Source organism: Panicum virgatum, chromosome 7N (assembly GCF_016808335.1).
Source record: "Panicum virgatum strain AP13 chromosome 7N, P.virgatum_v5, whole genome shotgun sequence".
In the NCBI taxonomy this organism is placed as follows: domain Eukaryota; kingdom Viridiplantae; phylum Streptophyta; class Magnoliopsida; order Poales; family Poaceae; genus Panicum; species Panicum virgatum.
This window is the reverse complement of record NC_053151.1, coordinates 32,720,689-32,791,525: the sequence shown is the minus strand read 5'-3', so window position 1 is coordinate 32,791,525 and position 70,837 is coordinate 32,720,689. Positions and strand designations below refer to the sequence as shown.

At 47.7% G+C, this 70,837-nt stretch overlaps 3 protein-coding genes and 1 pseudogene across 4 annotated transcripts; all 4 read right to left on the bottom strand.

The window, feature by feature from the left end:
- Positions 1 to 26,098: 26,098 nt before the first annotated feature.
- On the bottom strand, positions 26,099 to 27,939 carry LOC120683939 (annotated as a pseudogene).
- On the bottom strand, positions 26,198 to 43,951 carry LOC120683936 (galactose mutarotase-like). 2 transcript variants are annotated; one of them, XM_039966027.1, is made up of 6 exons: positions 43,572 to 43,951; positions 43,406 to 43,455; positions 42,767 to 42,890; positions 41,951 to 42,687; positions 37,964 to 37,965; positions 26,198 to 26,209 (listed from the first exon to the last, which is right to left on the bottom strand). In XM_039966027.1, exons 1-4 carry the CDS (start codon positions 43,765 to 43,767, stop codon positions 41,951 to 41,953), a joined length of 1,107 nt encoding a protein of 368 aa, XP_039821961.1. In that variant the 5' UTR covers positions 43,768 to 43,951; the 3' UTR covers positions 26,198 to 26,209; positions 37,964 to 37,965. The 2 variants fall into 2 exon arrangements, with proteins under 2 accessions (XP_039821961.1, XP_039821960.1); XM_039966026.1 differs by lacking the exons at positions 26,198 to 26,209; positions 37,964 to 37,965 and having other exon boundaries at positions 41,858 to 42,687.
- A 303-nt stretch (positions 43,952 to 44,254) lies between these two features.
- On the bottom strand, positions 44,255 to 47,431 carry LOC120683938 (galactose mutarotase-like). The gene is made up of 4 exons (XM_039966029.1): positions 47,074 to 47,431; positions 46,900 to 46,949; positions 45,207 to 45,330; positions 44,255 to 45,120 (listed from the first exon to the last, which is right to left on the bottom strand). Exons 1-4 carry the CDS (start codon positions 47,252 to 47,254, stop codon positions 44,384 to 44,386), a joined length of 1,092 nt encoding a protein of 363 aa, XP_039821963.1. The 5' UTR covers positions 47,255 to 47,431; the 3' UTR covers positions 44,255 to 44,383.
- Positions 47,432 to 64,380: 16,949 nt separating this feature from the next.
- LOC120683288 (galactose mutarotase-like) lies at positions 64,381 to 67,589 on the bottom strand. The gene is made up of 5 exons (XM_039965355.1): positions 67,161 to 67,589; positions 66,923 to 66,972; positions 65,775 to 65,898; positions 65,555 to 65,662; positions 64,381 to 65,261 (listed from the first exon to the last, which is right to left on the bottom strand). The coding sequence occupies exons 1-5, from the start codon at positions 67,345 to 67,347 to the stop codon at positions 64,576 to 64,578; spliced, it is 1,155 nt and encodes a 384-aa protein (XP_039821289.1). The 5' UTR covers positions 67,348 to 67,589; the 3' UTR covers positions 64,381 to 64,575.
- Positions 67,590 to 70,837: the final 3,248 nt, after the last annotated feature.

Sequence of the window (70,837 nt, the reverse complement as noted above, 5' to 3'; positions counted from 1 at the left end):
TATGTAGACACCCAAAATTGGCAAATACCTTGTTCCCTCCTCAGAAGGTGTATTCTACTATGCCATGGGCGCCACCGGCATCGTACTTCTTGCCCAACGTGGGAGCACGAAGGGATTTGGATGCAATGCTATCTGATGCCGCATCCACCATCTCACCAGAGGGGAGGAAACTTCAGTAGACCTGTGTTTGACAGGTTAGCACGACCAGTGCATGACCAATCGGGATATCACCGATTAGGTCAGAGGCAACAGCCTGCACTGGTCAGGCCGGTTACCACCGACCAGTCAGACCGGTCTCACCACGGATCATGTCAATTTCATTCTCCAAGACAGGTGTACCGTGTCAAAGAGAATAAAGAAGAGGTACAGTCCATTGTTGATTTAGAAAAGATTAAAGCCGATGCAGTTGTGCAGATCGGCAACATCAAGGTGGTTGTCATTGAGGCGGGCACAAGACCAATGGTTTTTGGTAAATCGGTCGATACTTCTGTCCAGAGGCTTATCATGGCTGATGATCATGAGGCCAGCAGCAACACTACAACATCGAAGTACTTTCAACCAAGGTGGTGTCCGTCACGGTTAACTCGTACTCAAAAGAGGAAGCTGCAATGTCTACAATGTCAGGAAAGGAATGGGCAGCAGGTCGAAAAACTGAAGGATAGGCAATTTAACAAATGCCCCATCATCCCTCAGAGCAAGGTGTGGCGGGTCAAGTCCGTTGATCAGCCAGTAGGACTGGTCGTACCGCCCTTACCGACCGGTCTGACCGGTATAGCCGACCGGTCTGATCGCCCTGACCAACCAGTCAGACCGGTTCAGCCTGTAGTTGAGCAGAAAGCCGAATCAGAAACGCCCGTTTTGGCTCCTTGCAATGAAGAAACATTACTGGCGCCTTCAGTACAAGATGATGAGGAGCTAGTGGATCATGAGGGTACGCCAAGAATGCAGCAACGTGGAGCTCAACGAGACATTAGTGCTCGGGGGGGGGGGGGGGCAGAAAATCAGCAAATGGTAATTTACCTCATAAAGTTTCTATTCAATAGATCAATTTGCAAAGGATTCTCAAGACTTTGATTATGTTTTGTTTTGAAGTCTTGAATTGATTCAAAAATTTAATATTAGCAAATAAAGCCGAATCAGAAGTTTTTCAATTCGAGCTAGAAAGTTTGCAAACTGTCAGTGAGAAAAAAACATAGAGAAACTTTAAAACAATAAGCATCAGGTCATCATGTTCAAAAGATATTTCATGGTAAGGACAGCTGTTCAGTAATGCAAGAAGGCACATCATGAACAAACCGGTCTAAATTCCATTGACACTAATCTGACCGGTTGGGCTACTACTTCGGCTATTGAGGTTTCATAACTTATTGAGGCCGAGGTTAGTAATTAAAATGCTTGTTGTTGGACATTTGCATAATCAAGGACATATTGGAAGACAAGGTGAAAACAATTCAGAAGGGTTCAAGAGTAATATGGCCATCATCCAATCAAGATATTGCAGCGACCGATTGACTTTATAGCAATTCGGTCATTTTATGCATCCACAATAGCTTACAAGTGTGAGAATGATTTTTCAGTTGGTGTTTCAAGAATTCATAGCCAAGGTAATATGTACTCAGGCTTGGCTCGGCATGAAGCATAATTGAAGTAAGGATATTGAACAGAATCAAATGACATGGCCGATATACAATATCGTCCTTGAAAGCAAGACATGATTGGCGCAGGTGCTTCTCATTGTTTCAGTGCAATTTTGGGCTTTGAAAGATTTTTCTTCGTACGCAAGCTTCACCAAGAAATAGGGGGCATATGTAGACACCCAAAATTGGCAAATACCTTGTTCCCTCCTCAGAAGGTGTATTCTACTATGCCATGGGCGCCACGGGCATCGTACTTCTTGCCCCACGTGGGAGCACGAAGGAATTTGGATGCAATGCTATCTGATGCCGCATCCACCATCTCACCAGAGGGGAGGAAACTTCAGAAGACCTGTGTTTGACAGGTTAGCACGACCAGTGCATGACCAATCGGGATATCACCGATTAGGTCAGAGGCAACAGCCTGCACTGGTCAAGCCGGTTACCACCGACCAATCAGACCGGTCTCACCACGGATCATGTCAATTTCATTCTCCAAGACAGGTGTACCGTGTCAAAGAGAATAAAGAAGAGGTACAGTCCATTGTTGATTTAGAAAAGATTAAAGCCGATGCAATTGTGCAGATCGGCAACATCAAGGTGGTTGTCATTGAGGCGGGCACAAGACCAATGGTTCTTGGTAAATCGGTCGATACTTCTGTCCAGAGGCTTATCATGGCTGATGATCATGAGGCCAGCAGCAACACTACAACATCGAAGTACTTTCAACCAAGGTGGTGTCCGTCAGGGTTAACTCGTACTCAAAAGAGGAAGCTGCAATGTCTACAATGTCAGGAAAGGAATGGGCAGCAGGTCGAAAAACTGAAGGATAGGCAATTTAACAAATGCCCCATCATCCCTCAGAGCAAGGTGTGGCGGGTCAAGTTCGTTGATCAGCCAGTAGGACCGGTCGGACCCCCCTTACCGACCGGTCTGACCGGTATAGCCGACCGGTCTGATCGCCCTGACCAACCAGTCAGACCGGTTCAGCCTGTAGTTCAGCAGAAAGCCGAATCAGAAACGCCCGTTTTGGCTCCTTGCAATGAAGAAACATTACTGGCGCCTTCAGTACAAGATGATGAGGAGCTAGTGGATCATGAGGGTACGCCAAGAATGCAGCAACGTGGAGCTCAACGAGACTTTAGTGCTCGGGGGGGGGGGGGGCAGAAAATCAGCAAATGGTAATTTACCTCATAAAGTTTCTATTCAATAGATCAATTTGCAAAGGATTCTCAAGACTTTGATTATGTTTTGTTTTGAAGTCTTGAATTGATTCAAAAATTTAATATTAGCAAATAAAGCCGAATCAGAAGTTTTTCAATTCGAGCTAGAAAGTTTGCAAACTGTCAGTGAGAAAAAACATAGAGAAACTTTAAAACAATAAGCATCAGGTCATCATGTTCAAAAGATATTTCATGGTAAGGACAGCTGTTCAGTAATGCAAGAAGGCACATCATGAACAAACCGGTTGTAAGGATCGATGGACCAAGAGGGGGGGGGGGGTGAATTGGGCCTTTTTCAAATTCTAAAACAAAGTAAAGCAACCTTAACCTATGCAATGCTAGTAGGGCACCAATTCACCAACCGGATAACTAAGCTTCTAACACAAGCTAAGAGAGCTAAAACAAAGTAAAGCCTAGCAAGGTAGAGCTAAGTTATGATCTCTAAGTCAAGCACATGAGTAAATTGCATGAAAGAAAAATGCTTGAATAAAAGGAATGGATAAGAGACAACCGGATTTTTTCCCGTGGTATCGATGTGTTGGCACACACCCCTAATCCACGTTGTGACACTCACAAAGAGTATTGTCACCTCCCAAGTCACCGAGACGAGGGCGCTCACTAAGAGTCTCCGTTCACCATCCCGGCGTGGTGGAGATCAAGCCACGTACAATCTTCTTCTCCGGGCTCCCACAATCCTTGGCAAGCTCCGCGAGAAAACACCTCGATCACCAAGATCGCCTAGGTGATGCCAATCACCAAGAGTAACAAGCTAAGGCCTTCACTTGAGCAAGAACCGATCACCAAGAACGGATGCACACTAGCTTCTCTCTACTCAAGTCCTTAATCTTGCTTCTTGATTGATTGAATGCACAAGTATGTGAATGATGAAGCTCAAGGTGGCTCTTGACTATAGTATGAGTGTATGGATGTTGCCTGGTGTCAAGAGTGGGCGAAATGACCCATTGGAGGGGTATATATAGGCAGCTCACACAAATAGAGCCGTTGGAGAAAAGCTGCCAGAAAACTGCGTAGCGCCGGTTAATCCGACGTACCCCCCATTGTCATCGTCGGTTTAACCGGTGAATGTAAACTGCCTCTTCTGAAAACTAGCCGTTACAACTGGGGCAGATTAACTGACGTAGCATCGGTTTAACCGGTGAGTGTAGTTGTCCACTGAACCACTGAAAAATCAAGTCTCTGGACAACTGCACCGACGTTAACTCAAACCTATCGTCGGTTTAACCGGTGAGTACAACTTTTGAATTCCTCTGAAAAAACCATCTCACTGGTCAATTGCACCGACGTCTTGATTCAAACAGCGTCGGTTAATCCGGTGAATAGAACTTGAATTGCCCTGGAAAAACCAACTCTGGACTAATGCACTGACGTTAAATTCAAACACGTCGGTTTAACCGGTGTATTGAATTTGTCCAGACTCTGCTGACTTCGTTTAACCGACGTATAGAAAATTGAGAGCGTCGGTTAAACCGGTGTATAGACTTTTTCTGATTTTGTCTTTTCTGATTTGAGTCTTGAGTGAAATCCAAATATTCTTGAGATATAGTTTGAGAACCACTTATTTGAACTTCTAGAAATCTGAGTGACCATAGTGTGCATCCATTTTCAAATGACCATGTCCATGCTCAAGTTACTAAGCCTTAACCCCTCTTAATAGTGCGATCACTACAAAACTATAAAACCTATACTAACCTAAGTGTCCTTCTCAACCTTGTGACACTTAGGACTAGAAAGATCCTTAGCCTTGACATATATATAAGTTGAATACCGAGATCGCCTTTTAGAATAACCGAAATTGAGGGGCCTTTTTTGACATATGACCAAATGAGCGATAATGATCTATTAAGCTGCACAAACTCATTAGTCACAATAATGGTTGTCATTAATCACCGAAACATACCTTGAGGGCCTAGATGCTTACAATCTCCCCCTTTTTGGTGATTGATGACAACACAAACATAAATAACGAGAGAGCGAGAAAGATAAAGCAGGATAAACACAAGCAAACTCGAAAGCAGGACCAAAGAGCTCAACGGCTCAAACGAAATCCATAGATATGTCTCAAAGAACGGCATACTCAAGCGACAAATGTACATATCCATGAATTAACACCAAATGTGATACAAAGAAACAAAGTCTTGATAACTGCGAGCTCTCTCTAGCTCTACCCTCCCCCTAACTCTGGTGCTCCCCCTAACACCTCTCCCCCTTTGGCATCAAAGCACCAAAAGGCAAGCTACGGGTCGTGCTGTCGTGGTACGGCGACGAAGCGGTCCGGGTCGTCGTCGTCGGACGGAGAACTCTCACCCTCGGTGACAGACGGAAGCTGCTGGTCTGGGTCTGAGCTCACTGGGGGAGTAACTGTCGTGGAAGCTCTCGTGCTGGCACTGCCTGGTAGAGGATCCGTAGAAGTCGTAACCGGGTCAGCAGAAGAAGTATCAATATCTGAAGAGGTGACTGCTGAGGCCGCCGGCTGCGTCGACTGTGGAAGCAGGGACTCCTCTACTGCTCCTCCCCCTGAAGGTGCTGCCTGAAGTGAGGAAGGGAGGGCGACCGACTGAACCGCTGACGGTGAGTCCTGAAAGATTGTGGTCGCTGGCAGTGGAGAGAACAGTGGACGACCAGCAGACCCAAGTAATGCGGACATCGAGAACGTGGTCTCCGGTGTCGCTGAGGTAGCTGGAGCTGCAGTAGGGGCTGGAGCTGGTGTAACGGCAAGCTGAGGTGCTCCAACACCCTGAAGGCCTGGCTGTCCTGGCTGCTGCGGGGCGAGTCCGGTGTGAGAGTAAAGCTGTGAGATCATCCCGAACATCGCCATCATGCCCTGCTGCATCTGCTGGAACTGAGCGTCTGTCCTCTGTGAAACTCTGTCAATGAGGCCGACAAAACGCTCCTCTGTCGCTGCACGCTCTCGGGCTGCCTCTCTCTGAATAGCAGCAATCTGAGCCTCATGGGCTCTCCTGGCCTCCTCCTGAGCAAGTCTGTCCTCCCTCTGCTGGGTCACGAGCTGCTGTAGAAGTGAAGTGAGCTCGGACGGCTGAGTCACCTGAGACTCAGAGACTGTAGCAGCTGCTGGTGACTCTGGAGCTGGCTCTCTAGACCCCCCTGCCTCGTGGTCGTGACTAGCTGGGGCTGCTGCAGGGAAGTACTCTACGTCCTCGGAGGAGTCTGACTCAAGCTCAGACCAGTGTATCTCATCCTCTCCTCCGGGAAGCTGTGCCTCGGCGGCAAGCAGTGCCTCGTCCTCCTGTGCTACACGGGCCTGTGCCTCTGGTGACAACTGTGCCATGGCAGCTCTCTCTGCCTGTCTGCCCCTCCTCCGGTCCTGTGGAGCTGTCGGTCGGTAAACTGGGAACCGGGGAGCCTCGTCGTGACGGTAGGGAGCGCTGATGGGTGACTCTGCTGGCACAATCATAGAACATATATAGCTGATCCAGTGTGCAAAGGGAAACTGTCGCACCACACCCATCCCGTCTGTGATCACATCCTCTATCTCGGCCAGAATAAAGTCAACTATGTCAAACGGCTCGTGAGTGAGGATGTGTAGAAGCAGGAGCTGCTGCAGTCCTGTAAACCCCTCTGGGTAGCCACTCCTCGGTAGCAAAGTCCTCCGGAGTGCCATGTGTACTGCGTATGCCTCTGGGGTCAGCAGGCTGGGAACTCTGGCGTAGGAGGCAGGGAACGGCTAGCGGAAACACTGAGAGATCGCCTCATGAGAGGGTGCAATCCCGCCAATCATCGCTCTGCGCGGTGGATCTGCATCTCCGTAAACCATCTCGTGCAGCGAGACGTCAACTAAGTCAACTCCGAGAATCCCTGCTATCGTCGCTCTCGACAAACCAAAGACCTGGCCTCCATAAACAAAGTGTACTGCTCGACGCTCGGGAGCAATCCAGGCCGTGGCATAGAAGACTCTGACCCAGTCCTCAATATATCTGTTCTGCTCAATCTGGAGTAACCTGGGCAGGCCCCTGAAGTGAGCGAAGTGCTCTCTGACATCTGCTCCCCCTGCGGCTGTCCTCAGAGACACCCAGTCAAGCACTCTGTGCGGGAAGATCCTGTGACCCCGCCTCTGGTAGGTCTCGTAGAAACTGGCCTGAAGAAGCGTCCAGAACCTACGGTTGACCCGGCTGTCACGGGTCACGGGGAACCAGTCCTCCTCCTGAACACTCCACCTGAGCCTCTTGACCTTTGCCGCATTGGCCTTGGTCAAGTTCTGGAGCAGCACACCTGGCTCCAGACGCACAACAGTGTCCATACGGAACACTACGCGCTCGGCCTCTAGGGCCTCGGCTCTACGAGCTGCTGCTGCTGCAGCTGTGGACCTGCGAGGCTCCTGTGGCTGGTGACCTCTTCGCGTCCTCGGTCCAGTGCGACGCTCGGTCGCTGGTGAAGTCTCTGCTGCTGGGGATGTCTGCCGAGTGCGGCCAGACCGTCGTAGAGTCGGTGACTCCTGTGTGCTCTGCCCCTGAGACTGCTCGGACTGCTCTGCCTCTGTATCTGAATCTGCAGCTGTATCTGACTGATCTGACTCTGCTGCTGCTGCCGTCGCGGCTCTGGTGGCCCTGGCACCTCTGACTCTACCCATGCCCCTGCCTCTGCCTCTGCCTCTGCCTCTGGGGTCCTCCCTGATCTGGAACGGACGAGCGCGGCCTGATGCCTGCTCCTCGGCGGCCTTGGCCACCATCTCGGCCCTCTCGGCCTCCTTCTCTGCACGAGTCCGCTTGCGAGCGGGCTTCTCGACCACAACTTCTTTTCCCTTTCTCTTTTCGCGACCCATCTCGAACAAACAAATTGTCGAGCACCTGGTGAGCGCTGATCGGGTGCTGCTGCGGCGTGGGACTGCGGCTGCGGCGTGGGGCTGCGGCTGCGGCGTGGAGGCGTGGAGCACGGCGGCGCTTGGCAAGGCGTGATGGCGTGATGGCGACGCGGGCGCGGGTGAGGAGCGGCGGCGTTGCGGAGTAGTAGTGGTGGCGGCTCACGGGCGGCGCGGACAGCGCTGACGGCGTTGGCGGAGGCGCACGAGCGGCACGGTTGCGCGCGGGTGGAGCGCGAGCAGTTGCAGGCTGCGCGCAGCGGCTGTGGGCGAACGCAGAGCGGCGGCGCGGATGGCGCACGGCGGCGCGTGGGCTGTGGCGGAGCGGCGACGGTGGTCTTGCAGGCGAGCAGCGGCGCGGGATCGTGTTAGGGCGCGGCGGCGGTTCGAGATGGAGGGACGCGGGTGAAACAGAGAAGGAAGAGAGGCGGCGGCTCGAGCAAGACTCATATATGACAGACGGGCCCCACGAATTTCCTTAATGCCGGTTAATCCGATGACTAGGTTTAGAACACCGGTCGATTTCATCGGTGCAGTTCACCCGACACTCAGCACAAAATCCTTCTGAACGCCGGTTGATCCGATGATATGTAAATTGAACTCGCCGGTTGAACGCTGGTAACACCGGTTGATTGATAGGTTAGATCTGTGTTACGTTCACCGGTTGATCCGATGCTCGGAAATTTGTATACGCCGGTTGAACGCCTGGTTTGACTGAGCTGAGGCTGAAACTTAGTAACGCCGGTTAATCCGATGGGTAAAAATCCTTTGAACGTCGGTTTAACCGGTGAAGGCAAAAACCCCACTCTCAGCTCACTCTTCTATGCTAAGTCCAATAAACTTATAAGATTCAAATAAACTCAAGTCAATGGACTTGCATAGGCGACTTTACCCCTCAAAATAAATAGGATAGCACACTTGCTTAAAATTTTTTTTTTTCAAACACAAGGAAAAGCCGCAAGAGAGACAAAGCGCCAAATAAAATGTATGAGCCATGTCATAGGAATATTGAAGATAGAAAGCTTCAAACTCATCATGACATTGCTCACTAGGCAATAACGCACCTAACACTTTGCTCTTTTCACTTTTCATGAATTAAGATCTTGTATATGAAAACAAGTCTCATTTTCATCAAGTGATCTCCTTTGTGACCCTTACGCATGCAATGATGATGCAAACTACAACCACATGCGAAAGTAAAGTAAACATGAAGTGCACATCTATATGACAAGAAATGCATAACAAGAAATTAAGATCTACTTGTCAAGTTTGAACCCACGGGAAGCTTCTTCATGATGAGCCTTTCTACAAGCCTAGAGGAAAACAAGTGGACCACCACCTCTAGCTAAACCCTTGCTCATCACTATCTTACCATGGTTAGACAAGTGTCCTATATGTATGCATTTTTCTATATGACATGGCAACTTACATGACGTTTGCCGCATCTAACACATTAAGCTCATTCCTTAGCCTAACAAAGGTACTCTCGTCTAAAGGTTTTGTGAATATATCCGCCAATTGCTCCTCGGATCTCACACCTTGAAGGGAAATGTCCCCCTTGGCTTCGTGATCACGCAAGAAGTGATGGCGAATATCAATGTGCTTTGTGCGAGAGTGTTGAACCGGATTCTTGGCAATTTTTACGGCACTTTCATTGTCACAAAGGAGTGGGATCCTATCTAGTTTCACACCAAAGTCCAAAAGGGTTTGCTTCATATATAGGATTTGGGCACAACATGCACCGGCCGCTATATATTCCGCTTCCGCGGTGGACAAAGCCACGGAATTTTGCTTCTTACTTGACCAAGAAACTAGAGAACGCCCAAGCAAGTGGCAACCCCCGGAGGTACTCTTGCGATCCACACGGCTTCCGGCAAAATCCGAATCCGAGTATCCCAAGAGATCTAAACTAGCGCCTTTGGGGTACCACAAGCCTATGCTAGGAGTGTGCTTGAGATACCGAAGGATCCTATTCACAGCCGAAAGGTGTGACTCCTTTGGGTTAGCTTGAAAGCGGGCACACAAGCACACACTAAACATTATATCGGGCCTAGATGCGGTAAGGTAAAGCAAAGACCCTATCATAGAACGATAGAGGGATTGATCAATCGGTTTACCGTCCACATCCAAGTCGAGATGCCCATTGGTTGCCATGGGTGTCTTGATTGGCTTGCACTCATCCATCTTGAACTTCTTCAAGATATCTTTAGTATATTTTTCTTGATGGATGAATGTCCCTTCCTTCATTTGTTTGACTTGAAAACCAAGGAAGAAGGTCAATTCGCCAATCATGGACATCTCGAATTCCCTAGACATCATGGTAGCAAACTCATGGCTTAGTAAATCATTAGTTGAGCCAAAGATAATATCGTCAACATAAATTTGACAAATAAAAAGATCCCCGTTGACGTCTTTAGTGAACAAAGTGGTGTCCACCCTCCCGATCTTGAAGCCTTGCATGATTAGGAAGTCACGAAGCCTCTCATACCAAGCCCTTGGAGCTTGTTTGAGCCCATAGAGTGCCTTGTGCAACCTATAAACATGGTTAGGATTCCTCGGATCTTCAAACCCGGGAGGTTGCTCAACATAAACAAGTTCATTAATAACGCCATTTAAGAATGCACTTTTCACATCCATTTGATACAACTTAATGTTATGATGTGAAGAGTAAGCAAGAAGGATACGGATAGCTTCAAGTCTTGCGACCGGAGCAAAAGTTTCACCAAAATCCAAACCTTCGACTTGAGAGAACCCTTTTGCCACAAGTCTTGCTTTGTTGCGTATCACCACCCCATGTTCATCTTGCTTGTTTCGAAAGACCCACTTGGTGCCGATGATGTTCTTGTCTTTCGGAGGAGCTTCGAGGACCCAAACTTCATTGCGGGTGAAGTTGTTCAACTCATCTTGCATGGCCATCACCCAATCCGAGTCCTCAAGCGCTTCCTCTATGCTAGTGGGTTCAATACAAGAAACAAACGAGTGATATTTGCAAAATGAAGCATGTTTAGAGCGAGTTCTTACTCCTTTTGATGGACTACCAATGATTTGACCAATTGGATGATCCTTGGAGATGCGACCATGCTTCACTAGCGGTACTTGCGTTGATGCTTGTTGGGGTGGATCATGAGTGACTTGTGCTTGTGGTGGAACACTTTGCTCTTCTTGTTCTTGAACTTGGGGTGTTGGCGTTGGCACATCTTCTTGAGATTGTGTATCATCTTTTTCTTGATCTTCATCCACTTGGGGCGCCATGGAGGTGCTTGGTGTAGATGAGGAAGGTCCTCCCCCTTGATCATTGTCTTCATGCACCTCTTCCGGCTTGATATCCCCAATGGACATATTCTTCAAAGCTTCATCAATCTCCTCATCACCTACATTCTCATAGCCAACAACCTCCTCTTGGGAGCCATTAGATTCATCAAACTCCACATCACATGTTTCTTCAACTAACCCGGAGGTTTGATTGAATACTCTATATGCTTTGGAGTTTGATGCATAACCAAGAAAGAAACCTTCATCACATCTACTTTCAAACTTACCGAGCCTTTTCTTCTTATAGATGAAGCATTTGCAACCAAAGACTCGAAAGTATGATATATTTGGTTTCTTCCCGGTGATGAGCTCATATGGAGTTTTCTTGAGGAGTCGGTGAGGATATACTCGGTTGGATGCATGACACGCCGTGTTGATTGCTTCCGCCCAAAACTTCTCGGACGTGCCATAATCATCCAACATTGCTCTAGCTAGGGTGATGAGAGTCTTGTTCTTTCTTTCCACCACTCCATTTTGTTGAGGCGTGTAGGTGGCGGAAAACTCATGCTTGATGCCCTCTTCATCGCACCATTCTTCAATCTTCATGTTCTTGAACTCGGTGCCGTTGTCACTCCGGATCTTCACAATTGGGGAGTTGTACTCCCTTTGAGCTCTTCTTGCAAAGGTCTTGAAGATTTCCGGAGTTTCACCCTTATCGCCTAGAAACATAACCCAAGTGTAACGTGAAAAATCATCAACAATTACTAGGCAATAGAGGTTACCACCAATGCTCTTGTATGTAGTTGGACCAAAGAGATCCATGTGAAGTAGCTCGAGCGGCTTGGAGGTAGACAACATCGTCTTGATGGGATGATGTGTTGCAACTTGCTTCCCGGCTTGACATGCTTTACATAGCTTGTTCTTGTCAAAGGTGACGTCCTTCAAGCCGGTGATCATCCCTCTCTTGTGGGCTTTCTTGAGGTTGCTCATGCCAATATGAGCAATTCTTCTATGCCAAAGCCACCCAAGAGAAGACTTGGTGAAGAGGCATGTCATAGTACTTGTTTGCTTTGAAGAGAAATCCACCAAGTAAATGTTGCCATGCCTAAACCCCGTGAATACCAATGACTTGTCTTTTTCATGAGTTACTACAACACCATTCTTGTCAAAAGCACACGTTAGTCCAAGATCACACAATTGAGCAATTGAAATAAGATTAAAACTAAGTGCTTCTACAAACAAGACATTAGAAATAGATAAATCTTTAGAGATTGCTATTCTACCCAAACCTAAAACCTTTCCCCTTGAGTTATCACCATAGGTGACATGTTCATGATCGCCGGGGTCTTCAAGGGAGGTGAACATGCTATCATTGCCGGTCATATGTTGAGAGCAACCGCTATCAAGTACCCAATGTTTTCCACCGGCTTTGTAGTTCACCTACACACATGAGAATTCACTTTTGAGTTTTAGGAACCCAAACAAGCTTTGGGCCTTGCACATGTGTGACAAGAGCTTTTGGGACCCAAAGTTGCTTGGGGAGCTTTTTCTTTGACTCCTTAGTGAGTTTGCCAATGAATTTGGCCTTCACCTTGCCCTTCACTTTACTCAAGAGAAAATGGTTATTTTCAAACATTGATGAGTAATTCTTAGGTAAAGTGGGAAGATGACGTGATGGTAAGGTGCACTCCCTAGTGTGGTGCCCGGTGACTTGGCAATGTTGGCAATATGAACCAACTTCCTTGATGAAGCTTATCTTGATCTCCGGAGAAGGAGTAGTGCCTTGATTTGGCTCCGGAAATGAACCAAGACCTCTCTTGCCATAGTCACGGGCATTGTTGAAGAGAATCTCTTTGTGGATGTATTCTCCTCTTGAGAGCTTCTCCACACTACTCTTGAGGCTTGCAACTTGATCTATCAATTCCTTTTCCCTAGAAGGTGCAAGCTCGGGCAAAGCATTAGTAGCATTTGCATTAATGAGTAGGTCATCACATGAAGTAGAAGCATTGACCTTCTCAATAGTTTCATGAGCAAAGTTCTCAAGACTTGGGTCAATTGCTTCATAGGCAAATTCAAGTTCTTGATACTTGTGAGCCAACTCCCTATGCTCTTGTTTAAGCTTTTTGTGGCTCTCTTCAACTTGCTTAGCAAGTACAAGTGACTCATTGTGCTTTTTGAGCAAGTCATTGTACTTGCCAAGCAAATCGGAGTGGGCAAGCTCTAACTTTGCACGAGTGCTATCAAGAATCTTAACTTTGCCCTTTTCCCTCTTGATGACGGATGTATACTCATTAATGAGGTTAGCAAACTCATTAGGGTCAAGCTCATCATCACTATCATCTTCACTCTCACATACCTTAGAGTTACCTTTGGCCATGAGGCACATTGGAGGTGGAGGTAGTGATGGTTCTTCATTTGTGAGGGCGATGGTGACTATGTCTTCTTCATCACTTGAATCTTCGCTTGATGAGACATCGGTCACCCACTCTTGTTTTTCCACCAAGAAGCTTCTCTTGGTGTGCCCTTTCTTCTTTGGGAAGAGCTTGGTCTTCTTGTCATGGCTCTTTTTCTTCCCAAGTCTCTTGTTTTTGTTCTTCCTTTCTTCTTCTTCATCATCGCTTGAATCATGGCGATGCTTGCTCTTGTGATCCTTGTTTCTTTTGTCCGGCTTGGGGCAATTTGGACGGATGTGACCTTTTTCTCCACAATTGTAGCAAATTTTGTTCTTGACATCCATTGGCCGGAACATTCCCTTCTTAGAGTCAAAGTTGAACCCCTTCTTGTTGATCTTGTCATTCAAGCGGGTGAACTTTCTCATCATAAGAGCAAGCTCTCCATCATCTTCAACATCGGATGAGCTTTCATGATGATCATCTTCTTCATTGCTTGAGCTTGAATCTTGCTTGATCATCTTGAGCTTGCGGGCTTTGTTTGCCTTGGTCTTTAGAGCAATTGATTTGCTTGAAGTTGGCTCTTCGGTCATACCAAGGATACTCATTTCATGAGCGCGAATTTCGCCCACAAGCTCTCCCACTTCCATTGTATCAAGATTCTCCTTTTGAAGCATAGCATTGATAATGTTGTACTTGGGCTTCGGAAGGAGCATGAGAATCTTGCGGTTGATGGAGCCACTGTCAATTTTGGAAACTTCAAGAGCATTAATGTCCTTGACAATGACATTCAAGCGAGAGTACATATCATTGCAATTTTCATGAGCTAGCATTTTAAAGGAATCATACTTAGCTCTAAACAAGTGATATTTTTGCTCACGAACTTTAGTGGAGCCTTCATGAATTTCAATGAGTTCCTTCCAAATATCACTTGCTAAGTCCATGCCATTAACTCTAGCAAAGACTTCCTCACTTATGGCCTCGAAAATTGCATTTCTAGCCTTGGCATTCCATTTTAATTGTTCGGTGGTGGGAGTTCCGGTGAACCCGGTCTTAGTGGCCAACCACACTTCGGGGGCAATCGCATCAAGATATGCGGCCATGCGAACTTTCCAATAAGCAAAGTTCTTGCCCTCGAAGTGGGGCGGCGAACCACCCATCTTGGCCATAGCTCTAGGCGGTGAAGCCTAATGATCCAAATGAGCAACGAGGCTTTGATACCAATTGTAAGGATCGATGGACCAAGAGGGGGGGGGGGGGTGAATTGGGCCTTTTTCAAATTCTAAAACAAAGTAAAGCAATCTTAACCTATGCAATGCTAGTAGGGCACCAATTCACCAACCGGATAACTAAGCTTCTAACACAAGCTAAGAGAGCTAAAACAAAGTAAAGCCTAGCAAGGTAGAGCTAAGTTATGATCTCTAAGTCAAGCACATGAGTAAATTGCATGAAAGAAAAATGCTTGAATAAAAAGAATGGACAAGAGACAACCGGATTTTTTCCTGTGGTATCGATGTGTTGGCACACACCCCTAATCCACGTTGTGACACTCACAAAGAGTATTGTCACCTCCCAAGTCACCGAGACGAGGGCGCTCACTAAGAGTCTCCGTTCACCATCCCGGCGTGGTGGAGATCAAGCCACGTACAATCTTCTTCTCCGGGCTCCCACAATCCTTGGCAAGCTCCGCGAGAAAACACCTCGATCACCAAGATCGCCTAGGTGATGCCAATCACCAAGAGTAACAAGCTAAGGCCTTCACTTGAGCAAGAACCGATCACCAAGAACGGATGCACACTAGCTTCTCTCTACTCAAGTCCTTAATCTTGCTTCTTGATTGATTGAATGCACAAGTATGTGAATGATGAAGCTCAAGGTGGCTCTTGACTATAGTATGAGTGTATGGATGTTGCCTGGTGTCAAGAGTGGGCGAAATGACCCATTGGAGGGGTATATATAGGCAGCTCACACAAATAGAGCCGTTGGAGAAAAGCTGCCAGAAAACTGCGTAGCGCCGGTTAATCCGACGTACCCCCCATTGTCATCGTCGGTTTAACCGGTGAATGTAAACTGCCTCTTCTGAAAACTAGCCGTTACAACTGGGGCAGATTAACCGACGTAGCATCGGTTTAACCGGTGAGTGTAGTTGTCCACTGAACCACTGAAAAATCAAGTCTCTGGACAACTGCACCGACGTTAACTCAAACCTATCGTCGGTTTAACCGGTGAGTACAACTTTTGAATTCCTCTGAAAAAACCATCTCACTGGTCAATTGCACCGACGTCTTGATTCAAACAGCGTCGGTTAATCCGGTGAATAGAACTTGAATTGCCCTGGAAAAACCAACTCTGGACTAATGCACCGACGTTAAATTCAAACACGTCGGTTTAACCGGTGTATTGAATTTGTCCAGACTCTGCTGACTTCGTTTAACCGACGTATAGAAAATTGAGAGCGTCGGTTAAACCGGTGTATAGACTTTTTCTGATTTTGTCTTTTCTGATTTGAGTCTTGAGTGAAATCCAAATATTCTTGAGATATAGTTTGAGAACCACTTATTTGAACTTCTAGAAACCTGAGTGACCATAGTGTGCATCCATTTTCAAATGACCATGTCCATGCTCAAGTTACTAAGCCTTAACCCCTCTTAATAGTGTGATCACTACAAAACTATAAAACCTATACTAACCTAAGTGTCCTTCTCAACCTTGTGACACTTAGGACTAGAAAGATCCTTAGCCTTGACATATATATAAGTTGAATACCGAGATCGCCTTTTAGAATAACCGAAATTGAGGGGCCTCTTTTGACATATGACCAAATGAGCGATAATGATCTATTAAGCTGCACAAACTCATTAGTCACAATAATGGTTGTCATTAATCACCGAAACATACCTTGAGGGCCTAGATGCTTACACCGGTCTAAATTCCATTGACACTAATCTGACCGGTTGGGCTACTACTTCGGCTATTGAGGTTTCATAACTTATTGAGGCCGAGGTTAGTAATTAAAATGCTTGTTGTTGGACATTTGCATAATCAAGGACATATTGGAAGACAAGGTGAAAACAATTCAGAAGGGTTCAAGAGTAATATGGCCATCATCCAATCAAGATATTGCAGCGACCGATTGACTTTATAGCAATTCGGTCATTTTATGCATCCACAATAGCTTACAAGTGTGAGAATGATTTTTCAGTTGGTGTTTCAAGAATTCATAGCCAAGGTAATATGTACTCAGGCTTGGCTCGGCATGAAGCATAATTGAAGTAAGGATATTGAACAGAATCAAATGACATGGCCGATATACAATATCGTCCTTGAAAGCAAGACATGATTGGCGCAGGTGCTTCTCATTGTTTCAGTGCAATTTTGGGCTTTGAAAGATTTTTCTTCGTACGCAAGCTTCACCAAGAAATAGGGGGCATATGTAGACACCCAAAATTGGCAAATACCTTGTTCCCTCCTCAGAAGGTGTATTCTACTATGCCATGGGCGCCACGGGCATCGTACTTCTTGCCCCACGTGGGAGCACGAAGGAATTTGGATGCAATGCTATCTGATGCCGCATCCACCATCTCACCAGAGGGGAGGAAACTTCAGAAGACCTGTGTTTGACAGGTTAGCACGACCAGTGCATGACCAATCGGGATATCACCGATTAGGTCAGAGGCAACAGCCTGCACTGGTCAAGCCGGTTACCACCGACCAATCAGACCGGTCTCACCACGGATCATGTCAATTTCATTCTCCAAGACAGGTGTACCGTGTCAAAGAGAATAAAGAAGAGGTACAGTCCATTGTTGATTTAGAAAAGATTAAAGCCGATGCAATTGTGCAGATCGGCAACATCAAGGTGGTTGTCATTGAGGCGGGCACAAGACCAATGGTTCTTGGTAAATCGGTCGATACTTCTGTCCAGAGGCTTATCATGGCTGATGATCATGAGGCCAGCAGCAACACTACAACATCGAAGTACTTTCAACCAAGGTGGTGTCCGTCAGGGTTAACTCGTACTCAAAAGAGGAAGCTGCAATGTCTACAATGTCAGGAAAGGAATGGGCAGCAGGTCGAAAAACTGAAGGATAGGCAATTTAACAAATGCCCCATCATCCCTCAGAGCAAGGTGTGGTGGGTCAAGTCCGTTGATCAGCCAGTAGGACCGGTCGGACCGCCCTTACCGACCGGTCTGACCGGTATAGCCGACCGGTCTGATCGCCCTGACCAACCAGTCGACCGGTTCAGCCTGTAGTTGAGCAGAAAGCCGAATCAGAAACGCCCGTTTTGGCTCCTTGCAATGAAGAAACATTACTGGCGCCTTCAGTACAAGATGATGAGGAGCTAGTGGATCATGAGGGTACGCCAAGAATGCAGCAACGTGGAGCTCAACGAGACTTTAGTGCTCGGGGGGGGGGCAGAAAATCAGCAAATGGTAATTTACCTCATAAAGTTTCTATTCAATTGATCAATTTGCAAAGGATTCTCAAGACTTTGATTATGTTTTGTTTTGAAGTCTTGAATTGATTCAAAAATTTAATATTAGCAAATAAAGCCGAATCAAAAGTTTTTCAATTCGAGCTAGAAAGTTTGCAAACTGTCAGTGAGAAAAAACATAGAGAAACTTTAAAACAATAAGCATCAGGTCATCATGTTCAAAAGATATTTCATGCTAAGGACAGCTGTTCAGTAATGCAAGAAGGCACATCATGAACAAACCGGTCTAAATTCCATTGACACTAATCTGACCGGTTGGGCTACTACTTCGGCTATTGAGGTTTCATAACTTATTGAGGCCGAGGTTAGTAATTAAAATGCTTGTTGTTGGACATTTGCATAATCAAGGACATATTGGAAGATAAGGTGAAAACAATTCAGAAGGGTTCAAGAGTAATATGGCCATCATCCAATCAAGATATTGCAGCGACCGATTGACTTTATAGCAATTCGGTCATTTTATGCATCCACAATAGCTTACAAGTGTGAGAATGATTTTTCAGTTGGTGTTTCAAGAATTCATAGCCAAGGTAATATGTACTCAGGCTTGGCTCGTCATGAAGCATAATTGAAGTAAGGATATTGAACAGAATCAAATGACATGGCCGATATACAATATCGTCCTTGAAAGCAAGACATGATTGGCGTAGGTGCTTCTCATTGTTTCAGGGCAATTTTGGTCTTTGAAAGATTTTTCTTCGTACGCAAGCTTCACCAAGAAATAGGGGGCATATGTTGACACCCAAAATTGGCAAATACCGAGTTTGCTGGACAATCTGGGCGAACCGGGCAGACCGGTCATGTAAACTGGTCAGACCAGTCTGGGTAATAATATCAAAATGCCAATTGGACTACACCATTGTGTAGATCTCGTCGAGACGATCGAAATGCATAAATAGAACGTCCAATTTGGACTCTGGATGAGAAAGTTATGCCTACCGAAAGACCTGCACCCTAGTCTGACCGGTTAGACAGGTCCTGGGCGGTCAGACCGGTCCAGAGACCGGTTAGACCGATCCGAAATAGCCAATCCAAGTTAGGAGTTGTATTTTGACACATGATTTGTTAGGGTTTCGACTCGTAATGGGTACAAACCTCCCCACCCTGTATATATGAAGGGCCACGGCCGATTGAGGTAATTCCAATCGAATCAACACATTTATCCTTTTACTTTTTATCTCCAAACCCTAGCTTTTCCAACCCACTACTGGAAATCGCATGTTTCCCTAGGGTTAGTTTTGTTCCCTAGGAAACATTGCACAACCGTAGGGACTCATTTGTTTCCCTAGGACTGCACCTCAAAACTGTAGGGAATCTTTTATATTTCAAGGCATTGGACTGAAGTAAAGGGAAGGACTCCTGCGAGTGTGTTAACATGTTTGCTGAAGCACTATCATCCTGGTTTAGTTACCTATAGAAGACTGTGGTTGCAGCAACATGGAAGCATTTCCAAGCAGCAAAGGACTCAGCTGGGAAATCCGTTGCTGATATTGTTATTGAAGGATTTTTGGTAATTGTATTAATTGAATATGCTGTGCAGGTCATGTTATTGTGTTTATCCTTTTAGAACTAGTGTTTTTCTTGAAGTTAGCCCTGAAAGCCTGATCATCCGTAGTACATGTGACCTTGAATATGCATGGTCTGCCAAGCATGCTTAACTTTTATGTTGCCAAATGCTTAACTTTTATGTTGCCAAATCTGGGCAAAGATAATTGTAGTCTATTGATCTCTTTTGCTTTTTTTTTTGGCTTGTTCACTTTTGCAGGAAAGGTTTAGATTCAACCCAGCTAAAGAAGATGAATCAAGAGAGGTTGTTGGTGCTTGCTGCTCAGACCTGCTGCGAAGCATCATGTATTATGCAAGAATCACTGCTACAATGGATCATTTTCGCATAGTGGAGGGAAGAAAAATTTGTGACAAGATTGCCGGGCAATTCTATTTGACACGGGAGGAGTACATTGCCCAACGGCTTACTTGGTGCAAACAAGACTGTTGGGATGCTTTGGCCACTAAATGGAGCAGTCCTGAATTCAAGGAAAGGTTTGAGAAAAATCGTCAAAATCGCTTGAGCAGGAGATTTAAACCTCACATAGGAGGATCCAATTCCATTGCAGTAATACGACAGAAGATGGTTAGTGTTCATTTATTGCTGAAAATTTGAGGCCTGCCTCCACAATGTATTGTATTTCATTACTGCATGTTCCATTGTTGGTAGATAATGTCATTCTGAATATTTGGTGTGAAAATGTTGACTTGGGCCAATTTGTTAGTAGAAAAGTGTTTGAAATGTCCACAGAAATCAGACTTCATGTTTTTCTGATTCTTAAACAAACAAAGATAATGTTTGCCTCATCTGCTGTTTAATTCATTGCTTGTTTAATTACACAGGTTGGTACCTTTGGCTCATCTGTTGGAATGAAAACTCCTGAAGAAACATTGAGTAGGATTGCAAGTGGAAATTTTCGCAGCCATGTGAATGCAACTACAAGTGGTGGGGGTACCTACTCTCCACCAGTAGAGGAAGTCTTCCCATTATTTCCATAGCAACTTTGGTTAAGCTAGCATATTTAGTCTCATGTCACTTAGTGAATCAACTTGTAAGATGTTATTTTGCAACTAATATTAGTGGACCATAATGCTTGTATTAGTGAATCATGGAGCTTCAGTATTAGTGGACCATCAAGCTTGTATTGTTAAGTTGTTACCTACGTGAATGTTTTATCTTATGAAATTAATGCTATTGTTCCCATTCACATGTATTTGATTTTATTTTTTTAGAAAAAAATAAGATGTGAATTCAAATATATATTTTGTATTGGTTTCAAATTTAAATTTGTATAGGAGCTGGTTAAATAGTTTGAACAAAATATTCCCTAGAGTAGTAATTCCTAGGGAAAGTCCTAGGGAAACTAACTTTACACGTTGGCAGAGGGGAGCGGTACCCAGACCTTTCCCTAGGAACCAGTTTCCTAGGGAAATAGGAGTCCCCTACCGTTTCCCAGAAAACCGTAGGGCAATGGACCTTTTCCCGTCGAATATTTCCCTAGGAACCGTTCCCCACCAAAGATCCTAGGGAAACCTGATCCCTACCGTTTTTCATCCTTTCCCTAGGAATCGAAACCCTAGGGAAACATGCGATTTCCAGTAGTGACCCCTTGCTGTTCTTCGCTCGTCTCTACGGTGTTTGAGGGCGTTCTGGGTGGCCTTCCGACTCTAGGACAACCCTAGGTTTGCGAGCTCTGATGGGTCCCTCCCGAGCTCGTGGTTTTAGGTTTTCGCGGCGTCTCTGCCTCAAGCGGTCTGACCGGTCTAAAGAACCGGTCTGACCGGCCTGCACAGGAGCTTGCTGGTGAGAATCGTTTGCGATCCGCGCATGCTAGCGCTTTTGTGTGTTGACCAGATTTGCGTCAACATATTTTGGCGACTCCGCTGAGGACTATGCAAACTTCAATCTGGACCGTCGGATCAACATCCAAGGGGTATAGGGGGATTGTGTAATTTTACAATTAACCGCCCACCTCTAATCACACTTTTGCAAATCCCCCTTCCGACCCTCTTTGCGCACCCCCTTGGATGTTGATCCAGTGGTCTAGATTGAAGTTTGCACAGTTTTCATAAAGAGATTGGTTTGCACCTGATAGGTTCTCTATTAGTTTTATCCTAAATTATAAAATATACTTGTCTATCTTTAACAAAATTTATAGAAAAATAAATTAATATGTACGATAACAAATAAATGCACTATGAAAATATATTTTATGGCCTGTCTAGTGAAACTCGTTTGGTGTTGTCGATATCTATATTTTTTTAAATTCAATCAAAGTTAAAAAAGTTAAAACAATCTATAATTTGAAATGGAGGAATGGAATGAGTATTTGTGAACCATCACACTAACTTCAATGAAACCACAAAGATGTAATCAAAGGCTACAAATTTTACGTGAGAGCCATCTTATGTATGAGAAACATGGCTTTTTGAATGTGGAGTGTCACGCCATCTGAAATGGTGTAATCTAGTGAAACATGGCTTTTACTGCTATTGATCTTACTAAGGACTTAGAAATTGCTATGCTCTTATTAATAAGGTTCCTTCTCCTGTACATGAAATTCCAGTAGACAGCGCTCTTGAGGAATTAATAGATGAACAATCTGATGATGAGGATCCAATTGTTTCAACCCCTAAAAAGAAATCTAAACCTCTGGTCAGGCTATCTCTCTCTGGTCCAAGAAAGAAAAAGAATAAGAGTAAGGGAATCCCTACTCAAGTCAATTCAGGCATGGTTGGTGACCAAGGAATCCATGGTCCCTCCATTAAGCCAACAGTTATAAAAATAAAGAAAAAAATGAAAGGTCTCATGTGGAATTGCGGGGGCATCAAGAAAAAAGGTGGCCAACAGTTATAAACCTGATTTCTGAACATAAGTTCTATTTTATTGGCCTCCAAGAAACTATGCAAGGAGATATCTCTGACCAAATCCTAAGAAACTTGGACCCAATGAATAATTATCTTTGGAAGTGGATCTCTTCTAGAGGAAGATCTGGGGGGGTCCTGGTAGGCATTAATATTGAGCAGCTTGATGTGGGCTCTTTTAGTGAGGGAGAATTCATGTTACAACTTAACTTGTGGGACAAAAAGCTTAAAGTGAAATGGAATCTACTCACTGTTTATGGTGCTGCTCAGGATGAGAGAAAGGATGCTTTCCTGAGTGAATTACTTCTTTCTATAGCAGAAATAGAGAGCCTCTGGTAATTGGTGGAGATTTTAATATTATCAGGTTTCCATCAGAAAAGAATAAACCTAATACAGTTGGTAGGTTCACAAATAGCTTTAATGCCATTATTTCTGCTTATGAGTTATGTGACATTAACATGTCAAATGGCAAGTTTACCTGGTCCAATAACCAGGCTGATCCAACTTTGGAGAGATTAGACAGGGTCTTGTTTAACAAAGATTGGGATGACCTTTTTCTAGTGTGCCAATTCAAAGACTTCCTAGAGAAGTCTCAGATCACAATCCCCTGATACTCTGTACTGACCTGAATCCCCCTATGAAGTTCCTTGCTTTCAGGTTTGAACTCTCTTGGTTGTCACATTGTGACTTTAAACAAAAGTTGAACAAATTTGGAAATCTCCCTGTCATGCAGAATCTGCATTTGATAGAATTCAGAGTAAGCTAAAGAAATTCAAGCAATACTTTAAGGGCTCGGGTTTCAACATCCAAGGTGAAAGGAAGAAAAGAAAACAACAAATCCAGTCTGAGTTGCATGATCTCGAAAAAGAAGAGGAAATGTCCAATCTATCATGCAGTCAGCTCCATCTGAGACATGAACTAAGATGTGAACTGATGAATATCCTGGAAGAGGAGGAATTATATTGGTTTAAGAGGTCACATGAAAATTGGCTTCATAAAGGAGATAACAACACAGCTTATTTTCATAGAGTGACCAATGGCAGGAGAAGGAAATGCAATATATTTTCTCTCTTTGATGGTGACCAGGAGATCATTGGTGACCAGCAGCTCTTGGAACATGCAACCAATTATTATAAAACCTTGTTTGGACCTGCTGCTGGTAGCCCCATCTCTTTGAACACCTCTCTATGGGAAGATGTTCAGAAAATTTCTGAGTATGATAATCAACTCTTGTGCAGCCCCTTCTCTGAAGAGGAAATAAAAAAGGCTTTATTTCAAATGGAACATAATAAGGCTGTAGGCTCAGATTCTATCCCTATTGAATTTTTTCAGACCTGCTGGGAGATCATAAAAGAAGATATTGTGGAATTGTTTGATGATTTCCATAAAGGAAAATTGGATGTGAGCAGGCTCAATTATGGCATTATTACTCTACTGCTAAAAATCCCTGATGCTTCTAAAATTCAACAATTCAGACCCATTTGCCTACTCAACTGTTTATATAAGTGGATCACAAAAGTTCTGACTATTAGATTATCTCCTTTTGCTGAAAAGCTCCTTTGCCAAGAGCAGACTGCCTTCATGAAAGGCAGAAACATCATGTCTGGTGGATGGCCTTACATGAAGTTTTACATGAAACAAAAAGAAAAAAAGAAGTTGGGATAGTGTTGAAACTAGACTTTGAAAAAGCTTATGACAAAGTTGATTGGTCTTTCTTGCTGAAAAACTTCAAACAACGAGGTTTTTGTGATAAATGGTGTGATTGGATCAAACAAGTAGTCTCTGGGGGGACAGTTAGTGTGAAACTCAACAATTTGTTTGGCCCATACTTTGTGAGTCACAAAGGAGTTCGTCAAGGTGATCCTCTTTCTCCCATTCTCTTCAACTTCGTCGATGATTGCCTCACACGTATGATTAATCGTGCTCAACACAATGGTTTAATGACTGGCCTAGCTAGTAACCTGATTGATGGAGGAGTGGATGTCGTCCAGTACGCTGATGATACTATCATCTGCCTAAAAAATGATCTGGAAGGTGCTAGAAATATGAAACTCCTACTTTATTGGTATGAAATTATGTCTGGCCTCAAGATTAACTTCTTTCAAAAAGTGAAATTGTGTTGATCAATGGTAGCGAGGCATTAGCCACACAGTACTCTGATCTTTTAAATTGTCAAATTGGTACCTTTCCTATTAAGTACCTTGGGGTTCCTGTTAGTCCCAGCAAACTACATGTTGCTGATTGGACACATCTAGTGGAAAAGAATAAGAAGAAACTAGATATCTGGAAAGGAAGTGCCATGTCCATTGCTGGTAGAACCACTCTCATTAATTCCTCCTTGACTAGCACCTTTATATATCATATGTCCATGGTTGAAGATCTTGACAAACAGAGAAGAACTTTCTTCTAGCAAGGGGGTGGAACTAGAAGGAAGTATCATCTTGTTAGATGGAAAACTCTCTGTAAAAGTAAAAATAAGGGTGGTTTAGGAATCAAGGACATTAGGAAAATGAATATTGGTCTTATCTGCAAATGGTGGTGGAAACTTGAATCTGAAGATGGTATTTGGTAAACTCTAATTAGACAAAAATACCTTAAAGATAAGATGGTTAGTACTGTGCCACCTAGGCCAGATGACTCTCCTGTTTGGAAAGACCTTTTGCAGGTAAGGCAAACTTATTTAGCTGGCAGGAAAGTACTGATAAAGAATGGTGAAAATGTCTTATTCTGGCTGGATTGCTGGTTGGATGATCAGCCTCTCTGCATCAAATTCCCCACATTATTTGAATTAAATGATTTTAAGTATATTTCAGTGGATGATTTTGTTAAAAAAAAATGGTCTCATCACTTTTAGAAGATGGCTTCCTACTGTCTTACAGTCTCAGTGGGAGTTGCTGAAACAACAAGCTCTTAATTTCCCTCTTATCCCAAGCAAAGACAGGGTTTCCTGGAAGTGGTCTGCAAAAGGAGCCTTCTCTGTCAAATCTGTCTATGATAGACTAACTATTGATGACAAAGGTGAGTCCTACTCTAGAATCTGGAAAGCTGGACTTCCTTACAAAATCAAAATATTCCTGTGGTTGCTGGAACAAGGGGCCATTTTAACCAAAGAAAATATGGTGAGGAGAAACTAGGTGGGTGATTCATCCTGCAGATTCTGCAATGAATTTGAGACTCTATCACCTTTTCTTTTCATGCCCTACTACTAAAGTGGCTTGGAGCATTGTTGCTCGTTGCATTGGTGCGGACAATATTCCAAATTCTCTATCTCAGTTTTGGAGATGGTGTCAGCTTTGGATCCCCGTAAAGCCTCAATTACATGCTTTCTTATTGGCGGCTGTCTGTTGGGCAATCTGGAAAGCACGAAATGACGCTTACTTCAATGCAAAGTTGATTCATCATCCTGCTGAAATCATTTGTCGTGCTTGTGCTTTTTTATCTTTCTGGGCAGGACTACATAAAGACACGGTACAGGACCAGATCAAAGAAGGAGTGGGAATGCTGCTGTTGTTGGCCTGCCAGATGCTCGCCAGTCAGAACAGAGCACCGACGAGGAGTCTTCTTCCCCCACCTCAGCAAGACTCAAGTGGCGCGCCCAGTGACGACGAGAACTGATGAAGACTCTCTTTGAGAAATGCTGCTTCTAGCGTCATGAACTTGTTTGCTATTTTGCTGCTTTTCCTAGCTCTGCTAAAACTAGAACTTCTTGTGGATCTGCAGATTCGTGCTGTTATCCGGCTTGAATCAAGTTGGATGGCGGTACGCATTAGGGTTAAACTTTTTCCCTAGTCCCCCTCCTCTTCCCCCACTATCCGGTTAGCTGGTTCTACCGTTAAACTTCTGTATTTCTGTTTTGAGTAATGGAAATGGGGATGACCTCGATTAAAAAAAAATGGTGTGTGGCGCTGACAAGTTTGCCATGTAGAATATGTGCTAGCAGACTCCTCATACACACTCTAGCATGGCGTGCTAGAATGAGAACTTGAAGACCATGTCGTGCTTGTACTCCTGACCGGGCAGCAGGGTCTGCGACGCGAACTCGGGGTGGTTCACGGCGTCCACGTACCCCATCGTCTCCAGGGTGAACCCCGCGTACTGGTTGTAAACCTTGCCGTCCTTCCCCTTGGTGTTGTTCAGCCAGTTCCCGGTGTAGAGCTGCAAGGTCGCCTGGTTCGCCCACAGCTCCACCGCCCGGCCGGACGCGCCGTCCTGCACTTGCGCGACCGGCCGCATGCCCTCCGGCTCCCCGTCGATGACGTAGTTTGCGTCGTACCCGACGACCTTGCCGCCCATGACCTGGCGGATGCGCACGCCGATGGTCGTCGGCGCCCGGAAGTCCAAGGGCGTGCCGGCCACCGGCGCGACGCGGCCCGACGACGGGAGGAGCTCCTCGTCCAGCACGGCGTACCGCGACGCGAAGAGCCGGAGCGTGTGGCCGAGGACGTCGCCGCTGCCGTGCCCGCCGAGGTTAAAGTACGCGTGCAGCAGGAGGTTCACCGGCGTCGCCTTGTCCAGCGCCGTCGCGTTCATGTGCACGCCCAGCGTGTACGGGCTCGACAGCCGGTACGTCACGTACGCGTCCAGGTTCCCCGGGAAGCCCTGCTCCCCGTCGAAGCTGCGGTAGTAGAAGGTGATGTGCGGCGAGTCGCCGCCGGCGACGTACTCCTTCACCGTCCAGATGACCCTAATCCTTACATTTTCTAGCTCCACTCTTGGCTTGTCCCGGTGCTTGTATTATGCTTATTTGTGTGTTGCGATGAAAATTGTGATGCCTTTGGTGGAGAAACTAAAAACAATTTCAGGATTGCACATTAGTAAAAATGGACAGAATTGGCAGAGTGAGTGTGTGATGGGATGGTATTTGCAACAAAATCTGATGGGTCTTTTGCAACAAAATATCTCGTGGGTGGAATATCAAAATCAGAATGACATATAGGTCATTTTTGCATATCTTTTTTTGTTTCTATAAACGACAACGAGAACTATATCATTTTGCATCAGCTCAAATTAAAGCTTGACAGGTTATGGATAGGCTTTTCTGACTATTATTTGGTTGGTGGCTGGATAAGGATATAGCTTGGAAAGTTCTCCCGGCGTGGTGTGCAGTCTTCGGAGCAAGTTAGACTAGAACACATCTACAGAAACTTGTTTTGACTAAGCAAGCAAGAAGGGAGGATCCTCGTCATTATGCTTTGCATTGTCCTAACACAAATCTGCAATCATCAGTATCATCAATCCGGCATGATAAGCTGTAGAAAGGTAAATAATCTTACAACGTATTCGGCGATGGTGTCCTTGCCAAGGACGACATCAGCCAGGTTCCCTGCAAAACAGCATGGAGCCTGAAGCTGAGATCATGATCCTTCTTTCGCAACGACAGAAGAATCAGGGCGGCGCCATGGGAGGCGCGGTTGTGCATGTACCTTTGGAGTCGGAGAGGACGACGGACATGAGCCTGGCGCCCCAGTTGGTGACCTTGAGAGAGAAGTCCCCCATCTTGAGCTCGTACACGCCGACCATCTTCCTCCCGTCGTCGGCGCCGGCGCCCAGGGAGGCGGCGAGGCACAGCAGCGCGAGGAGAAGCTGAGCACGAGCCATTGCCAACCAGCTGACTCGCTAACAGAATGAAACAGATAGGAAGGTGCTGGAGCCTCGAAGGCTGCTGCGTAGAGTGGTGACTACGTAATATAGATGGATGTGTCAGGAGCGCAACGTGCTTGGATGATCTGGACACGGGTTTGAATCCGTCTATTTTTCTTTAATCCTGAATCTCCGTCTATTTTTTTTTGAATCCTGAATCCGTCTATTTTTTTTGCAATAATATATACTAATGTTTTTATATTATAACTGGGTATTTATCTTTTTATTACCATGACAGAGTATTATGAGTGATTTTTGTTATGTTTAAGACCAATTCTTTTTTCTTGAACTCGCAGGAGAGCTGCGCATCAATATATTAAGATCTTGTTTAGTTGCGAAGTTCAAAATTTCAAATCTATCACATGGAAAGATAATCTTATATGTATGGAGTACTAAATCTAGACTAAACAAAAAATGAATTGCATAGTTTGCTTGTAAATTGCGAGACGAATCTAATGAGTCTAATTAGTCTATGATTAGACACTAAATTGCTACGGTAATTGCTACAGTACGCATGCTCTAATGATGGATCAATTATGTTCATTAGATTCGTCTCGTAATTTATAGACGAGTTCTGTAATTAATTTTGTGATTAATCTATATTTAATATTTTAAATGTGTAAAAATTCAAATTTTACAATTTTACACGGGCAACCAAACGAGACCTAAGATAAAAAAAAGGGAGTAAAGAGCTCTTGCATAAGATCTACTGGAAAGCAACACTCGGTCAAAGTTTTCGGCAGCATCTTTCATTTTCCCTATGCCTATGCGGCTAGTCCTCGCCGTGCCCACCTTTTATGTCAAGTTGCTCCGTGGCTGTCTCAGCCTGGATTTTTTTTTGGCTTCTGTATGTTTTTTCTTGGGTCTGTCTACTTGGTACCCGGGTGTTTCGGAAGCATCTGACACCCGAGCATTGAAAGTGGACAAAACACCCGGATAAAAAGCTCATGATGATTCGTGTGTTTTAAAGGTACCTAGCACCCGAATTTCCTAACCATCAGATTTTACTCAGAGGGCTCTAATCAACCAAAAAGAATAATTGAAACACTGGGAAAAACATCATATTCTGAATTTGGTTCATCAGTTAAAAATAGTCATATTACAGTCAGATTAGAAAATAGAATATGACTGAACTTGTGCATGGACTCTGCATCTCTAGGTTCAAAGCTGATAATAAGCTAACAAAGTTTCATAGGCCGTTGATCAGAAGCTAACAAAATTTTATAGGCTCACACACGAGAAACTCTAGCACCAAATATATTCATCAGATTGTATTTGTCACTTTCACATCACTTGAAACAAGAAAAAGAGTGCTTAATGGCTGCAGAGCTGAAAATATCTTCAGATGCCCAGTCTCCTGACCACAGTCTGAACATGGTTCTTGATTTGCAGGGTTGTTGGTTGGCGTTCACAAGAGTTGCAAAAATGATTTTAGCTTCTCTAACGTCGTAGACACATCCACACTCCTGTTTGACAACATGATCATGTATTATATGAGACAATGGACAAAAGATTGAAGCACTGAAAGAAGTAACTGATGATAAAAAGAGAAAAGACCGGCACATAGCCACAGTTGGAACACCACATGCTTCTTTAACTGTGCGAATCACTATCCTCACCAATTTGGATGCCAATAATGTGGAAAACATAAACATAAGTTGATTGATCCTGCAACTGGAAATTAACAGGCAGCACAAAAATGAGAATGCCTTTCAGATACATGTAATGAATCACTTTCAAACAATAATAGAAACTTTCAGATGTAATGAATATAATCAGATCTAGTCAAACATTCAGATGGATAAAATCCATCATTACACTAGAAAGACAAAGAAGTATATCAGATTGATTCTAGATTCATAAGAAAAGGAATTTATAGGGAAGGATATAAAAGCAACAAAAGAACTGACCAGAGGCCTTCTCAGCTGCAAGTAGAAATGAAATCTTAATCTTGAAATAAAAAAAAAATCTAGATTCTATGCCATGTCAAATTACAGATAGTTTGGGTCCAAATTGAAATCCTAAAATACAAATGACAAATTTGCAAAAATATCAAATGTTCAGAATTTTTTATAGTCTATCAAACAACAGATAGTTTGGGTAATGAGTGAAACCCTACAGATGCATATGGCAAATAGGCATATACAAATATAGTGGACTATTACATATACATTATGTACAAATTACACTAGTCATGGCACCATAATTATAGAGAAAATGCATTGTAAGTAATAACACTATGAATTATCAAGGAGCTATAACATAAGAGGTCAACTGAATTTTAAACTATATCTTTGAGGAAAACATATAGTTCATCTACTTCCCATCTAATGAAGAATACAACCTTGAGGAGAAGCACGTATCTTGACAAATGTGTAATACATTTAAGTGAAGTTTGCTGCAAACAGCGCTAGCTAAAGCTCTAAATCTCTAGAAATAAGATATTTCCCTAAAATGATAAAACGATTGAGTATATACAAATATAGAAATGAACAGCAGCATAGAGATGAGAGAAAAGATTAATTAAAAGAAATGAATCTGCAAAAAAAAAATGATAAATGGAACATAAATATAGATTATCATCACCCATGCTAATAAATTAAACACATATCTGGACATACAATTATATTGCTCTCTAATTACAGTTTAGGAATAGAAAATTGACGGTTACAATTTCACTGTAAAATTAGAGCAAGTTAACTGTATCTGAACCTATAATAGCAGCTGATCGCACATGTACAAAATTTCTTGGTGAGGACAAAAGAAATACCCAAATGTGCTCTAGGTTTTACCAAACTATAATTGCAGAACTATTTTGACATTAAAATCCATTACAAATGGGTAATGACTGACACATTGGTTATGTTAAAATGATAATGTAAAAAACAGTACTGTCAAATTCTAAAAACTAAAATTTAAAAAAGATTCACATCTAAAACATCAGGACATAACTCATTTTAACAGGAAATACATACAAGGGAGTAATAACTTACACCATAGTTACTTTGAAATGACAGTGCAGAAACTCATGTAAATGTAGCATATAGTTGATGTAAGTTGGCTGACATTAAACTTTTATCAGATCCTCAGGTGGTACCGCAGCCATTCACCGAATTGGTATTAGGCAACAATGTATTTGAGGTGATTTACTTGCATTTATATTGCTCTCTAATTACAGATTAGGAATAGAAAATTGACGGTTACAATTTCACTGTAAAATTAGAGCAAGTTAACTGTATCTGAACCTATAATAGCAGCCGATCGCACATGTATAAAATTTCTTGGTGAGGACAAAAGAAACACCCAGATGCTCTCTAGGTTTTCACCAAACTATAATTGCAGAACTATTATAGACATGAATATTGAAGAAACTAGAAACATGTGTAAAAAGTGAAAAATCCTATTAAAGATTGATGAAATTGAGAAGACAAATAGCAGGCCAGCGCCTCTCCTATTTTTGTATATTAACATTCCCAGGTACCTTCATTTCAATTCACAACAACATATGTTACCTCTCCCATGCAATGATATATACTGTGATAGATCCCCCTTTCTACTAAGCATGGTGCTCCAGTTTCTTCATTATCAGTAGCTTATGCTCTTCATTATACAGTCTGGTATATCACAGCTATACCAGTTCAAAATCCTTCTATAGCGATTATCCCTACATAGGAGAAACTAGCATATCCTGCTATCTATGCATTCTGGTTGAATATACAGAAAAAATTGAGAGGAAGAGAAAAACTATAACCACATTCATTATAAATGAACTGAAATAAGGTTGTTTCCTCAAAGTACACAACCATATACAAAGCTACTGGAAAGAGTCACAGATCTACGTGCGAAACCAACTGGCCCATGAAATTTGAAATCGATAGTGGTAGCTGAAACAGTAGAACATGAACAATCAAGCTTACTAGCCAATAATGAAATGGTCAAATGGAATACAAGTTGAAGCATTAGTCGAGAAACATGTCGTGGTGTGCAAATCCACGACCGGGTGGCGTAGTGCACCCGTCTAAACCCAGAGGGTAAGTACTCGGGGGTTAGCTAGGATTAGCCCAATCTCGGTGCAAGAACACGATGAACACAACAGGTTTAGAATGGTTCGGACTGCCGGAGCGTAATACCCTAAGTCCACTGTGTGTTGTATTACTTATGCTCTCAAGAGGTTGAGAACAGGGTTGCTTGGAGTGAATCCGAGCTTGTGTTTTGAGAGTGTCGAGAGAGTCTTCGAGCGTCTAGAGTGTGCAGCGAGCGCCTCCCTTTTATATCTCAAGGGAGGCGCGTACATGGCCGTTGAGTCCCCGACAGGTGGGTCCAACGATGTAGTATAAAATAACATACTGTACAGACATTATGGCGTTGCAGGCGACGGAGATCTCATTCCTGCATTTCCTTGCTCTGCCCGCGGGAATCTTCCGTCTGGTATAGCCATGCCCTGTCTTGTCGAAACGGCGCTAGGGTGTAGCTTGCGGCGTTGCCTGCAGCGTAGCTGAACAGGCCGTGTAGCTTGCGGCATAGGCGGTATGATGAAAAGGTGCCGTGCCGTCGTATCCATTTAATGCGGCAGACGGGCTCTGCACGGATGCGGCGCATGCGGCTGCACTGTGTACCTCGGTAATATGCAATCTACAGTGAGGCCTGACAAAAGCTGCCCTGCGTGCCGCGGCGGCAGAGCACGCCTCAACCACCCGCATTGAATGCGGTGGGTGGGCGAGTCTTCTATCGGAAGACTCGCGCCCGCGCCTACGCCTGCGGGACACGTGGCGGCCCCGGACCCCGCCCCGGCGGTGTATTGGTTCTACGCGCGTGGATGGTCCGGACGGACGCGGGGAGGTCTCGGACCCCTATGGGGGGTCCGAGCCCTCGGCTGTTGGCGCGGAGCTTCCCCTCCTCAGGGACACGTGGCATCTCCGGACCCGTCCCACAGCGGGGAGCGGGTCCGGGGCCGTTGGCCCGGTGAGGTAAGAGCCTGACCCGTGGGGCCGGGCTGCTTCGCCCCTTAGGGCGTAGTTATGGATGACTACGCGAGTCCTGCCTTGCTGCAGTAGAAGTGGGTATCCCTGCCACAGGGTACCGACAAAACAAAGTAACCAAACCCCAATCAAATGCAGGCATATAGAACTCAGAACAAACGGATTCAAACCTAAACAAACATGAAACATGTGCTGTGCAATTGACATGGAATAAGAATAAACTCCAACCAACAGAAATGGATGGGCAATCATCCTTCAATGAATCAACTAAAATCAGAGCCAGAGCCACAAATCACCAATCTTAGGCATATAAAAGGAAAATAATCTAAATCCTACACAATTTCTCCTCAACTGGCACTCATGTGCTCAGCAGAGAACGAAGTGTTCAGATGATGTAGCTCGAAAGCAATGCATTCCAAAAGTCTAAAAAAATGTTCAGCCCCACCTACGACCATTCAGCGACTCGACGAAGGGGGAAAAAGTATCCAAATAATAAATCACAAACGAGCTAGCCCTAAGCAGTCAAATCCAACTATGATTCAAGTGGGTGAACATACAGATTAAGTAGATCTATAGCAACAAAATCAAACAAATCAATTTAGATCGAGAAATCAGACTACAGAGCAACAGCTACAGAGAACAGACGAAGCTACACAACCGAACAGAGTGGCCGGGGTCAAGCTGAATAAAACCAAACATCATATCGACTAAACTAATCTCATGAACAGAGAACGGAATGAGTTTTGATGAGGAACAACTACAGGACCAAAGCACAGCAGCAATCGATCAAAATCAGCCAAACAGCAGAGCACAAACATGAAAAAAAAATACAAGGGAATAAGAACAGCAAGGGAGGAAATCTTCGAATCGCGGTACTGAGCTCCTGGGGTGAGATGGAGAAACAGAGAAAGGGGAAAGCGAAGGAATGGTCAGAGGAACCCAAAAAACAACAGACATGTGGGGCCCACCACATGTACAACTGCAGAACAGACAAAGCATCACCAAACAGATCCAACGAATAGAAAGGATCCAACGTGAGTATCGAACGCTCCAGAAATCGAGCGCCGGCAGCCAGAGAAGCGCTCGAGCAACCTTTAGCTTTCTCCTTTTTCTTTCTTTTCCTTCTTCATTCTAGTTTACTGTGATTTTTTTTTCTATTGGAGCTCCTGTTCTATAAATCTTCTAACAAAATCAAAGTAGACAATTTCGCTGATTTCATTATGTCTCGAGAAGGTTTTAAAAAGTTGAAGCATTTATTTTTTTTAGAAAATAGAAATGGTTCCGACCTCATATATCACGGAAGAGGATAAATAAACATAAGTCAACTGCAACCTGCAATGATCTGACTATCTGAGTTTTTAGTATTTTGTTGAGCTCACATCAACTTGATTAAAAGCCCCTCTCTTTTGTCCTCCTCCCTGCGCTTCACAGGGGCGCAAAGGGGATGCGTGTCGGCCAGTCCGGTGTTTGGCTATTTTGCAAAAAGACTCTGGTTTTCTAAAAATCTCTACTATTTTTAAAACAAATAATATTTTTTTAGTCCGTCAATCGGAACCCTAATCATTATCTGGACAAATTAATCCGAATCATAATCAGAGCCCGCACAAATCAATCGGAATATGGACAATCAATATGTAGGTCTATTATGTTATCCATAGCAACACACGACATTGTGCTAGTTAGAACTAAACTTAACTCGTCATGACAATACAATGCCCACATTTATATATTTTCAGGTTGGATCTCGAGCTAATATTTATTTCGACATAAAGAAAGAGAAATCCGATAATGCTCGGATCTTTACAACCCTCACCCCGCTAGGTACTTTTCCAATAACCCCCTCTCTTAGCTCCCAATCCTAACCCCCTCTCTTCCCCGACTCCCCGCCACACTCTCCCTCCATCTTCTGCTCCCGCCGCCTCCTCCCCTCTCATCCCCGGCTGCCCGCCGCCCTCTCCTTCCCTCTCCTGCTCCCTACCCCCGACCTCTCTCTCTCTCTCCCTCTCTGCTCTCTGCCTCCCCCCGCCTCCCCTCCCCTTCGCCCTCTCCGCGTGCCTCAGTTGCATCTCTCCTCCACCGTTCCTCGTGCTCTTCGCCGTTGCCGCTCCCTCCCGCAGGATCCATGATGCCCCTCTCCCCAACCCAGCCGCCTCCTATCTCTCTATATACCCCGATAGCGCCTCCTCTCTCTCTATATACCCCGATAGCGCCTCCTCTCCTCTATCCCGGCGCCTTCTTCTCGACAGCAGCCCTTGCCGCCCTCACCCCTCTGTATGGCACGGGTCACCATGGATCCAGCGGGCCTACCCACGGCACGGCCAGTGGCGGCTGTGCTGGCGCCGCACACGTGAAGAGGAGTAGCAGCGCGGGTCCCATGTGGGCGTAGGAGCAGAGGCCACGCAGTGTGTCCGTACAGCAGCGAGGTGTGCGCGTTGGCAGCACCAGCTGCGGTGCCATGCAGATCGAGTAGCGGAGGAGCATGGGGTTGAGGTCCATCTCCGTCACCTGCTCGGTCTCCTCCTAAGGCTCGGTGACGTTGAGCGCGTAGCGCCAGGCAGTTGAGGCCGTGGAGGAAGCAGCGTTGCTACAGTGCGCGGGGAGGCAATGGCCCGGCAGGCGACGGCGGCATGGCCTGCTACGCCAGATGTTCTAGTGTAGGTCAAAAGGAACCTCTGTATCATCAAGCTTAACTAAAAGCGTAATTCTTCGTGTGCAGGTGTGTTGACTACTAGCCGCACACTTGCCACGTATTATCAGGCCTATCACTTTTGGACTCCAAATGATTTGGCATGGCCAGGTATGAGGGAGTGAAAGATGATGAGAAGAGGAGGCTGAGTAAATTTTGATTGGTTTCATAAAGATCGTATAATGTCAAGATATATTTACCCTTCTTCAAAATAGCTAACGAATAAGACCTCGAATGTGGATATAGACTAGTGTTGAGCTATCCCTCCACATGAGGATGATTTGGAGCCCATCAAACTCATGAAAACATCCCACAAACACAGGTGCTTGTGCACCATTGATTAGGTGCTTGAATCGATGGTTAAGATTGCTCCTTGAGAGAAAGTGGCAAGTAAGGAAACCCTACCCTCATCTTTACCAGGTGCTGGCTGTCAATTTTGTGGGGAGAGAGCAGAACACACACAATACAACTAGAGAGAAGAGAGGAAGAAGAAGAAGAAGCAAATCTGTCCAGATTTTGTGGCTGTGAACCGATCTGCTTCAAATCAGTGATTGGAGGCTCAAATGTGCTTGGATTTGCGCCAAATTTGGTGAGCTCATTCTATACTTAGAGTAATTCGATATGGTAAGTTGGTTTGAGGATTGGTTGAGCAGAGCATCATATTTGATAGGGGTTTTGTCAGTTCAAGTGACTGCAATTTTAGCACATAGCAGTTTCGGTAGATGATTTATTTGGGTGGTCAAACGGTGTACGATTGAGCTGAAATTTTGTCAGTAGTAAGAGGACTCGTAGATCTACTTGCCTACCACAATTTGTGCACAGTGGAGCTGTGGTTTGTGAGATATGAACTGATTACCGAAGGAGACAGAATCTGTGGCTTCTCTGTTGACAGTGGTCATACCTCTTGCTAGATAGTTGTGGTTGTTGTTATTGTTGATGCCAAGTGTATCATGGTGAATTTGTTGCTGCTGGTGTAATCTTTTAGGGGGTCCTAGAGAAGACTCATTGTAACCATTTGTTGATTATAGTGGAAGTTTGGAGTGGACCGATTGGTTCCGTGGGTTTTTACTCCTCACCTTGAGGAGGGTTTCCCACGTAAATCTCTGTCTCTTGTGCATGTGATCATTATTATTCTGCTGCAAATCTGTTGGTAGATGTTCTCCTCAATGGTCATCACAAGATGAGGGATTAAGTTGTACATTTGTTAGTGCATTTATCCCAGTAGAGTGATATGAAGAGCTTAAATTCAGATTGATTTCAGCTTGTATTCAACTTGACTCACTTGCTGATTTGCATTGTGTTGAAGATGAAAGCAAATACCAGCAGGATGATCTCATTGAATGGTATAAATTACCAAGCTTGGAAGGGTAGGATGGAGGATTTGCTCTATGTCAAAGAGTATTCGAAGCCAGTGTTTGCTGAGGCAAAGTCGGATGATAAATCTGATGATGATTCGTGAGTTCTTCATCGTCAAGCTTGTGGTTTCATTCGACAATGGGTGGTTGATTATGTTTTGAACCATATCAGTGATGAGACACATGCACGTACTTTGTGGCAAAAACTAGAGGAGTTGTATGCCCGAAAGGAAGGTACTAACAAGATGTCCTTGATCAAGCAATTGATGAATCTGAGGTACCGAGAGGGTGCTCCTGTAGCTAATCATGTGAATGCATTTCAAGGCATTATAAATCATCTATCCTCGATGTGAATCTCATTTGAAGATGAGATTAGAGCTTTGCTGCTCTTAACTCATTGCCGGACACTTGGAAGATTTTGAAAGTCACTCTTTGTAATTCAACTCCTAATGGTGTTGTTACTTGGAACCTTGTCAAGACCAAGGTACTAAATGAAGAACCCAGAAGGATTGCTGAAAAAGGAAGTAGCTCTTCTCATTCTGTGGTGCTAATCACCGAGTCACGGGGGAGGAGTATGAGCCGAGGTTCGAGGAAAGGTGCAGCTGCAAGTAGAAGCAAGTCAAGAGGCAAAAATAGTGAAGTGGTGTGTTACTACTGCCTTGAGAAGGGACACAAAAAGTGGCAATGCCGCAAATGGAAAAAATAAAAGGGTAAGAAAAACAAGGAAGCTCAGAAGCAAGATAGTGATAGTGACAATGATGCTGGCTGCATTACTTCTGCAGTTGATGAGATAATGATTGTCATTGATGCTGGAAATGAAGGTAATGATGGGTTTTTCTTGTTCCACTGTTGAGCAGAAGATCACTGTAGCTTCTGATGATGTAGCCATCAACCATGTGAATGGTGAAGAGATGATTTGGACACCGGACAGCGGTGCTACCATACATGCTACATCTCATAGAGAGTACTTCACAAACTATACAGTAGGTAATTTTGGTGTTGTGAAGATGGGCAACAATGATAGGGCAGCCATCATTGGAAAGGGAGATGTGCATTTAGCGACTGCTAATGGTACCAAATTGGTCCTCAAGTCTGTGAGGCATGTTGAAGCACTTCGACTCAACATGTTTTCAGTTGGATTGCTTGATGCAGATGGGTATTCTAGCATATTTGGAGATGGACGGTATAAGCTCACCAAGGGCAGCATGGTAGTCGCAAAAGGTAACAGAATTCACTTTTGTACCATGTTTCTGCTAACCTCTCCAGTGTTTCTGTCAATGGATTAGAGAAAGAAGACCCTTGTGTTTTATGGCACAAGGACTTGGGCATACGAGTGAGAAGGGGATGGCCGTGCTAGCGAAGAAAAATCTGTTGAAAGGGATGACAGGTGTACATTTGAACAAATGTGCAGATTGTCTAGTTGGGAAGCAGCACAGGATTGCTTTCAAGAGTCTACCTCCTCACAAGAAGTCAGAGTTACTGGATTTGGTACATTCAGATATGTGCAAAATATCTGTAAGATCAATTGGTGGTGCTAAATACTTTGTCACTTTTATTGATGATTTCTCCAGAAAAGTTTGGGCTTTTCCCTTAAAGTCCAGAGATCAAGTGCTAGGTGTGTTCAAGCAATTCCAAGCCTCAGTTGAGAGAGAAACTGAGAAGAAGATCAACTGCATTCGCACTGATAATGGAGGAGAGTATATTGGGTCATTTGATGTATATTGCAAAGAGCAACGGATTAGGCACCAATCCATCCCTCCAAAGACACTACAGTTAAATGGTATTGCTGAGAGAATGAACAAGACAATTATAGAAAGAGTGAGGTGTATGCTGTCACATGCAAAACTACCTAAGAGCTATTGGGGTGAGGCTTTGATGACTGCAGTTTATCTTATTAATCTCTCACCGTCATATCCTTTGCAGGGAGATGTTCCTAACAGGGTTTGGTATAACAAGGATGTCTCTTATAATCACTTGAAAGTGTTGGGGTGCGAGGCCTTTGTTCATATTCCTCAAGATGAAAGGTTGAAACTTGATGCTAAGACACGGCAGTGTATCTTCTTTGGCTATGGATTGGATGAGTTTGGATACAAACTATTTGATCCAATTGCAAAAAAGGTTGTGAGAAGTCGTGATGTTGTGTTTGTTGAAGATCAAACAATTAAGGATATTATGAAAACAAAGGTGCAGGTTCCTCAGCAAGAGCCATTGGTTAATTTAGACCCAATTCCTGCAGCTCCAGCTCCACAGTAAGCTGAAGGTGATGCTGCGGATGATACACAAGATGATGTGCATGGTATAAGTGATGAAAATGCTCCCCAGCAGCATGAGTTTGATGATGAAATTGATGAACCTGATCAGCAGCCACCAGTACCAGAAGATCCACCAGCAATTCCACTCAGAAGATCTAGCAGAGATCGAGTTCCTTCCACCAGATATCCCTCAGATCAGTATGTGGTGTTACTATCTGATGGTTCAAAACCTGAGTGTTTTGCAGATGCAATGGAAGATGAGCATAGAAAGGTGTGGATGAAAACTATGCAAGAAGAAATGGATTCCTTGCATAAGAATCATACATATGAGTTGATGAAGCAAGAAGACTTTGGAAAACAAGTGGGTCTACAGAATCAAGCAAGAAGAGTACACGCCACATCCAAGGTACAAGCCCAGGCTTGTTATGAAAGGATTCAGCCAAAAGAAAGGTGTTGATTTTGATGAAATCTTTTTCTCCGGTGGTGAAAATAACATCAATTAGAGTGATTCTTGGCTTGGCAGTTAGGCTCAACTTGGAGGTTGAGCAAATGGATGTGAAGACAGTCTTCCTTCATGGTGATTTGGAGGAAGGGATTTACATGGAGCAGTCTGAGAGTTTCTTGTGAAAGACAAAGAAGACTATGTGTGCAAACTGAAGAAGAGTCTCTATGGTTTGAAGCAAGCACCAAGACAATGGTATTTGAAATTTGACTCAGTTATGGGGAGCGAGGCTACAAGAGGAGTAGCTCAGACCATTGTGTATATTTGCAGAGGTTCTCAGGTGATGATTTTATCATCTTGTTGCTCTATGTTGATGATATCTCGATTGTTGGCAAAAATGTCTCAAAGATTGCAACGCTGAAGAAACAGTTGAGCAAGTCTTTTGCCGTGAAAGATTTGGGGCCAGCAAAGCAAATTCTCGGGATGAGAATTGAGAGAGACAGAAGTTCCAACAAGTTGTACTTGTCTCAGGAGAAGTATATTGAGAAAATACTTTGCAAATTTAAGATGGACAATGCAAAGGCTGTGAGCTGTCCACTTGCAGCTCATTTCAAATTAAGGACCAAGCAGTGCCCTTCTACTGATGAGAAAAAAATAAAAAATGCAGCATGTCCCTTATGCATCAGCAGTTGAAAGTCTAATGTATGCTATAGTGTGTACAAGGTCAGATATTGCTCATGTGGTTAGTACTATGAGCAGATTTATGTCTAATCCACGAAGACCACATTGGGAAGCCGTGAAGTGAATTTTGAGGTACCTTCGGGGTAGCACTAATCTGAAACTTTATTTTGGAAGTAGTGAGCCTGTGGTAGTTGCATACATAGATGCAGACATGGCCGGGGATGTTGACAGCAAAAAGTCTACTTCAGGGTATTTGATTACCCATGCAGGGGGGCTATGTCATGGCAAAGTAAGTTGCAAAAATGTGTTGTATTGTCTACAACGGAAGCTGAATTTATTGCAGCAACAGAAGCAAGCAAAGAGCTATTGTGCCTGAAAAAGTTTGTCAATGAACTTGGGTTTGAGCAAGATAAGTATGTGCTGTTTTGTGACAACCAAAGTGTCATTCACTTGAGTAAGAATGCAAGTTTTCACTCAAGATCAAAGCATATTGATGTGCGTAATCATTGGATTCAAGATGTATTGAATTCTAAGCGAATGCAGCTTGAGAAAGTCCACACCAATGACAACAGGGCCGATATGTTGACTGAGGTGGTAACGACGAAAGAACTCAATGTTTGGTGCTAGCTTGCTGGCATGGCTGCCGGAAGGCAGTGAGATCCTCTATGATGTCAGGAAGGGGAGTTTTGTTGGGCTATCCCTCCACATGAGGATGATTTGGAGCCCATCAAACTCATGAAAACATCCCACAAACCCAAGTGCTTGTGCACCATTGATTAGGTGCTTGAATAAATGGTTGAGATTGCTCCTTGAGAGAAAGTGGCAAGCAAGAAAACCCTACCCTCATCTTTACCAGGTGCTGGCCATCACTTTTGTGGGGGAGAGAGAGCAGAACACACACAATACAACTAGAGAGAAGAGAGAAAGAAGAAGGAGAAGCAAATCTATCCATATTTGGTGGTTGTGAACTAATCTGCTTCAAGTCAGTGATTGGAGGCTCAAACGTGCTTGGATTTGCGCCAAACTTGGTGAGCTCATTCTACACTTAGAGTGCTTCGATCTAGTTAGTTGAGGATTGGCTGAGCAAAGCATCAAATTTGATAGGAGTTTTGTCAGTTCGGGTGATTGCAGTTTCAGCATAAAGCAGTTTCGGTACATGATTTGTTTGGTGGTCAAACGGTGTCCGATTGAGCTGAAATTTTTTCAGTAGTCACAAGACTCTTAGATCTACTTGCCTACCAAAATTTGTGCATAGTGGAGCTGTGGTTTGTGAGATATGAAAGGATTACCGAAAAGGACAGAATCTGTGGCTTTTCTGTTGCCAATAGTCATACCTCTTGCTAGATAGTTGTGGTTGTTGTTATGGTTGATGCCAAGTATATCATGATGAATGTGTTGCTGCTGGTGTAATCCTCTAGAAGTCCTAGAGAAGACTCCTTGTAACTATTTGTTGATTATAGTGAAAACCGTGGATTTTTACTCCTCATCTTGAGAAGGTTTTCCCACGTAAATCATTGTGTCTCTTGTGCATGTGATCATTAGTATTCCGCTGAATATCTGTTGGTAGATGTTCTCTTCGATGGTCATCACAAGATGGGGGATTAAATTATGCATTTGTTAGTGCCTTTATCCCAACAACTAGTTTATCAAATTAAACCAAAATCCGATGCGGCACCTAGAAGGAGAACTTGAAGACCATGTCGTGCTTGTACTCCTGGCCGGGCAGCAGGGTCTGCGACGGGAACTCGGGGTGGTTCACGGCGTCCACGTACCCCATCGTCTCCAGGGTGAACCCCGCGTACTGGTTGTACACCTTGCCGTCCTTCCCCTTGGTGTTGTTCAGCCAGTTCCCCGTGTAGAGCTGCACGGTCGCCTGGTTCGCCCACAGCTCCACCGCCCGGCCTGACGCGCCGTCCTGCACTTGCGCGACCGGCCGCATGCCCTCCGGCTCCCCGTCGATGACGTAATTGGCGTCGTACCCGACGACCTTGCCGCCGGTGACCTGGCGGATGCGCGCGCCGATGGTTGTCGGCGTCCGGAAGTCCAAGGGCGTGCCGGCCACCGGCGCGACGCGGCCCGACGACGGGAGGAGCTCGTCGTCCAGCACGGCGTACCGCGACGCGAAGAGCCGGAGCGTGTGGCCGAGGACGTCGCCGCTGCCGTGCCCGCCCAGGTTCCAGTAGGCGTGCAGCAGGAGGTTCACGGGCGTCGCCCTGTCCAGCGCCGTCGCGTTCATGTGCACGCCCAGCGTGTAGGGGCTCGACACCCGGTACGTCACGTACGCGTCCAGGTTCCCCGGGAAGCCCTGCTCCCCGTCGAAGCTGCGGTAGAAGAAGGTGATGTGCGGCGAGTCGCCGCCGGCGACGTACTCCTTCACCGTCCAGGCGCTGCTGCTGAACGCCGTGCCACCACCTGTATAGACGAGCAGATGCGGCAGCATGTCAATCATTTCCTCCAAGAAGTGGTAGCAAGCCAAGGCGGCCATTCATACCGTGAAGCGTGTTCCTGCCGTCGTTTCTTTCGAGGTGGTAGATTTCGCCGTCGAGGACGAAGCGGCCCCGCGAAATCCTCTGCCCGACGCGGCCGGTGATGGGGCCGAAGTAAGAGGTGTCGTTCTGCGTCCGTGGCAGGAGCAAAGATGCAGGGAACAACTTGATGTGAGAGCTGGTGTGAGACAAGTACTACTAGCCACTAGGAAACACCCATGGATGATGCCATCAACTCGAGAGATTCAGCAGCGTGCCATTCACATGATGCGTATAGGCCCTTGCCTGATCTCTGCACGATCTCTGTCATCAGTGCTAAATTAGGGGAAGATAATGATGGAGCGTGCCATCCTGGACACCACAAGTCCACAGTAAAATACCATTTTCTTCCATCCCGAGAGACCGCCTTTTTCCAAAAGTTTGGTTGGTGGCTGAACATGTGTTAGCTCATGCTTGTGAATTTTCAAATTCTAACTACGTGATGCTTGGACTAGTATAACTTCAGGGAAAAAGGGACTAGATAACTTGTGACACGGTTTTTGTTCGGTTCATCAAGCAGGAGGCGAATTCTATGCACACGCAATGGACAGGAAAGATATCATGGACGAGCGGATTCAAAGAAGAGGGGCGTCTGCTCATCTTACAACGTATTCAGCGATGGTGTCTTTGCCGAGGACGACATCAGCCAAGTTCCCTGCAAAACCACGAACCTGGGCCGTTTACCAAGAGGGAGGATTCCAGTGACAATGGCCGGACCAGCGCATGCGGAATTGCAGAGGCGGCAGCAGGAAGAGATCGAGCTGCAGGTACCTTTGGAGTCGGGGAGAACAACGGACACTAATCTGGCGCCCCAGCTGGTGACCCTGACGGAGAAATCCCCCACCCTGAGCTCGTACACGCCGGCCGCCGCCCTCGCGTCGTCGGCGCCGGTGGACTGCGCGCCAAGCATGGACGCCGCGAGGCACAGAGTCGCGAGGAGCAGCTGGCGGTGGCTACGCCTAGCCATGGCCGGCCAATCGACGCGAGGTTGCAGTTGCTTGCGGAGGCAGAGCCGCAACTAGCGATCGCCCAATATATAGAGACGGGTACGCGCGCGCCAGTACGCGACGCGCTTGCATGGTCTGGAATCCCGGACGGCTTTGAATCTGTCTTCGTCTTTTCAATTCGGATTTTCGATATTCTCGTGTGATCTTTGTTATGCTTAGCATTTGGAAGCAGCAGGCAGCAGCGGCACCTGGTCAAACATTTCCTCGCCGTGCAGCTGTCCGTCAGCTGTCCGTTGTCGGGTATCTCGCCGTGCCCAGCGATCAGTCCGGCGAGCCGCCCCGGAGTCCGTCCTAATTCCGGTGAGGTGGTCCTTGGGTTGCCGCCTGTTGCGAGCGTGCATGGCAGCGAGCCCCGTCGCTCGTGGATCAGACATTGTTTGGGGGCGCCGAGCTGAACAAATCGAGAGCCATCGGGAGGTTCGAGGCGGGCTGGCTGGGACAGTCCCGTGTGGAGGTAGCAGTAGCAAGACCCTTATTATTGTTCTTTCCAAGACTCCAACCACCAATGACCACCTGACTCATCGTCTTGCTCGCGCACGGTTACACCAAAGACCAAACGCAATCGCGCAGCTACTACTAGAAGGAGAACTTGAAGACCATGTCGTGGTGGTACACCTGGCCGGGCCTGAGGATCTGCGACGGGAACTCCGGGTGGTTCACGGCGTCCACGTACCCCATCGTCTCGAGGCAGAACCCGGCGTACCTCTCGTACACCCTGCCGCCCTTGCCCCTGGTGTGGTTGAGGTTGTTCCCGGTGTAGAGCTGCATCGTCGGCTGGTTCGCCCACAGCTCCAGCGCCCTGCCGGACGCGCCGTCCCGGGCGCGCGCCACCGGCCGCATCGCGCCTTCCGCTCCGTCGACTATGTAGTTGGCGTCGTACCCGACGACGCGCCCGCCCAGGACGCGGCGGATGCGCGCGCCGATCGCCGTCGGCGCCCGGAAGTCCAGCGGCGTGCCGGCCACGGGCTCCACGCGCCCCGACGACGGGAGGAGCTCCTCGTCCAGCACCGCGTGCCGCGACGCGAAGAGCCGGAGCGTGTGGCCCAGCACGTCGCCGGCGCCGTGCCCGCCCAGGTTCCAGTACGAGTGCAGCAGGAAGTTCACCGGCGTCGCCCTGTCCAGCGCCGTCCCGTTCATGTGCACGCCCAGCGTGTAGGGCGCCGACAGCCGGTACGTCACGTACGCGTCCACGTTCCCGGGCAGGCCCTCCTCCCTGTCGAAGCTGCGGTAGTACAAGGTGACGTGCGGCGAGTCGCCGCCGGCGACGTGCTCCTTCACCGTCCAGATGCTTTTGCTGAACCCTCTGCCGCCACCTGAATACGGCAGCAGATGCAGGAGCAGGTGAATTGTTTCGTTCAAGAACAGCAGCAGGTCATCATCGACCGACATGGATCAGTACCGTGAATTGTGTTGTTGCCGTCGTTTCTGTACATGTGGTATACCTTGCCGTCGAGGACGAACCGGCCCCGGGCAACCCTCTGGGCGATGCGCCCCGTTATCGGCCCGAAGTAGAACTCATCGTCCTGGCCGAACAGAGCGAATATGCAGAAAATGACTTGGAATGGGTACGAGACGCACTTTCGTTGTTATTTGGCAATTAATATTCAATCATGAATTAATTATGATTAAAAGATTCGTCTCGTCATTTACAGTTAAACGGTGTAATTAGTTATTTTTTCAACTGTATTTAATGTTCAATGCATGTGTCCGAAAATTCAATGTGACGGGTACTATAGAAAAAATTTTGGGAACTAAACAGAGCCAGAAGAAATAATACACCAAGCAGATGTCATTTTCTACCAGCTAGCTGAAAGTTTGTCTAGCTACTTATGGATAAGCCTTTCTGAAAATTTGGTTGGTGCCGGAGATTAGATCAGGCTTGGAAATTTCTCTCAAGAATCTTTTGACGTGACGGAATCTTTGAAATAATAATTGCATTCGCTGCCGAGCCAAACAAGACGAGAAAACATTGCAAAAATATCTGACTACTGTCGATTCTTCATGATTTTCTTATCACCTTTTCCTTTCCACGTGGGATGCATGGAAAGGCGATCATGATTTGCAAGCAGATTGTCCTAAAAGGATGTACAAGTTGAGTTTTTTTTTATGCTTTACTTGTTCAGTTCTTGAACCTCGCAGAGGGCATCAGGCGGCAGGCCGTGCCGGATAAGAAATGGAAGAATCTCTACGTTTAGGTGTGCACACCACTTTCTTAAAGTTGAGCTGATCTTTTATTGGTCCTTGTCAGCAGGGTACAACAGGTTTCACGTCACTAAAATCCCAGCAGGAGAAGCGAGGAGAGAGAACAAGGGGGCGGACGATGAAGTGCTCGGCTCAATCACATCTTCCGAGAAACAAACGCTTGCGTACTCAATAGAGATATGGTAGGTGGAACTAGCAGCGTCTGCAAGGAGCACGAGATGGAATCTTTAATGTATTTTTACTACTACTACTACTCTTAGCTAATCTAATAGACAATCTATTATATAAACTAGCTGTTGTGTTGGTTGTGCGTAACATGTCACTTGCATTTAGTCGGCAGCAGGTTAAATTATTAACCTTGCTCCAATAGTAAGATCATTCTTAGTAGGGAGTGTCAATGCATAGTTACTAAGATTGTGAATTAGTTAACCGAGCCGGATGAATGTCATGGTGATGACACTTTTCTTACATCACATGATCCTCCCCATTCTCTCTTTTCTACCATGTTAACTAATTTAATGCTCATAGCGCTTCCATTGATATTGGTCTAAGATACACATGAAAAGGCGAGCATGATTTGCAAGTAGATTGTCCTAAAAGGATCGCAGAGTGCATCAGGCCGTGCCGGATAAGAAACTGAATAATCTCTACGTTTAGGCGTGCACACCACTTTCTTAAAGTTGAACTGAACTTTTTGGACATGTAGAATATTAGTAGTAGTTGAACTGTTACCAGATCATAAGGAAATAAAAAATGCTGTCCCATGCTCAGGCATTGTCCTCGCACAACTCTGTTTGCCCAACTGATGCCAAATGCGAGCATAGTGTGGTGCAAAAAAGATGGATGAACTCAAGAAAGAAGAACATTCAGAATGGTTTTGGTGATCTTACGACGTATTCCGCGATGGTGTCCTTGCCAAGGACGACATCAGCCAAATTCCCTGCAGAGCAACACGCCTGGAAAAAATAAATCTTGGCACGAAACGGAACGAAAGAACCCAGCAACTGGGGTCGGTGTACAAGTGCAGGGCAAGAGGCGACAGGGATCAAGAGCACCGCGGGCACCTTTGGAGTCGGGGAAGACGACGGACATCAGCCTGGCGCCAAAGTTGGTGACCTTGACGGAGAAATCCCCCTTCCTGAGCTCGTACACCCCGACCATCTTCCGGGCGCCGGCGGCCAGCTGCGCGGAGGCCGCGAGGAGGCACAGCAGCGCGAGGCCGAGGAGAACCTCGCGTCTCGCCATCGGCGGCGGCCGGCGATGGCTAGCAGAAAGCGGAGCTGGACACTTGGACGCAGGAGCAAGTCAGCAGTGCATGCAGTTAAGGAGAAGGCCAGCGGCGGCTGCCGAGATCCCGCGAGGCCATGGCCACTCGTCACCTAATATAGGCGGGCAATCAGTTTGGGGTGGGGTGTGGGGTGGGGTGGGGGGCATGGCGATGGTTTGGACGGGCTTGAAGCGGTCGTTCCTCCTCTCCGGATGTGTCGTATCAGCTAGCTATTCCAATGTTTGCGCTGGGCCAATGCACGAGCACGCTGCCGGGCGTGTATCCCCGTTCCCACGATTCGCCTCGTCCGATAGCTTTCCCGTTCCCATCGATCCATCGCCGTCTCTGTCCTGTGTGCCGCTGCCGCGGTTAGATCCGTGGCTCGTGAGACGACGTGACTGTGCTGTGCAAGGTACCGTCACCATGACCGCCACCGCGGGCGCTGCCGGAGTGCACTGGTGGAGTTCTTTCCCAGAATTATGGAGATCGCAAGGCGTGGGTGCACAATCTCGGCGAGGAAACATCTCTATTTGCAAATTGACTCCGAATCAGATTTATTATTGTGGGACCGAAGCCGGCGACCAGAGGGGGGTGAATGAGAGCCGATCAAAATTTCTTCGAAATTCGAATCGTCGGCATATATCCCAAAAATGCCCAAACCCTCAAGCGTTCTGACCAAAGTATGGAGTAGCTATTAAAAATCTAACCCAACGCAAAAGGCCTAGAACGAGCGAGCGAAACCACGAAGCAAATCGGAAGCAAAATGGAAAATCTGCAGCACTGATCTGCCTGGACCGGTCTGACCGGTGCGCTATACCGGTCTGACCGGTGCGCTGGACCGGTCTGACCGGTCGTGCCTACCGGTCTGACCGGTAGCACCCAGAAAACCCCCGAGAAATTTGATTCAAACGTTGAATCCCGAGCAAACGACCACGAAAACCGATGAAACTTGGGGGATTGCTTCGCCCCTACCCCGTGAACATATCCCCAAAAGATCTCGGCCTAAATATCAACGAATCTAGAGAATTATGGGGGAGATCAAAAGGGATTGGGGTTTTCTCAAATACTCGAAAACTTCAATTCTGAAGAGCTCATGATTCCAGAGGGATTGGCACGAAGCTAGAAGCGCAGGAATCAATCCAAAGAGCCCTACGAACCGTCGCAATCAAGTGCATCAAAACCAAAACGAAAATCCATCACAAAAAGCACAAGAGGGACGGGATTGGATTGATTCAAAAGCCCAGAGGGCACAAGGAGGATATGGCCTCCTTTCCCAATCAAATCCAATACAAACTTTCACAAATCCATGGACAAATCTACTCTAAAGAGAGAAACAGGGGGAGGAAGACGCAGGGGCGGCGGCCTGGAGAAACAGAGAGTCCACGAACAGATTACAAAAGCCGCAATTAACCTAACACAAGTGAAGGGGTATTTATACCCGCGGGACCGGTCAGACCGGTACGCTGGACTGGTCAGACCGGTTGGTTAGACCGGTCAGACCGGTTGGCCTGCAGCACCCCCTGTACAACAATCTCATCCGACGGCCGAGGTTCTTTCTTCGAAACGAAGTCTTCTCCGCGATGCCGCCGTCTTGATGAAGATCCAGTCCGCGGTTTTGGAGGGTCCGCGAAACCCGGGTAGGTGGCCGGTTTTGAGAAAACCGCCAAAACCTCACGCGCGGGAAGATTCCCGCCTCCACGCCGTGGCCCTAGACGCCGTTCCCGCCTCGGCCTTCTGACAGCCCTAGACGCCGTCCGACGCCCGTCACCTCCTCGCCCGCAGCGAGGCCCTAGACGCCGTCGACGCCCGTGCCTCCGTCAGTCCCGAGACCGACGCCCGTGCCTCCACGACTTGGCGTCTTCAACCACCGTCCGCCTCCTTGGTTTTGTGGCGTAAACCAAGAAACCCGCCTTCCGTCGCCGCTTGCGCCCTCGATCCAGGAGTGGACGCCACAGCTGCCGCCCGGTCCGAGCTCCGGTCCCGGCTGCCCTTCACCGCCGTCCACCGCACGGTCCATCGGCCACAGCACCTCCACGGCAGCTCCCCGTCGACACTCGACGCCCGTGTACCTGCAATCCAAAGACCAAGCGCACGATCACACCGCACGGTTGACAATTCACTCATTACAAGCAGGATAGAGTACTCAACATTCCTCAATCTCCCCCTTGATAAGTGCATTGTCAACACACCACAAACAAACCAAGAGAAGTGAAACCAAAGAAGAACAAAAAAGTGAAGAACTCAAGCAAGTGACACAAAGCTCAGAAAAACAGAAACAGTCACTTACTCAAGCAGAAATCGATCCCCTAAGACAAGGGCAACGGCTCGACGCAATTGATTAAAAGCCAAAACATGACTCCTCAAAGATAGAGGTAACGCTCGACGCAGTCATGCAAGAAGCAGAGGGAAAACGAGGAAAACCAGGAGCCAAGAACAAAGCAGAAACTCCTCAATCAAGGTTTTTCCCTCTCACAAGTGCAACTCTCCCAAAATGATGCACTCTCACTCTCGAAGTCCTGTGCACAACAAGTTTTTCAAAAAAAATCAAACAAGTCTCCCCCTTGTTCGATCACTTCTCTCAAAATTCTCCCCCTTGTTGGCACATGCACACATCAAGCCTAAAAAGACCTAAAGCTCCCCCTGAAGCAAAAACTCCCCCTGAACAGATGCTATGCAATGAATGTGATGCAGGAGGTGTAAATGACAGCATTCAGGGATACAAAGATATGAGCAACATCTAGTCTCAAACATGTGTGCATCCATAAACAAGACCTGCATCTAGCTCAACAGGGTATATCAAATCAGTCTAGAGCTAGGCAAGTTCAGTTTAGGAGAAATAAAAGCATCACCCATGATCTAGCACTAACAAGTAGAGAATGGAAAGCAGTGCTAATCATACTCATACAGGTGATCCAAAACAGCCAAAACATGTTGCAAACATTCATTTTTCAATCAAATTTGTATCAAGCAATTCTTAATGCCAGGGGTTGAAAGCTTGTCATGCTTTACTTAGCAACGAGGCCAAGCCTATGCCAACAGACAATCAGAAGCTTAAAGCACTCGTTTCAGTCATGCACAGCCTTGCCCGGGTTCTCACAAGTGCAAAGTGAGCCGTCCCGAAAGCTCGATCAGTGCGACAAGCAATCTCACCTGGATCTTTTCAATCCATTTCATGAGCAATTCAAGCAGTTTTTATCAGATTTAGATCATTTCAAGTATGAATTGCTGAACGAAAAGGCACACTAGCATGAATAAGATAGCAAAGCATATCAACACGCCCTAACATGCTAGTAGCCAAGACAGGGTGATCATGTTTTCAAATTTTTAAATCAAAATAGCTTAACTCAGATGATGTCATATACACAGTGGAGCAAGCTATACATGATCAGATTTATCAACTCACACTAGCAGGCACTAGAAGATCATAGCAATGTATACAAGAATGCTAGTGCAAGTGAGACAATGCAAAATGCAAACATGTACAATGCATATGCACAATGCAACTACCAAACCTAGAAAACAAAGAGAAGCAAAATAAAGACCTACCAAGCTAACCAAAACAAAAGCAGCGATCAAAAGGGGTAACAAACCCCAAGCGCCCCTCGCAAGCGAGCAAAAGTGTCTTGCTCTAGCGGTTTGGTAAGTATATCTGCGGTTTGCCTCTCTGAAGGGACATGGATCAGGTCTATGTGTCCTCTCTCATGATTGTCTCGCAGGAAATGGAATCGGATGTCTATGTGCTTGGTTCTGGAGTGTAGGACAGGGTTCTTTGCAATGCTAATGGCTGACATGTTGTCTACAAAGATGGGAACCCTACCGAAACTCAAACCATAATCCTGCAAGGTTTGTTTCATACAAAGTATCTGGGAGCAGCAACTAGCAGCGGCAACATACTCGGCTTCTGTGGAAGAAAGCGCTACGCTAGCCTGCTTGCGAGAGGACCAAGACACCAAAGATGTACCGAGAAATTGACAAGTGCCGGATGTCGACTTGCGATCCAACCGACACCCACCGAAATCGGCATCAGAAAAGCCCACCAAAACTAGAGAAGAATCCGCAGAATACCAAAGACCAAATTCAGGGGTGAATTTCAGATACCTGAAGATGCGTTTCACCACCTGCCTGTGGGAGGTGCGCGGAGAAGCCTGGTAGCGCGCACAAAGGCAGACGCCGAACTGGATGTCCGGTCGCGTCGCCGTCAGGTACAGGAGCGAGCCGATCATGCTCTTATACTCCTTCTGGTCCACCGCCTCACCGTCCAAGTCCTCATCAAGCGCCGTCGATGTGTTGATCGGAGTCGGCTGAGGAGACAAGTCGCTCATGTCGAACTTCCGCAGCAAGTCTCTAGTGTACTTGGCTTGATGGACAAAAGTGCCCTGAGGAGTTTGCTTGATCTGCAGCCCGAGGAAGAACTGCAACTCACCCATCATGCTCATCTCGAACTCCCTAGACATCTGCTCAGAAAACTTGGACACAAGAGCATGAGAAGAGCCACCAAAGATAATATCATCCACGTATATCTGAACTAAAAGAAAATCAGTGCCAGATCGCATGAGGAACAAAATCTTATCAACACATCCCATTTTAAAGCCCTGAGCCAGCAAAAAGGTTTTCAATCTATCATACCAAGCTCTAGGTGCCTGTTTCAAACCGTAAAGAGCTTTCTGAAGTTTATAAACACGGTTTGGAAATTTGGGATTTTCGAAACCAGGGGGTTGCTTCACATAAACCTCTTCTTCGATAAAACCATTCAAGAAGGCAGATTTAACATCAATTTGGAAAACCTTAAAACCTTTGGAAGCAACAAATGCAAGAAAGATTCGAATAGCCTCCAAACGAGCAACAGGAGCAAAGGTTTCCTCAAAATCAATACCCTCTTTTTGGCAAAACCCCTGGGCAACAAGACGAGTCTTGTTTCGAACAACCAAACCATCCTCACCCTGCTTGTTTTTGAAAACCCACTTCGTTCCGATGGGATTACAAGCAGGTGGAGGCTCGACCAAAAACCAAACTTGGTTTCTTTCAAAATTTTCAAGTTCCTCATGCATGGCATTGACCCAATTAGAATCAGAAAGAGCGTGTCCAATATCCTTAGGCTCAAAAGAGGCAACAAACGCTGAATGAGCAAAGCCAGCGATACTTGTTACCTTGGACCTGGTGACTCGCTCGTTGAGATCACCTAGCATCTGTTGAGGTGGATGGCGACGCTGAATATGTCGCGGTGCTTCCCGTGTCGAAGTCGCCTCCTCCTCAACCAAAGCTGGTGTCTCCTCAGGATCAGCTGGTGTAGCCTGAGTCACCTCCTCGAACAACCCCCGTGAAGTAGACGTAGTCGGATCGGGGCCGTCTTCATCGTCCGAGCTCGTAGCAGAGATAGCTGGGTCCACAGCACGCATGGTAGCCTCAGCCTCGTCATCTGCAGCTTCTTCCTCCTCATCTTCAAAGATGGAGGTGCCGAGCTCATCATCTCCTGCAACTTCAAAGACAGAAGAATTGCACGGTGCAGTCTCGTCGAAAGTGACTTCACAAGTCTCTCTGACGATGTTAGTATCAATAATCAGCACACGGTACGCTCTAGAGTGAGAAGCATATCCGAGAAAAATACCGTCAGACGAGCGAGACTCAAACTTATCAAGATTTCCATCTTTCAGCACAAAACACCGGCAACCGAAAACTCTGAGATGGTCAACTCGGGGCTGGCGTCCAAACCGCAACTCATAAGACGTCCTGTGCATGAAAGCACGCAAGAAAATGCGGTTGGACACGTAACAAGCGGTGTTAACCGCCTCAGCCCAGTATTTGCGAGGAGTCATATGCTCATCGAGCATCGTCCTCGCCATCTCAACCAGCGTCCGATTCTTCCGCTCTACAACTCCATTCTGCTGTGGAGTGTAGGGAGAAGAATACTGGTGTTCAAGACCTTGATCACTGCAAAAGACATCAAAACGAGCGTTTTTGAATTCTGTGCCATTGTCAGAGCGGATCGCTCGCATGGCCTGGGGTAGCTCGTTTTTCAATCTCAAGATCAAGTCTCGAACAAACTCGAAAGCCTCATCCTTGGTTCTCATGAAAAAGACCCAAGAATAGCGAGAAAAGTCGTCCACAATCACAAGAACGTACCACTTCCCACCAACAGACACCACCCTGGAAGGACCAACAGTGTCCATGTGTAGCAACTCTCCAGGGTGAGAAGTCATCACCTGATTAACAGGCGGATGAGAAACGGCAATCATTTTCCCGTGGCGACACGGATGGCAAACAAGGTTCTTCTCAAACTTCAGTTTGGGCAATCCTCGGATCAGGCCAAGTGAGCTCAATCTCGACAACAAATCGAAGCTCAAATGTCCTAGTATCCTATGCCACTTCCACAAATCAGAAGAAGGACCAGCCATCAAGCAATGAGAAGGGCCAAAAGGAGTTCCAGAGAAGTCAACCAAGAAAACTCGATCGCGAGGTGTAATCCGGCAAACCAAATCTCCCCTGGAATCCAAAACACGCGAACAACCCTCCTTGAAGCGAACCTCAAACCCCTCATCAAGAAGTTGCGAAACAGAGAGCAAATTAAAACCAAGATTCGAAATCAAAGCAACTTCTCTCAGGGTAAAGCAATCAGAAACTCGAACAACGCCAAGTCCACATACCTTTCCTCTTCCATTATCCCCGAACACAATGTACTCCTTTGAGCGCATCGGGGTGAGCCTGGAGAACCATTTGTCATTTCCGGTCATGTGGCGCGAACAACCGGAGTCCATGATCCACCTGTTCTCCAAGCCTCCGACCTGCACATCAGTAGTGAGACAAAGGGTGAGCAAATGTCTCAACACTGGGGTTAGCAAAGTGAGAAGCAAACCAGTGTCGAGCCATTTGCTCTACAGAAGGGTTAGCAAAACCAGACAAAGCGTATCCCCCGTCCCGTCTAACGCGTGACTGACGAACACCACCGCGAGGAAAGCGTGGAGCCTCAAAACCTCCTCCAAAGCCTCGGTCTCGTGGTCCATAGTCGTACTGAAAACGACCAGGAGCACGGCCGGCAAAGCGACCACCTGCTGGAGCACGGTAACCACCACCGTCTCCCTGACCTCCATCTACACGGCGCGCCCTAGCATCTCGCCTATCACCACGCCGAGAAGGATCATGCACTCGAGCAGAGTACATGTCCGCGTTCAGTCTCTCCTGCTCTCTCCTCACAGCCCGCTTCCTCCTGAAGCAAAACTCCCCCAGGTGACCTTCCCTGTCACAGAACTCGCAGTGGTACCTCACCTCACGCTTGGGAGGTGGAGGCCTAGCCTGCGGACGGGGAGGAGCAGCCCTCTTCTTCTGGGCAACCTGGGCTGTGGCAGCAGGGAGCGTGTCGAGGGAGTTCCTCAGCTCATTGGGCTTTGGAACCCAAACCTGCTTCTGCGGAGGTGCTTTCGGTGGTTCTTTAAGCACACCATCCGCAGGGTCAACAAGCGAAGGCTGCGTGCTCGTGCTAGCAGTGTTTCCAGCAGCCTTGCCAATCTTACCATACAACCTGTCAAAGTCTGACTTCGTGTATGTGTAACCGACCCCAAACCCATCACCACGTTTGAACTGCTTAATCATCATGCCCAACTGCGGCTCACTGCTAGAAACCCAACTAAGAATCGCCCTAAGATAGGTATTCTCATTCTCCAGGTTGGCTTTCTCTACCGCAAGATTATCCAAATCAGAAATCAAACCAGGGCAAACAGAGCAGTCAATAGGTGGGCTAGACTCTACGACCTTAGTCTTTCCAAAAGACTTGATCAAAGCATTCTTCTCCTCTAGCTCCAACCTAAGCGTGGGACAAAGTTTACAAGCGCCAAGCAAAACAGTCCTAGATCTAAGCTCCTCTAGTTCACAAACAACAGTAGCGAACTTGGACTACAAAGAAGCTAGATCAGACTTGAAAATAGGACACTCATCGCATTCAAGCACATCACTAACAACGGGAGCGTCCTTGACAAGTTCAAGCTCATGCTTGGCCTTGGCTAGCTCGTGAGACACGTCAGAAAGCGAAGTCTTAGCAACATCTAGGTTCGCGATGTTCTCATCAAGCTTGGCACGGAGAGCAACAAGATCGTTCATGTGAGATATGCAGCCAGCGCACTCATCCTCACTAGACTTCTCCCTAGCACAAGCCAGCTCAGCCCTAAGCTTTCTACGCTCTCTGGCTGCTTCCTTAAGCAACCTCTTCTGGTTGTCGAGAGCGGCGTACAACTCCCTAACCTCTGTATCAAGCAGGTCGATTGTGGAGTTTACCTCTGAATCGCTCTTGGATCCAGGAGAAGAGCCGGAGTGCGTCGGTGTAGCGTGTCCACCTGAAGACGCACGAGCACCATCGGCTTCGCCCGCCATGGTGCAGAAGCTCTTGCGCCGACCGGCCGCCAAGCAAAGGCCGATGAAGCCGGTGGCTTCCTTGTCCCGCTTCTTCTTCTTCTTGTCGTCGTCGTCGGAGGTCGGTGAAGAAGAGCGGTCGGTGTCGGAGCTCTTGTCGAGGTCGCTGAGCTGCGCTAGGAAGGCCTTCTCTCGCTTCTTGGCCTTGTACTGGAAGCGCTTCTTGAGCGACTCCTTGTCGAAGCGTCCTCCCCGGTCATGACTGCGGTGCTTGTGGCGCCGACGCTCCTTGTTGGAGCCTCCCTCGTCGCGGTCGCGGTGGCGGTAGTAGTCGAAGGAGTTGTTCTGGCCACCACCGGACTTCTTGGGGCAATCGGCGATGAAGTGGTTCAGATCGCCGCAGTTGTAGCACCCGGGGTTCTTCTTCCTCTGCCTGTTGTGGTAGACGCGCTGGAACTTGCTGATGAGGAGGCACAAGTCGTCGTCGCCCAGCGTCTCCAGCTGCTCATCTGAAATAGAAGGCAAAGAGGCAAGAGAAAAGCCAAGAGCAGAGTTAGCGTTAGAGCTCGATCCACCTGGGCCAGTCACAAGAGCGACACTCTTGGAAGGAGGGGCACCATTGAGCTTGGCTCGTGTCTGGTTATCCACCTCCGTGGCCTTGAGCTTGCTGAAAAGCTCGTTCACGGTCAGAGTCTCATAGCCTGCAGACTCAATGATCGTGTTCACCTTGAGATCCCACACAGAGCGGTCAAGTGCGTAGAGCAACTTGAGAGCCTTCTCGTGCTCTGTGTACTCAAGGGCACCAGCAGATCTGTTCGCATTGACCTTGTTCACAATCGACTGAAAACGACTGAACATCAGGTCAATGCTCTCACCCGGCTCCTGTGTGAAGTTCTCGTACTCACGCCGGTGAGTCTCGAACAGTCTGGCCTTCACCTGAGGTGTACCCTCGTGGTAGTTCTCAAGGCACGTCCAAATCTTGTGGGCTTCCTGAAAACCCTGGATGCGTGAGAACTCCGCACGAGAAACTCCAGCGAACAAGGCATTGACGGCCTTGGCGTTAGCCTCGTGCTGGGTCACCTGAAGAGGCGTGGTCCGAACAGCCAGCACCTCGTAAAGCTGGTTCTTGGTAATCTCCCAGACCTCGGCTCCCATGCTCTGCAGGAAGGCTCTCATGCGAACCTTCCAGTAGGCATAGTCCTCGCCGGAAAACACAGGGATCTTACCAAGACTCGCCATGGTCGCCAAGTGGTTTTCGAACCGGTTAAGGTGCTGAAAACCTCAACCAAGCTTTGATACCAATTGTGGGACCGAAGCCGGCGACCAGAGGGGGGGGTGAATGGGAGCCGATCAAAATTTCTTCGAAATTCGAATCGTCGGCATATATCCCAAAAATGCCCAAACCCTCAAGCGTTCTGACCAAAGTATGGAGTAGCTATTAAAAATATAACCCAACGCAAAAGGCCTAGAACGAGCGAGCGAAACCACGAAGCAAATCGGAAGCGAAATGGAAAATCTGCAGCACTGATCTGCCTGGACCGGTCTGACCGGTGCGCTATACCGGTCTGACCGGTGCGCTGGACCGGTCTGACCGGTCGTGCCTACCGGTCTGACCGGTAGCACCCAGAAAACCCCCGAGAAATTTGATTCAAACGTTGAATCCCGAGCAAACGACCACGAAAACCGATGAAACTTGGCGGATTGCTTCGCCCCTACCCCGTGAACATATCCCCAAAAGATCTCGGCCTAAATATCAACGAATCTAGAGAATTATGGAGGAGATCAAAAGGGATTGGGGTTTTCTCAAATACTCGAAAACTTCAATTCTGAAGAGCTCATGATTCCAGAGGGATTGGCACGAAGCTAGAAGCGCAGGAATCAATCCAAAGAGCCCTACGAACCGTCGCAATCAAGTGCATCAAAACCAAAATGAAAATCCATCACAAAAAGCACAAGAGGGACGGGATTGGATTGATTCAAAAGCCCAGAGGGCACAAGGAGGATAGGGCCTCCTTTTCCAATCAAATCCAATACAAACTTTCACAAATCCATGGACAAATCTACTCTAAAGAGAGAAACAGGGGGAGGAAGACGCAGGGGCGGCGGCCTGGAGAAACAGAGAGTCCACGAACAGATTACAAAAGCCGCAATTAACCTAACACAAGTGAAGGGGTATTTATATCCGCGGGACCGGTCAGACCGGTACGCTGGACCGGTCAGACCGGTTGGTTAGACCGGTGCCAGGGACCGGTCAGGCCGGTTGGCCTGCAGCACCCCCTGTACAACGATCTCATCCGACGGCCGAGGTTCTTTCTTTGAAACGAAGTCTTCTCCGCGATGCCGCCGTCTTGATGAAGATCCAGTCCGCGGTTTTGGAGGGTCCGCGAAACCCGGGTAGGTGGCCAGTTTTGAGAAAACCGCCAAAACCTCACGCGCGGGAAGATTCCCGCCTCCACGCCGTGGCCCTAGACGCCGTTCCCGCCTCAGCCTTCTGACAGCCCTAGACGCCGTCCGACGCCCGTCACCTCCTCGCCCGCAGCGAGGCCCTAGACGCCGTCGACGCCCGTGCCTCCGTCAGTCCCGAGACCGACGCCCGTGCCTCCACGACTTGGCGTCTTCAACCACCGTCTGCCTCCTTGGTTTTGTGGCGTAAACCAAGAAACCCGCCTTCCGTCGCCGCTTGCGCCCTCGATCCAGGAGTGGACGCCACAGCTGCCGCCCGGTCCGAGCTCCGGTCCCGGCTGCCCTTCACCGCCGTCCACCGCACGGTCCATCGGCCACAGCACCTCCACGGCAGCTCCCCGTCGACACTCGACGCCCGTGTACCTGCAATCCAAAGACTAAGCGCACGATCACACTACACGGTTGATAATTCACTCATCACAAGCAGGATAGAGTACTCAACATTCCTCAATTATTGTGTGTCCAGTCTAGTCCCGATCCCAGGTGACAGGAGGTAGAACGAGAATGTTAACATAAGAGAGAACAGAGAAGCAAGAGGAGGAATTATGATAGAGGAGGACGAAGCAAGATAGATGGCGGCCGGAGGACAGGTTGCCTTGGATTGTTTGATGCCTCTCCATTCCCCAAAGTTGTTTTCACGGGTGACCGGAGGTTCGCCAACTCACGATCCATTCGACCGCCCGAGTCAGGTGCACCGCCGATTCCACGTGGTGGGTCCCACGTGCGACTTTATCTCCTCACGTCCTCCCCCCGGCGCATCTCTCTCTTCTCGTTCCCTTTCCTCTCTGTCTTCTCTCTTTTCTCCTTCTGACCCGACAGCTTGCTCCAGGGCGAGCAATGCAGAACGGCACCAGGAGGCACAGCACGGCGGCGGGCTCCGCTCCTGAGGGAAGCAGCGCGGCGGGGGAGGCGCGGTGGCGGCTTCCTTGGGCGCTCGCTCCCGGCAGCGTCCGCGGTGAGCCGTAGTGTTTTTTCTGTTTTTTTCTTTTTGATTTTTGGATGTAAATTTTTTTCCCAAACTTCTCTTTGGTTTAGATTTGGATGCAAAAGTTTTTTCTTCAATAGTTTTTCAATTATTTTCTCAAACATTTCTGTTTCAAACTTTTTGTCATCAATTTTTTACCTTTTTCTATCATCAATTTTTTTTAATTTTTCCCAAACTTATTTTTAGTTTAGATCTGGATGCAAAAGTTTTTCTTCAATTTTTTTCGAGTTATTTTGAATTTTTTCTGTTTCAAACTTTTTTCATCAAATTTCCCCTTTTTCTCTCCTCAAAATATTTTCTTTGAAATTTTTTGTCACAAAATGACAAAATAATATAAAAGAGGAAAAAATAGTTGGTCAGAAATCGACCGTACAGAACCCTCCGCACGGTTGCTTGTAAATTAGAATACCCCACTCCATTCACACGCTCAGTATTTAACTAGCTCTCCCTCACACCGTTACATGGGCCGGGCCCGATTTGTGCACGCAGGCACGAGCGGTTTTTTCTTTTTTATATTTAAAAAAATTAAAATTTCAAAAATATATGTCCGTTTTGAAATATTTCAAAAATATACCCCGGTCGCCCTCCCATAGGGCGACAGGCCCAAAGTATAATTTTTTTTTCTTCAAATTTGCAACGAAGTCCCTGGAGAAAAAAAAAGCCCAGTCGCCCGTTGGGGGGGCGACAGGGGCCTGTCGCCCACCCCTAGGGCGACAGGGGCCTGTTGCCCGTTGGGGGGGGACGACAGGGCCTTTTTTTTCCAGGGACCTATTTTGAGCTATTCGTGCGTGTATTCGTCATCATCGTTGGCAAGATCTCGGCCGCTAACTCCTACCGCACGTAACTTGTCCTTCATTAAATCACGGGAAAAAATCGCAAGAACTTCCCTTATTTCACGAGCATTATGGAACCCACAAACATAATAAGTTCACATCAATAATATCTATAGAAACAAATGACAAGTAACCTACCACAATCATAAACATCGGATACAAATAAGCGGTCCACAGCTATCTCATTACAAATAAACATCAGATACATCTAACCACCCCTAGGGCGTCGGACCCTCTTAGCCCTCTGCTGGGCACGGACATGTCCCTCGGAGTAGGTGAGAACATCCGGAGACCTCACCTGTCGCTCAGGACGCGCAAGGGGCTGCGGTGTCTGCTGCTGAGAGATCCCAAGTGGTGCTCCTCCTAGCTGTGAATACCCCAAGACATCGGGGTCACCTTGCGCGGCAGGCTCTTCTGGACTCAAGCTGTCGAAGTCGTCTAAGGTGAAGGTCTCGTTATCTGGTCGAAAGGAGGAAGAAGAAGGTCCGGCGCCCGCATCGGGGTAGAATCCTACGCAAAAAATGTGGATGTTAGCGTACGCTCGTATATTTTGTCATGCCATGTAGAAACCGAAATACGAAACATAAACTAACCTGTGTAGGCCGGTATCTGTGGCCCCGGTACCATCCCTGGATACGGTCCGCCAACTGGTGCTGTCCCTCTAAACATTCCAGTATGGCCGAACGCAGTAGCTGGATCGTATCCTGTATGTGATATTAGTAAATATGTAGGAACACTTGATGCAATTTTAAAGAGATATGTACGTTACCTGCACTTGGGAAGAACTGCGACGTCGGCCTGTGCATGGTCGACGGACACGGGAACGACGACGAGGCCTGAGACGACTCGTGGCTGTCTTCGTACTGCACACGGCTTCCGAAGTTGTGCGCTACCTGACGCAACTGATCACGCTGCCTCGACCATGCCTCTGTCTGCTCAAACTGGGTCATTGGGGATCCGGCACGTACCCTCGTCAAGTAAGTCGAGCAGTCCGTCTCCATCATGTTATAAAGGCGAAGCTGCATCAATTAAGTAAAAGTACAGTTACAAACACATGAATTATCTTATGAATATGATTATATATATATATATATGCAAATATGATCAAGAGACTCACCGCGCCAGCTAGTGCCTCCACGTGGTGCCGGCCATAGCCATCCTGAGGCCTCGCCTGGTGTGGCTGCGGGTGAGTGTCAACAAAAACCAGACGAGCCCGAGTCCGGGGTAAGTACCAGGTGAGGTAAGCCCTAAAGGAGCTGTCTGTGTGTGGTCCTGTTGGATGGACCAAGAGCTCATCTGCCTGTTCCCATTGGTCCACCCACGGCTGGATCTTGGTGAGCCAATCATCAGAGCACGACAAGCCACTCCTTGACAACCTACAAAGTGGACCACGAAGAATCGTTAGATTCGACACGAATGTATGAGCCAAGTTCATTCATAATTACCTGTGGTCCTGGCGACTGACACGCTCCAACGCGGTGGGCACCGGAAACTCCTGGCGCTGCCCAAACTGTCTCCTGACTCTCCAGGGGCAATATGCCTCAACCGCGATGTCATAAACCAGGACGGCGGAAGTAAACCACAGGCTCGCATTCGCGGAGCAGTGCGAAGACAGGCCTGCTGGTGCACGGGTAGCCACAGCCTCTGGGCTGTAAGGCTCCCAAATAACGTCCTCGGGCGTCAGAATGTCGAGCTCCGAAACAAACTCAGGATATGCGCGTCTAACCCGCGCATGTGCTCAGGACCTCTGCATTCCGAATAAGTAAAATTAAAATTACGCTAATACATCATGTAACAATGAATAACAAAATTAGATTTGTTGCGAACGTACCTGACGCCAGATCCAGATAGTTCCCATAGTGGGCCTCTCGTCCTCCTCGTCGCCGTACATGCCTCCGTGGTAAGGGTCGTGGCTGACAAAGGGACGACCAACGGCTAGCCTCTCGTACGACCAAAGCTATAGCAGTAGTGGGCACCCTGACAGGATAGCGTTCCCATGTGTCTTCATGCAGCCGTCACAGAGTCCACGGTAAGTAGTTGCAAGTATCGCCTCACCCCAGCTGTAGGGCGGTACATCCTCGTCCCCATCCGCAATCTCCCGTGCATACGGAAGGAGAATCCTATCGACCGAGTTGCCATGAGTGTTGTTGAACATGATGTAACCAAACAACCAAAGTAGGTACGCCTCCAGCGATCTGGTCACACTGTACTCGTCGGCATCCGCAGCCAACAGGGCAGGCTGCATAAATAATTAAGATTAATGGTTTCAACTATCAATGGAACATGTGAATTGTAACAATTAAATTTATATATGGAATGAATACGTACTGTAAACTGTAGGAACCAGGTCTTCGAAGGACCTGCTGCTCGCGGGTGCGGGTTGATCGGACCTGCTTCTTCCACGCGGTTAACCAGGGCAAAACGGGCCTCCAGCTCATCCTTCCATGAGGCCGCCACCACACGCGGACCTACAGCCTCCCCGACGATAGGGAGGCCGAGGAGGTAGGCCACGTCCTGCAGCGTAGGAGTCATCTCCCCACACGGGAGGTGGAACGTGTGTGTCTCCGGCCTCCATCTGTCAACGAGCGCCGTCAGGAGGGATCGGTCGAGCTGAATAGGCCCAACCTCGACAAGACGGCTCAGAGTCAGTAGGCCGGCGTCACGTAACCTGCAAAAAAACAAAAAATGTCGAAACAAAGGAATACCGGCGAATACATAAGTGATAAACAATAATATTTCACTACATACCGGTCACACCAATCGTGGTGTATAGAGATCGCCTCGCCGGGTGGACGAGGACGTAGCACCTCTAGGGCTCGGTGCTCAACAGCTGCAAAGTAAGACCTGTGGCTCGAGTCGATCACTGGGTCTAGCAAGGAGTCCATCTCCATACCTGCATTCAAAAATATATGAGAACACATAGGTAAATATATATTTCATACAAACTGGACACATAAATACAATAATACTTTATTACATACCAGCCATATTTCATTACTACATATTACAAATAATGAAATACAATTGTGGATCATGACACCGAATGCCTTCCACGAGCAATTCTCGCCGATGCTCGTCTGAACGTAGGAGGTGCTCCATCTTTGGGATTTCCGGAAGGACCGACGTCAACAGCATCGTGAAGTGCATTCTGGAAAAAAAGGCCCTGTCGCCCCCCCAACAGGCGACTGGGCCTTTTTTTTTCTCCAGGGACTTCGTTGCAAATTTGAAAAAAAAAATTACACTTTGGGCCTGTCGCCCTATGGGAGGGCGACCGGGGTATATTTTTGAAATATTTCAAAACGGACATATATTTTTGAAATTTTAATTTTTTTTAAATATAAAAAAGAAAAAACCGCCAGGCACGATTGGCGAGCCCACTCATCACCACTGAGACGGACGCTGGGCTTCTTGACACGGTGGCCCTCCACTGAAGGCACTGCTGCTGGTTCTTGGGTGCTGACACTCCCCCGCCGATGAAGTGCCGCTTGACCCCAGGCAGGCACAAACAGAAAGTCTTGTTGCAGGACCACCAGGTCTTCCCAGGTCGCCATTTCTTCCGGCCACTCGGACTACTTGACCAAGACTTGTTGCACACCCCTTGATGAGGCGACGCTCCAAAATGGATTCTAGAACTCTGGGAGAGTCCAAATTAGAAGGAATAGAAGGAATTACCGTAGCGGCTGAAGACACTACGAGCATGAGCTGCGAAACATGAAACACCGGGTGGATGTTGGAAGAACTGGGCAACTCCAACTTGTAGGCCACCTGGCCCACACGGGACACAATCTTGAAAGGCCCAAAATACTTGAAAGTCAGTTTCTGGTCAGCATGAGGGGCCAAATGAGGATTGCACATACGGCTGCAGCTTAAGGAGCACTTGGTCACCCACCGAAAATTGTCGTTTAGATCTTCCTTTGTCGGCTTGCTTCTTCATGTGGAGCCGAGAGCTGTTCAGATGTTGTTTGACTAAGGAATGGATAAGCTGACGTTCCTGAAGCCAGGTATGGAGGTCCATTGAACCGACTGCATCCAAAGCAGAAATGTCGAATTGGCGAGGGGCATACCCATATAGAGCTTCAAAAGGAGATCACCCAATGGCTGAATGATCACTGTGTTGTACCAAAACTCAGCTTGTGGAAGCCAATGAAACCATTTGGTAAGGGCAAGCATTAACGAAACACCGAAGGAATGTTTCCATGGTCTGATTGAGATGCTCAGTTTGGCAGTCGGATTGTGGATGATAGGCCGACGACATCTGCAACTGAACATCCGCAATAGCAAAAAGCTCTTTCTAGAATAGGCTAGTGAACATCTTGTCCCGGTCTGTAACGATAGCAGACAGCATACTGTGCAACTTGTAAACATTAGCCATGAATACCTTGGCGACGCCCGTAGAAATGAATGGGTGTCGAAGGGGAAGAAAATGGCCATACTTGGTGAAGTAATCAACCACCACTAACACGCAGTTAGTGCTGCCAGACAGGAGGAGGACGAAGCAAGATAGATGGCGGCCGGAGGACAGATTGTCTTGGAGGAGTAAGGTTCGTACAACTTATTCGATGCCTCTCCCTTCACACGCTCAGTATTTAACTAGTTCTCCCTCACACCGTTACACGGGCCGGGCCCGATTTGTGCACGCAGGCACCATTAACGAGCCCACTCATCACCTCTGATACGGACGCTACTTGACACGGCGGCCCTCCGCTGCAGGCACTGCAGCTGATTCTTGGGTGCTGACAGAAAACTTAAAGACCATGAGATGCCTGTACACCTGCCCGGGCCTGACGATCTGCGAGGGGAAGTTGGGGTGGTTCACGGCGTCCGGGAATCCCTGCGTCTCCAGGCACAGCGCGGCGTGCGGCCCGTACACCGCGCCGCCCTTCCCCTTCACGTCAGACAGGAAGTTGCCCGTGTAGAACTGCACCCCGGGCTGGTCCGCCCACAGCTCCAGCGCCCGCCCCGACGCGCCGCCGGCCCGGACCACGGCCACCTTCCGCAGCGCGCCGGCGTCCCCGTCCACGGCGAAGTTGGTGTCGAACCCGTACACGCCGGCCTTGCCGCCGTAGACCTCGCGGAGGCGCGCGCCCAGGCGGGTCGGGGCGCGGAGGTCGTAGGGCGTGCCGGCCACGGGCGCCACCGCGCCCGTCGGGATCAGGGCGCCGTCCACGGGCGTGTACCGCGACGCGAGCAGCTGCACCGTGTGGCCCAGCACGTCGCCGCTGCCGTGGCCGCCCAGGTTCCAGTACGCGTGGTTCACCAGGTTCACCGGCGTCGCCTTGCTCAGCGCCGTCGCGTTCATGCGCAGGCTCAGCTCGTAGGGCCCCGACAGCCGGTACGTCACGTACACGTCCAGGTCGCCGGGGAACCCTGTGTCACACACACACACACACACACACACACACACACACACACACACACACACACACACACACACACACACACGAGAGCAGAGCACATTTATTCAGCACCGTCAATTCAGCTCCCTACAACAATTGGACAAATCTTCCGTATAGCATAACTAAAGGTTCCAGTTCTGACTGTCCGGGGTTGCCAAAAAAAGTGATTTTTTTCCCTCAAAGTTGGGTCCTCCTAAAAGTAAAGAAGCACAATCATCTGCTGTCAAAAGGGGTTTAATTATCATCATTTTGCATTGGTGTTACCTTCTTCGCCGTCGAAGCTGTGGTAGTACAGTGTGATGTACGGTGAGTCGCCGCCACCGACGTACTCCTTCACCGTCCATATAACTTTGCTGAAGCCCCTCCTGCCACCTAGTTATGAACAAGAGCAAGGTAAATTCAGCCATTGTTCATGGAGCACCAAGGAGTTCTCTCTGACAAGCGAACGAGACTTTGAAGTCTCCGGATTCTGAGGTGTATGTACCGTGGAGTGCGTTCTTGCCATCGTTGCCATACAGATGGTAGACTTTTCCGTCGAGCACAAATCGCGCATCAGCAACCCTGTTGGCTACGCGTCCGACGAGCGCTCCAAAATAAGCAGAGCCATTCTGATCAGCAGGATTCAGACAACAAACTGAAGTTAGGAGCTTTATTTTTACCGCCCATGGTAAAGAAGAGATGAGCAAGAGCAACGTGGTACTGTGGAAAGGCATTTACTAAGACTGTAGGGGTTTCTTTTTTGGCCACGAAAGCTGGCAAATTTTCTGTTTGAAAAAGATTGCATATGACCTGCACAAAAAGTTTCCCTACTAGCTGGTACAAGAGTTTGCTTGCGGTTATGCAGGTTTTAGTGCCACGGTTCAGTCGCATCCACACTGTACACAGACAAGTGGTGAAGCTTCAGAAAAGGAGAAAGAAATCTGTGTGTGTGGCTAAAATTAGGGAACAAGTAGCCGTGCCAGACAGGCACCACATGGTGTCATGGTGAAGGTGTCTTCCACTCTTCCCCCTGGCTCATGAACCATCTCACGGGTAACATGGGCGCCAGGCACCATCGCAAAGAAAACTGCATCCAGCCGATCGCTTTGTCGATTCTTGTGGTCGTCATAGTACATTTTTTTCCCTTTGATCTTTGTTTTCTTGTGTCGCTGTATTCCACAAGACAGACGTGGCCAACGCATCTCAGTTTTCTGTAGGGGTTGTTTTCAGACGTCTGGGACCTCCATGTGTGCAGAAAACTGAGCTCAAACTGAAGGCGACAGGATTACAGGAAAAGTCCTACGGCTGATGAGCTTTGGTTTGGTTCTTAATGTCAGAATGATTGACTGGTTTGACAGCGGTTTTGCCGGATTATTCAGGCGGGTGATTCAGTTGAGTATATCTGCTTGGTGATGGGAAAAAAATGTTGTGGGAATCAAAATGGCGGTAAACCCAGGCAAGATGGAAGGACTTGCTCAAGGAACACACGCAGATGCAGTAAAAATCAGGCGCAATCTGCGTGAGTGGATCGATCGACGAGGTGACTCATACTAGTCCCAAGTCCCAACTCATGCAGAGAGAAACCAAACTGAGGATGATACCAGTATGGCACCGGCACACAAGAATTTGGAGCAGCGGGAGCTGTGAGCTTACCACATATTCAGCAATGGTGTCGTAGCCGAGGACAACGTCAGCCAAGTTCCCTGCAATCAAGGTTGGGCAGCAAAGGTTTCACTCCCGCAGTTGAAGCCGAGAACATGCAGCACCGAAGGCAGAAAGCCGGAGCAAAGTGACAAATCACAGCACAGCACAGGGGGGCGGACGGACGCCATGGATTCTTGGAAGGAATGGAAGGAAAGAAAGGCGTGCGCACGCAACCGCCCCGGCGCACCTTTGGAGTCCGGCAGCACGACGGAGGTGAGGGTGGCGCCCCAGTTGGTGACCCTGACGGAGAAATCGCCCTTCCTGAGCTCGTATACGCCGACCGTCTTCCTCCCGGCGGCATTGGCGCCGCCGGCCGCGGCGAGGACCGCGAGGCCCAGCAGCGCTAGGAGCAGCGGGCGCGGGGCTCCAGCCATGGTTAGCTACCACCGTACCAGCAGCCTCCCGATACAATGGGGTGTGTGCGAGGCCGTGCAGGCGCGGCGGGGCGTGAAAAGGACGACGGCGGGGACGGACGGGGTCGACGCGCGCGACGACCGGCGACAGCTACCGGGATGGAGACGGTGGACGGATGTGCAGTCAAAGATATAGATGGGATGCGATCGAGCGATAGGAGATGCTGCCAATTTTGTACTGGTGGGCTAGTGGTCACTCCTCCTCGGTTCCTGCTCCCAAGTCCCAAGGCCCGATTGGATTGTCGTCGGGACGCCGAAGGGGGGCCAAGCAGCGGCAGCGGTAGCGCTTGTCCCGTGCCGACGCCGTCCGTTCCCCTTTGTCCGCACATGGACCGCGGCCGGCGAGTGCTCGGCGCGATCTCGTGCGGTCGTGCCCCGCATGATGATGGCGGTGGTGGTGGTGCCCCTCGTGTGGCTGTGGGTGCGTACGCAGACGCAGCGCACTCGGAGATTGACTCCACGGCTCCGATCCGGCAAGATCGAGCGTCCGGAGACAGCTTTAGCTAGCCGGACTCATGTTGGGCACTTAGCCCAGCACGGGCCGCACGCGCCCGCCCTTCTTTCGCTTTACCCAACACTAGAAAGGCCGCGCAGCGTTGCTGCGCGTGACCTGATTTTTAACTTTTATTTGTAATATATGAAATTTTATATGTTATTTTGTTAAAGTTTTTTGTGATGAAAAAACAGGTAAGATAGTTTATTAGGGAGGGCGGAGCGCAATTAGTGTGTTACTTAATGTATTTTCGGAAATATGCTGCGATTAGTAGACGTGTTATTTTTTTTAGAAGTTAGTGGTTATACTAAAATATGATGCGTTATTGTGGACGTAGCATGAGAAACCATAGAAAAATGGTGATCGAATTGTATGTATAGTGTTGCTATTGTAGTAGTAATGATTGGAACATATTCTAGTTGGTGTAAATTTATTTAATACTTGGAATAAGAATGTACGTAGTTTGATGTATTTTTTTCAGATTGTAACGTAGGTGGGATGAATATGTCAATTCGTTATCTTCGTATTATTTTTGTTCGGAGGTCAGTGTTGCAGTTTTTCTTTTTTTCTTTTTTTTTCTTTTTTTTCTTTCACCCTTTTCGTTTTCCTATTTTCTTCCGCGCTGGCAAGTAGAGGACCCTTTGATTTTAGTAGTTGAGACTTCAGGTTTATGTCAATGAAAATAGGAATATAAGTTTTTCATTCATATAAGTGTGAGGCTGTGATGATATCCGCAATGAATGTTTATCTGGAGATGCATTTTGTGAACACTTGAAGAAAGAAAAGTGTCAAATAAGCATGGAGTAGTAATTCAAATATTATGGCAAACATAAAATACTGAGAATTATAAACTACACAGTCACTACACTGTGGAGCATGATTTTAGAGGAATTATGGAGGTGGAATCATCCGAGTTAGGATGAGCGAGGTATGATTTTTCAAAGATTAAATATGAAAAAGATACATGGGATATTCTTTGGGAAATATTTCTGGAAATTTGGTGAATGCAATGGTGGTCGAAATATTTGGGTAGAGTCTTGGGTGTACCTAGTTTATTTACAAATTTTCTGGGAACTTTTCTATACATGGAAGATGGAGTTTCACGATCTTGTGTACATTTTCCAGGTGCTCGTAGCAATTCTCCGGCATTTTCCAGGTGCTCGTAGCAATTCTCCGGCAGCTGACCCTGGGGGTCCGGAGTGGAGTCAGGTTAACCGGCAGCTGACCCTGGGGGTCCGGAGTGGAGTCAGGTTAACTGGCAGTGGACCCATGGACTCATGAGCCGATCTGGGGTGTTGCCTTTCTCTGTCTTTATTTCACTGGACCGTGTTTACAGAGGAAGGGAAGAGGGGCTGTGCTTATGACTGGTGGCTTCTCCACACCTGCGCCGCCGCCTCCAACACGCTCCCCTGCCCGCTGCAGCATAGCGAGCGCCGCCGCCGACCGGGGCGGAGGAACAGCCATGTCCCGCGCATACACCAAGATGACGGCCTCCTCGAGCCGACCCCAGGATGGCGGCGAACTCGGCCAGGACCTCGGCGACCATCCCGGCCTTGCCCTTGCCGACGAGCATCCTCACCAGCGCCGCCACCCGCGCGTCCAGCTCCTCCTCCTCGGAGCTTGCTCTGTCTCTGTGCCGGCGGGACAGCAGCACGCGGGCGTCGCGTGCGGCCTGGCGCAGCGTGCCCGCACGCGCACGCGTCGGCCAGCGCGGCCGCGTACCCCGTGGCGGCGCGGCTGGAGCGGCCGGCCGCGGCGGACGACGCTGAGCGCGCGGGCGACCGGGGCCGCGCGGCGAGACTCAGGCGGCTCGGGGCGGCGGGAGCCGGAGCCTTGGGCGGCGTGGAGCCACGGCCCTCCTTTGCTGCGGCCGTGAGCGAGCTCGGCACCTCCTGTCGAGCGCCGGCGCGGCCCTCCCCTGCTGTGGCCGTGAGCGCAGCGGCGGGGCGGAGCGGCAGTGGAGGTGGAGGAGCAGGGGCGGAGCGGCAACGGCAGCGGTCGAGCTCCCGCACGGCGGCCGGAGCGCGGCTGCGGCCCTGCGGGAGGCGGCGGACCTCCTCCCTTGTCCTCTTTCCCCCGCCCTCACCTGGAGGCCGCCGCTCGCGCTCCGGCCCTGCGGGTGGCGGCGGGCCTCCTCCCTTGTCCTCGTTTCCCCTCGCTCGCCTGGAGACCCCCGCTAGCCTCCCTCCTCCCTACTCGCTCTTTCCTCCTCCCTCCACCCACCTCCGTCCACGGCCGGATCTTGCGTGGGCCATGCGCGCGGCGGTCGAGGCCTGCGCGCTGCGGTGGAGGCCATGGCGTGGCGGCGGGAGGCGCGGCCTGCGGCGGCAGTCGGCGCATGCGGGGGGCGGCCGCGACGAGCCGGCCGCGGGGAGGAGGTGCTCGGGCGGCCGCGGGCCGTTCGTCGGCAGATCGACGGCCACGATTTTTTTTGCTGACGTGGCATGATGACATCGCACCTTTTGGTGCGTGAATCGTATTATAGAGATGAGTCCGGTCGGAAAGTAGACATGCACGATGGTGTTTCAGGCCCAGTAAGGTCTCAGCTCCCTCGCCAATTCTATCAGAAATCCTATACATCTTCCAAAAAATTTTTCTTCCCCACCTTCTAGTGTTTGAGGTTCGTACAAACTATTTTATCCGTTGTATCTTCACAATCATAACCTCCTTCTTCCTCCCGCCCCCTTCCTCGCTATGCGCCGCCACCGCCGCCCCCTGAGCCTGTCCGCCTGCCCGCGTCCTCGTGAGCGCCCACACATCCACCTGCCTGCCGTAAGCTGCGTGCTGCTGTTCGCCACCGCTTCTGCTGCTGCTAGCCTCCGCCACCGCTTGCTGCTGCTGCGCTGCTGCTGCTAGCCGCCGCCGCTTGCTGCTGCTTTGTTGCTGCTGTGCTGCTGCTGCTAGCTGCCGCCGCCACCGCTTGCTGCTGCTTTGTGCTGCTGCGCTGCTGCTGCTAGC

Bases quoted from the DNA above. Each gene is read 5' to 3' on its own strand.
- LOC120683936 (XM_039966027.1), bottom strand. From the start codon at position 43,767: ATGGCTAGGCGTAGCCACCGCCAGCTGCTCCTCGCGACTCTGTGCCTC. The intron at 43,456-43,571 runs GTACCTGCAGCT...GTGGTTTTGCAG, and splicing joins TGTTCTCCCCGACTCCAAAG to GGAACTTGGCTGATGTCGTC. The intron at 42,688-42,766 runs GTATGAATGGCC...TCGTCTATACAG, and splicing joins CGGCAGGAACACGCTTCACG to GTGGTGGCACGGCGTTCAGC.
- LOC120683938 (XM_039966029.1), bottom strand. From the start codon at position 47,254: ATGGCGAGACGCGAGGTTCTCCTCGGCCTCGCGCTGCTGTGCCTCCTC. The intron at 45,331-46,899 runs GTAAGATCACCA...CTGTTCGGCCAG, and splicing joins ACACCATCGCGGAATACGTC to GACGATGAGTTCTACTTCGG. The intron at 45,121-45,206 runs GTACTGATCCAT...TGCCGTATTCAG, and splicing joins CGGCAACAACACAATTCACG to GTGGCGGCAGAGGGTTCAGC.
- LOC120683288 (XM_039965355.1), bottom strand. From the start codon at position 67,347: ATGGCTGGAGCCCCGCGCCCGCTGCTCCTAGCGCTGCTGGGCCTCGCG. The intron at 65,663-65,774 runs GTACATACACCT...GTTCATAACTAG, and splicing joins TGGCAAGAACGCACTCCACG to GTGGCAGGAGGGGCTTCAGC. The intron at 65,262-65,554 runs GTAACACCAATG...TGTGTGACACAG, and splicing joins CAGCTTCGACGGCGAAGAAG to GGTTCCCCGGCGACCTGGAC.